The sequence below is a fragment of the Haliotis rubra genome, unplaced genomic scaffold (genome assembly GCF_003918875.1).
Source record: "Haliotis rubra isolate DU_JTF1 unplaced genomic scaffold, ASM391887v1 Scf513, whole genome shotgun sequence".
NCBI lineage: Eukaryota > Metazoa > Mollusca > Gastropoda > Lepetellida > Haliotidae > Haliotis > Haliotis rubra.
In genome coordinates, this window is record NW_025767206.1 from 220,904 (window position 1) to 292,992 (window position 72,089).

General features: G+C 40.6%; 2 protein-coding genes and 2 long non-coding RNA genes across 10 annotated transcripts; 1 reads left to right on the top strand and 3 right to left on the bottom strand.

Moving 5' to 3' along the window:
• Positions 1-1,212: 1,212 nt before the first annotated feature.
• Positions 1,213-18,776, bottom strand: LOC124292320. Of its 2 annotated transcripts, none has more exons than XM_046729391.1 (4): positions 17,568-18,776; positions 8,890-9,123; positions 6,898-7,072; positions 1,213-2,157 (listed from the first exon to the last, which is right to left on the bottom strand). In XM_046729391.1, the coding sequence occupies exons 2-4, from the start codon at positions 9,116-9,118 to the stop codon at positions 1,920-1,922; spliced, it is 642 nt and encodes a 213-aa protein (XP_046585347.1). In that variant the 5' UTR covers positions 9,119-9,123; positions 17,568-18,776; the 3' UTR covers positions 1,213-1,919. The 2 variants fall into 2 exon arrangements, with proteins under 2 accessions (XP_046585347.1, XP_046585348.1); XM_046729392.1 differs by lacking the exon at positions 17,568-18,776 and adding an exon at positions 14,376-14,796.
• A 5,101-nt stretch (positions 18,777-23,877) lies between these two features.
• On the bottom strand, positions 23,878-26,529 carry LOC124292321. Of its 5 annotated transcripts, XR_006902417.1 has the most exons (5): positions 25,727-26,529; positions 25,278-25,595; positions 24,500-24,777; positions 24,410-24,413; positions 23,878-24,339 (listed from the first exon to the last, which is right to left on the bottom strand). It is a non-coding gene; the product is annotated as an uncharacterized LOC124292321 (long non-coding RNA). The 5 variants fall into 5 exon arrangements; XR_006902420.1 differs by lacking the exon at positions 24,410-24,413 and having other exon boundaries at positions 24,554-24,777; XR_006902419.1 differs by lacking the exons at positions 24,410-24,413; positions 24,500-24,777 and adding an exon at positions 24,884-24,999 and having other exon boundaries at positions 23,879-24,339; positions 25,727-26,528.
• A 13,435-nt stretch (positions 26,530-39,964) lies between these two features.
• On the top strand, positions 39,965-40,420 carry LOC124292323. Its single transcript, XR_006902422.1, has 3 exons — positions 39,965-40,035; positions 40,080-40,299; positions 40,410-40,420. It is a non-coding gene; the product is annotated as an uncharacterized LOC124292323 (long non-coding RNA).
• Positions 40,421-40,730: 310 nt separating this feature from the next.
• LOC124292319 (ras-related protein Rab-11B-like) lies at positions 40,731-59,029 on the bottom strand. Of its 2 annotated transcripts, XM_046729389.1 has the most exons (7): positions 58,914-59,029; positions 58,527-58,701; positions 54,713-54,824; positions 47,544-47,627; positions 44,414-44,607; positions 43,449-43,529; positions 40,731-41,055 (listed from the first exon to the last, which is right to left on the bottom strand). In XM_046729389.1, the coding sequence occupies exons 2-7, from the start codon at positions 58,582-58,584 to the stop codon at positions 40,928-40,930; spliced, it is 657 nt and encodes a 218-aa protein (XP_046585345.1). In that variant the 5' UTR covers positions 58,585-58,701; positions 58,914-59,029; the 3' UTR covers positions 40,731-40,927. The 2 variants fall into 2 exon arrangements, with proteins under 2 accessions (XP_046585345.1, XP_046585346.1); XM_046729390.1 differs by lacking the exon at positions 40,731-41,055 and having other exon boundaries at positions 43,441-43,529.
• Positions 59,030-72,089: the final 13,060 nt, after the last annotated feature.

Below are 72,089 nucleotides of genomic sequence, written 5' to 3' on the forward strand. Positions count from 1 at the left end.
AGAAACGAGTTATCGCCCCTCTCACTCGCACAAACGGACGTAACTTTGTGATGTCTGGTACACTTTCATCAACACGCCGTGAACATAATTGAAATATTTGCTGAACGTTATATTTCAATAATTGTTTTAGAAAAAGACATTTGTCAGTGCATGTATTCACGGCTGATAGTACGTGGCATTTCCAAACCCGTAAAGTAATAACGACGATACGGTGTCTTTGGTCACGTTTCTTATGTCTCAAAGGGAGATAACTCCACATGCCTTCATACATAGGGCACTACCCCTTCGTGTTTTCTGGGCAGCATAGAAAACCATGTTGGGTTGGGATGCCTGGTCGTCCGTCGGTCACGTGGCACGCGACTATCTTTGCTTCCAATGGTTGCCATGGTAGCTGGAGGTGGATGTGATCTCCAGGATTCTCGCGAGAAGTCATCATAGGCCATGTTCCTGCTGTCGTAGATTCCCGTTGTCACAGTGCCTGGTGATGGCGATCTGAAATAACTGTTTGAAAAATATATTTGTAATGGTTTATTCATACTTTCAAAAACAAAATAAACGAATATGAGTTAACGAATTTTTTTATTTGTAATTGATTTAAGCATATTTGTAATTGATTCTACACACTTTAAAAAAAGAAAAAGAAATGAATATGCGAAAACGAGATTGTTGATTTTGTATATTTTAGTAAATGCAAACATTTCCATTCAACGATCTTAGTCACATGTTCGTTAACTGGTCCAGAACATAAATGCAACTGTTTTAAGCTTTTGTAGTTTGATACTGCGATTTCATAAAAACTGCATAAAAATAGTGCACAGAGATGGCGATCTGAAATGACAGTTTGAAAACTATATTTGTATTGATTTTACACATAACCATCTCGGTTAGAGCTGGTCTTCAGCAGCCCATGTTTGTCCTAAGCAGAGACCAAGGGGATCGGGTGGTCAGGCTGGCTGAGTGAGTGAGTGAGTTTAGTTTTACGCTGCACTCAGCAATATTCCAGCTATATGGCAGCGGTCTGTAAATAATCTAGTCTGTACCAGACAATCCAGTGATCAACAGCATGAGGTCAGGCTGGCTGATACTTGGTCGGTTCATGTAAACGTGATGTTAAATCAATGGATTATCTGGTCCAGATTCTATCTACACACAGATAAGTGTGATGACGATGTCAGTTTAGCCACCACAAGTTACATAAATGACAATTACGGGTCAAGGAGAATACATATTTTATTCCCAAGAAGTTCCAGTGGAATGAGAAACGTTTTGTCCTTTTTTATAACAAATCTACCATTGTCCTCTTCGTCGTAACGTCTCACAGACAAGTTTCACAGGCTCGCCTGTACACATTGAAGGAACAGAAACTTCGGTGGATGTGGCAACACTGCTGGAATGTGTCACATGTTTTCGTGTCATGTAGCTGCCTCAATTAGCATCGTGGTCCATATTCCACGACTTTCTCTACACCACGTCCCTCCATCACCAGAACATACATACTGCCGTTTTTAGGAGTGGTGTCTTTTTAAAGACAAAGATGGCGGCTTCGTCCAAGCAAGAGTTTGAGTGAGTGAGTGAGTGAGGTTTTATCCCGATTTTAGCAATACTCCAGCAATATCACGGCGGGGGACACCGGGAATGGGCTTCACACATTGTACCAATTTGGGGAATCGAACCCGTGGCTTAGGCAAGCGCTTCAACTTTGTGATGTCTGCTACTCTTTCATCGACCCGCCCCGTCCCTTCAAGAGGAAGAGCCCAGTTATCACACCCTTTCACAATGGGCCATAACTTTGTGATGTCTGCTACTCTTTCATCGACCCGCCGTGAATATAGCTGGAATATTTGCTGAACGCGGCGTAAAACCACGGTATCATTTAGTCCCGTATCCTCTATCTCAAAGGGAGATAACTCCACATGCCTTCATACATACGGCGCTACCACCTCGTGTTTCCTTGGCAGCATGGAAAACCATGTAGGGTTGGGCTGCCTGGACGTCCACCGGTCACGTGACGCGCGTCTATCTTTGCTTCCAATGGTTGTCATGGTAGCTGGAGGTGGATGTGATCTCCAGGATTCTCGCGAGAAGTCATCATAGGCCATGTTCCTGCTGTCGTAGATTCCAGTTGTCACAGTGCCAGGAGATGGCGATCTGAAATAACTGTTTGAAAAATATATTTGTAATGGTTTCTTCATACTTTCCAAACAAAAAGAAACGAATATGAGTTAACGAATTTTTTTAATTTGTATATTTTTGTAAATTCATTATTTTTATTGAACGATGACAGTCACATGCTCGTTAACTGGTCTAGTGTACAGATGTAACTGTTTTAAACTTTTGTAGCTTGGTACAGCAATTTTACAAAAAAAATGCACTAAGATGTCCTGAAAAGGAAAATGTATGTAAAGGCAGTACAACCATATACTTTGTGTGTTTGCTTTGTTTTGTTGCGTTTTGTTGTTGTTGTTGCTGTTTTACATTATGGGTCACAAAATATGCCATAGAGATTGTCCAGTGCGGGTTCTTCATGCCTTAGTAGTTTCTTGGTTGTTTAACACCCGACTCAGCAATATTCAGTTCTATGGCGGCATTGTGTAAATAATCGAGTCTGGACCAGACAAACCAGTGATCAATAGCATGAGCATCGATCTACGCAATTGGGATACGATGACATGTGTCAACCAAGTCAGCGAGCCTGACCACCCGATCTGGAATATTGCTGAGTGAGGTAAACAACAAACCAACAGGCCTGTGTTGATTTTCAGAAATATTCATATTGAATAGACTTAACCTAAATTCAACATTTACTGGTTTGTAATTGTTCACTGGCAGTAGTTATTTGACACAGCCTCCGGGTGTTTCATCTTTGCCTCTTATCTCATGGCCCAGCAGTTTTGGGGCAGTCGTGGGGGTTCCGACTTAGGTATCGTGCCTAGCAAAGGAATGGTGCCTAGTAAAGGAATGGCACCTAACAAAGGAATAGTACCTAGCAAGGGAATGGTACCTAACAAAGAAATGGTGCCTAGCAAGGGAATGGTACCTAACAAAGGAATGGTATCTAGCAAGGGAATGGTACCTAACAAAGAAATGGTACCTAGCAAGGGAATGGTACCTAACATAGAAATGGTACCTAGCAAAGGAATGGTGCCTAGCAAAGGAATGGTACCTAACAAAGGAATGGTACCTAGCAAAGGAATGGAACCTAGCAAAGGAATGGTACCTTACAAAGGAACCTTACAAAGGAATGGTACCAACAAAAGCAATGGTGCCTAAAAAGGAAAAGGAATGGTACCTTGCAAGGGAATGGTACCTAACAAAGAAATAGTGCCTAGCTAAGAAATGGTGCCTAGCTAAGGAATGGTGCCTAGCAAAGGAATTATACCTAGCAAAAGAATGGTGCCTAGCAGCCTATTAAATCGGGTGAACGCACACACGCCACACACATATATTCACACAAACTTGCAACAAACTCACACAAACGCGCACACACCTACAGGTTACACTACACCAAATCCGGATCCGTAGTTTAACAAGCACTTACTGTAGGGAACCTTCAGTGCAGACTGAATCATCTGACAGCTGTGATTGGGGGGATTTTGTGGAAGATTTTTTATTTTATTGTACATCCATCCGGTAATTGAACCAGACCATATTTTTCAATATTTAGTGCTGTCCTGTTTACACGATGACTTATACCGAATGTGACCACAGGTATTTCCAAGCGGTTGACATTTTGTGCGGAACTAAGGACCTAGCTGAGGTGGTCATATTTAATATTGTTATTGCTGTCTTTAAAGCCAGACTGTGCACACGTGTACATGTAATAGTTGTTGACATCATGGTAATTCTTACTATAGAAGTCAATAGGAAAATATTTGGTTTTGTGTAACCTATACAAGCGAAGAAGCCATAGCGACCAGTCGTCGTCCGTGAATCCCTGTAAAGAGTTACTTCCCCTTAGACTAGAAACCTGGTAAGCTGAGGCAATCAGGAGAATCCGAGGATTATAGTTCTGGTTTCTTGTAACAAAACATTCAAGCGACTTTAGGGACCCTTCATAATTTTCATGCGGTCATTTTGTAAATATATCACTCTCTCTGACTTAAGTTCTAATACACTTTTAAATCATTCAAGATTATGGCCTGATAAAAATGTTCATGATATTGGCAGCTTAATGATAAAACCCGTGTCATGCCGACAATATCTTATTCTCGTCTATTTTTGAAATCTTTTGCTAAGTTTCTACATTCAAATTTCGGGCTAGTGAATTATTTTGTGGCAAGAATAAGACACTAAACCTCCAACTTGACGTGAGTGGTTGAATGTTGTTCAGTGACGCAGTTATCAGTCTTACATTTATATCACGGGGCGAACCGAATCATTATACCTAACTTTTACCTTTTTAAAAAAAGTCATCCGAGCTAGAATAGGCCATGCGTGTTTGTAGGTGAATGAATGAATGCTGCTTGGCGCCGCAGTAGACAGATCACAGAAGTCTGTGGACTAGGACTGGGACGGGTAACCGGGATACCCGGGTCGGGTGGGTAATGAGTTGGACCCGGGTACCTGTCTCAATACCCGGACCCGTTAACATCATGTGAATAATAGATCAAACAATGTAATATGTTATTCTTTCCTGATTAAAAATTTAAAAGGTTGTATCGTCTTTGAAGATTTAGGCATAGGTTACACTCACTTCTTTTGATTATAATACATGGTTAGGATATTGAAAAACTCGAAGTTTTAGCCTCCGAACTGAAGAATATATTGCCATTTCTTGCAAATTTGATGTCAGGAATTAACATAACGGGTATCCGGGTAGGGTAGGGTAACAGGGGGTAGGGTACCCGGGTAGAAAATTTGGAACCGTCACAGCCCTTCTGTGGACCATGCAGACTGGAAGCAGTGGGCGAAATAGTTTCCAAATGTTCTAGCCAGTCCGACTAGCTATGCCTGAATGTTACTAGCCCACAAAATAAATCACTAGCCCGAAATTTGAATGTAGAAACAAAGCAAAAGATTACAAAAATAGATGAGGATAAGATGTTGTCGGCATGACACGGGTTTCATCATTAAGCTGCTAATATGATGAACATTTTTATCAGGCCATAATCTTGATTTGAGAGTGTATTATAACTTAACAAGACGGAGAGAATGATATACTCGTGGAAACAAATAAGTGAACACTTGAAAGGACAAGTGTTCCTTTATTCTTTTCCAGTTTTCTTCACAAAGTTTGTATTACACTGTTGATGAAAATATGGAAATAAATAAAGGAACGCTTGTACTTTCAAGTGTTCCCTTATTCGTTTCCATGAGTGTATATTTACATAATGACCCCACGAAATTTCACTAGACAGTCGGGCCAGTGACTGGAGATTTACTGGCCCGACTGATATTTACTAGCCACGGGCTAGCGGGCCACTGGACTGGAAGATGACAATGTTTGGTAATATGAGCAACATATCGCGTAATCGGGGGACACATACACAAAAGTAAACGAACAAGTCTATAGTGCCATTAACATATTTGGGCGGATATTTTAATAGAATTGTGTGCTCAGTTTTCGCTAAAACAAAATATTCCTCAAAATATTCATGATCGTTTTTTGGTTCAGTACACCACAACATGCCTGGTGTGTCGTAGTGTTCAAAGTCGTATGGATGTACGGCTTTGCTGGTTGTGTGCCTGTTTAACTCCGCGCCAAGTCTGTAAGTTCGAAAACGATCAAACTATTGCAAAAAATACTATTCCCACTTTGCTAAGGATCAAATCATGGATTCAACAGAAAACTATGATGTGGGGTCTAATTTGGTTTAAATATCTAAACTTATTGTAAGCATGGATCCTAGGTTTCAGTATGTCACTGCATCTTGTGGATCCCATACCTGCTATTGACAGGTGTTGTGTACTTGTCAATGACTCGTTCCATGATTTGCAAAATGGTTGATTGGTGCCATGAAAACAATTTCTATGGTTACTCATGTACCAAGTGCATAAGGATAGATTAAAGTGGCTGTTTGCCTAAAAAGGTGTGGCCATATCATTATTTATCCAGCTTTAAATGGATACAATTTCAAATTATAAATCTATGTTTAAGTGAGTGAGTGAGTGAGTTTAGTTTTACACCGCACTCAGCAAAATTCCAGCTATGGCGGCGGTCTGTAAATCTGGACGCGGTCTGGACCAGACAATCCAGTGATCAACAGCATGAGCATCGATCTGTGCAATTGGGAACCGATGACATGTGTCAACCAAGTCAGCATGCCTGACCACCTAATCCCGTTAGTCGCCACTTACGACAAGCATGGGTTACTGAAGGTTCATTCTAACCCGGACCTTCACGGGTTCTATGTTTAAGTAAAGTTGGGAAGTTTTGTGATCCAAAGTGTGAGTAGTATACTTCCAGTTAGGGAAAATGTCAAAGAGGCGAAAAAGGAAATCCACCTATTCATCGACTAAACCGATGGGTAAAAATCGAGGACCCCTGCAACCTTGGCGTTTGTTAGGAGGTTTTTCTTTGGTTGATTGGTTGGTTGGTTGCTAGAATGCTTGCATGCATGTTTGGATGTTTGTTTGTTTGGTTGGTTGTTTTTTCCAGCTATATGACGGCGGTCTGGACCAGACCCTCCAGTGATTTCATGAGGCTGGCTCCTCGCCCTCGAGGTACAATGATATGCAATAAGCCGCGTTACCGAGTCTTACATCCCGGGGGGGCGGTGGGGTAGCCTAGTGGTTAAGGCGTTCGCTCGTCATGCTGAAGAACCGGGTTTGATTCCCCACAGGGGTTCAATGTGTGAAGCCCATTTCTGATGTCCCCCGTCTTGATATTGCTGGAATATTGCTAAAAGCAGCATAAAACCAAACTCACTCACTCAGAACGCGCCATATTCATGTTACCTTTTTTCGGGGTGTGTTTGTTTCCGATCGCCTCGTCTCCAATAGTAAGCCGCACAACACATCAGTACAGCCAGAAACAAAAACACCAGCGCCGCAAGCCCCGCCCCCACCATGAGTGGGAGGAGGGTCAGGTCACCTGTCGTGGCAGATGTCACGGTCGTGATTGGTGGTGCAGCTAAAATAGATAGTTTCGGGAAAAAATGTATTTGAGAGGCCTTGGCGTACATCTATGCACAGGCAAATTGTAGCACAAATGGGGTTGCGCTACAAAGAGAAAAATACTAGTCTTCCTACTTGCGGGCGAAGCATATAGAAAGACTGGTCATTTTTCTCTCTGTTGCGCGACCCTATTTGCGCTACAGTTTGCCTGTGATCCTAGTCTGTCTCACAGTCCCTGAACAACATTATTTTCCCTACTGCCTAGCCCTCTCTGCAGTGCTAAAGCCCTAAATAAAGCAAGTCTAGATTTCCTCAGGTTCAGGGTCTGTTAACATCTGCAAGAAAACTAACTCACTTTGGGGGCCGGGTTACAAAGTAAACATATCTAACTATCATCTGAATCTCTGGTCTCCCTAGGGCTCCTTTTCAATATAAATGGGCTTGTTTGTTACTATCCAAATTATATATATTCAGAGACTAAGCCTTAGTCTACTGTGATCCATGCAGGAGGCGAGCCGCAGACACCTTTTGCATGGTTACCCGCTCAAAGAGAGATACATTGTGTTACATCTTCGGTTAAACAGGGCGTTATAGCTTCGTTCTTTCGTTATAAATACCCTTGACCCATTTGCCACTGTAGCTTTGGTACGCCAATAAGGACACGGAGCTGTTGAAAAGAGGATGGTATCCCGATATTCGAGAATTCAGAGGCAAGTGCCATCTGGAGAGTTTATATATTATTTAATATTGAATGTGCCTCAAAACGAACATATGAAAGTCTAATGAATCATGTACCTCGAAAATTCTCCATTTACCTAAGAAAAGCATTTGGTTGTAATTCAATCGCCCAAAGAAAACTAGTTGTTGACACGGCCATGTTTCTATGACAGCACGCATGCGCGAATATATCCAGAAATGCATTCGTCAACACTAGGCCCTTTCCATAACCTGCAAAAAGACTCGTGCCCCTATCGATGGAAGATCTGAGCCAAAACACGACAAAACCAATCAAAATGATCGCAGTAATTCAAGTACCTCGGTCAAAGAATTCTTCAGGAATAATCTTTGATGCATTTTGTATCTGTAAATAAACCCAAGAGGCTGATATTTGAGTTTAATCATACTGTATGACAGCTTAAGTCCCATTTGTTGTAAATAGCATCTGCAATATGTACACTATAAGGAGGATATATAACACATTAGTCCCTCGGGGTCACATTTCTCTTATTTGTCGGGGCGGTAGGGTAGCCTTGTGGTTAAAGTGTTCGTTCATCACAGCGAAGGCACGGGTTCGATTCCCCACATGGGTACAATGTGTGAAGCCCATTTCTAGTGACCCAGATATTGCTGGAATATTGCTGAAAGCTGCGTGAAACCATCCTCACCAACTCACTCTTTAAGTTGTGTCCGTTTGTCCATACACGGAACCCAATCGCCAAAGAAAAAACCGGGAGAGGGGCATGATTCGCTTTCTGGCTTGACCCGGAAAAACACGCCTTGGTCACGAATGCCAGACTTACACAGACCTGCCTCTGTAATTTGTCTAAAGCCGCCACTTTTTCAGTTTGGAGCCCGTTGAGTGAGTGAGTTTGTTTAGTTTTAGGCCGCTTTTAAATAGCAATATTCCAGCAATATCACGGCGGGGGACATCAGAAATGGGCTTTACACATTGTACACATGTGGGGAATTGAACCCAGGCCTTCGGCGTGACGGGCGAACGTTTTAACCAACGTTTAAAACCACCGCCCCTGGGACCCGTTGCGTTACCAGCATGACAATATAATGTAATTATAAAATGATGACACTCATATTTGAAAGGCTCGCGTTACTTACGGGTACTCCTCGGTGTCGGAACGCATCTTGGCAACGGTTTGTCCCACGAGCCGTTGCTAAGACACGTGATCACATTGTCACCAATCAGTGTGTAGCTGGGAGCCACGAAGCAGGTCACGGTCACCCTAGTTCCGGGGTCACGTTGGTACGTGCTGACAAGGACGTCATCAATGTTGTTTGCCGTGATGATGATGGGCGGGGGAGGTTTTGCTAGCTCTGGACACAACATCTGGTCTGTAAAATACATGCTAGACACATATGAAAGATGTCAACACTCGGAGCAGACAATTTTACATGAGTGAGTTTAATGTTACTCCGCATTAAGCAATATTTTAGCAATATCACAGCGAGGGACACCATAAATGGGCATACACTTTGTACCCATGTGGGGAATCGAACCCGAGTCTTCAGCGGGTCGAGCGAACGCTTTAACCATTAAGCTACCCCACCGCCCCAGGTTTACATGAGATGATGTTGGAGACGGACAAGACTGATTATTATTCTGATCGCGTTATTGAAGGTTACAACCTTCACCTCGCAGATCCAACTCAGTCAGAGACGAAACAAGGAAGGGACGGGTCATATTACAGGGTTGGTTGCAGAGGTTTCGGATGTACTGATGTACTGAATACAATTTACCCTTCTCTAGCGCGTGCCTTATTTTTATTAAGATTTGGTGGGTTGGTTTATAGTTTAACATAGCACTCAGCAATATTCCAGCCATATGGCGGCGGTGTCTAAATAATCGATTCTGGACCAGACAATCTAGTGATCAACATCATAAGCCTCGTTCTACGCAATTGGTATACGATAACATGTGTCAACCAAGTGAGCGGACCTGTACTTTTATAGGACCTTCCCATTGTCCCGGTACATGTCATTCATAACCCTCACCAAATATGTCTATCATGTTTACGTCCCTCCCTGTACCCATGAAGATCCGGGTTAGAATTGGTCTTAGCAACCAATGCCTAATAAGAGGCGACTACGGGACCAGGTGGTCAGGCTTGCTGACTTGGTTGACATATGTCATGGTATGCTAACACTGACTGAGTATGGTTTTACGCCGCTTTTAGCAATATTCCAGCAACATCACGGCGGGGGGACACCAGAAATGGGCTTCACACATTGTACCCATGTGGGGATTCGAACCCGGGTCTTCGGCGTGACGACCCGACGCTTTAACCACTAGGCTACCCCACCGCCCCTGGTATGCTAACAGTGTAGATCGATGCTCGTGATGTTGATCACCGGATTGTCTGATCTAGACTCGAATATTTACAGACTGTATGCAGCGATAAACAACAAACTAACAAAACCCAAGAGACAGTTATATTGTTTGGTCACCCTCCCTGCCATTCTCTTCCCACATAGGTTACTCAAGTCATATCTCCCACATAAACTCTGTCCTAATACGGCCATATTTCCCTATTCTTGTAAAATCCCCTGGCGGCAAAAAATCGCAACACGAATTATCTCCCTTCTTTCTATCCAACCAGAACATGCGTTACATCGACCAATATGGCGGCCGTCATGGAGTTAGTTGATCAATATGCGAAGGATAGATTCGATTTTTCATGTTTAACTGAAAATCAGAAACTAGCAATAGAAAGTGGGGCCACAAATATCCCTCCTCTGACAATGACTTATGTTGTGACACTCAAGACATTTAATGGCTAGCTTGTACGTTGTCAACGAGGGCGATGGAGACGCCCCGCCATTACATGACTGCGTTCTGTCTAGAAGAAACGTTTGCGCATGGCGCAGGGAAAGAAGGTCTAGTTTTCCCGAAGCGTACGGAAATTACCGAGGCTTTGCGAATGATCACTTTTGAAACAACGTCGCTGATTGCACAACAAAATCTGATTGCAACAAATCACGAATCCTGAACACTCGCACCACGAAAAGGCCGTATTAGAACAGAGGTTCGTAGGAAGATATGACTTTAGTAACCTCTGTGGGAAGAGAATGGGTGAACCTGGACGCTACATTTAGCAATAAATAAACGATATTGAAGTATTGCTCCAGAAGTGATTGAGTGAGTTTAGCTTTACGCCGCTTTTAGCAATATTCCAGCAATATCACGGCGGGGGAAACCAGAAATGGGCTTCACACATTGCACCCATGTGGGGAATCGAACCAGGGTCTTCGACGTGACGACCGAACGCTTTTACCACCAGGCTCCTACCGGAACGCTCCAGAAACGGACTTTACATGTAAAACCATTTAGTTAATCGAACGCGAAACTTCAATTTGACCAGCTAATCCATTAAGCACGAGGCCTCCTGTCACCCAAAATGGGGAAGTGAATTGTTTGTTGCTGGGAGAACGGTTCTTCAGAAATATCTGGACGTACAGTTCATCAGCTTTGTGTAGGATTTTACGCCGCTTTTTGCAATATTCGAGCAATAAGACGCCTTTCAATCTGTTATGGTGAAGATGTGGAGTGAAATTGGGTTTAACGTCGCACTTAAGAATATTTCGCTCATATAACGACGTGCATACGTGTGTATGTGTGGTTGCTTGTACTAGCCCAGACTTAAGCTGGTTTTATAGTGCTAGCTCACTGAGATACCATGCCGCAGTGAAGCATGAATACCCCACTCAGACACATCATACTGACTCCGAGCCGACCAATGCTTATTGTACCCATAAATACCGAGCGCTAGACAGGGACCATATCTAAACATCTTTTGATATGACGCGACCGGGGATCGAACCCGCGACCTTCCACTCTCCGGGCGGACGCTCTAACCACTACACCACGGAGACGGCCTATGTTGAATAAAAAACTTTGGTTAACATAACTACACCACAGGATGAATATCAACACTTTCTCCAATTAGATTAGTGACATTTCAAGCCTTCTACCTAATTTCCTAATGGAAACATAGAAACAATAAGATATAGTAAAGAACATGACGATTTATTGAGATCAAAGAGTCCCAGTTTGTGCTAAACTCCAGATTTGATGGCTTTGCTGCTGTCTGAACAAACTGCCGTACGTAAATATTCAATAACACAATGTTGAAGATATTGATTTGGAAATAAAACAGGTACGGAACAATTTTTTAACTTTTTAGAACAAAATTAACAAAGGTCCAGTGTTCGCAATGTTTTTTCTGTGTTTGGTGTTACGTAATACACGATTACAACGACTCTTTGTCCGCGTGGATCCCTACATCCAAACACCATGAGACATCATAAACCGTACATAAGGGTCCTGGGGTTTCGCGAAATATATTCATAGACATGTAAATTTGTTCGCACGGTATTGCCCTGAATGTCAAAAACTTGATATTTGTTAGTCTCGGGAGGCGCTACTTCCGGAACTAAGCTGGATCCCGGCTCCCTTTGCTCGCGTCAACTTGCGATACGCGAGACGGGCCCAGCTTACTTCCGGTACCAGATTTCCGGTGACAATCGTATATTCAAGAACAAGTTCTGGTTCCAAATTGCGCGACCGCCAAATATGACTTTAGGAGACAGGACCGAGTATACAACCACAGCTGTTCACAGTCGTAATAGTTGGCTAATCTGGGGGTGCTATTCCTGCAAGGATCATCGGTTCCTTACTGTCAACTGACAACCACGAGACCATTCAAAAAGGAATTAAACGTTGTTTGGTCACCGGAAGTACTAAATAACGTAAGGTCTCGCGAAGTGCCGTGACCTACTTAAGGTCCTATTATACTTTCAAAGTAAAGTACAGATTCTAGTTCTTACAAATATATTCTTTTTACGTTTGACCACTCTCTGAAATGCATTGAATATTCATAGTTTTCGGCCTTGGCAGCCGAGCCAATTTACACTTGTCATAGAGGTACACAATGTAGAAAGGGTCGATGCTATGGCGCTCAGAAACGACAGGGTGTACGAACAGATATCCACAGCACTGTAACAGCATGGTCTTTATGATTTCCATTCTGAACTGTGCGATTATGTTCATTTTGACACGACGTTTCTTTTTCGGAATTTCGATCAAACCATACACTTTTTCTGTGTGATACTTTGCTTGAACATTCCAAGGGGAACGAGAGTGAGTGAGTGAGTTGGGTTTTACACCGCTTTTAGGAATATTCCAGCAATATTACGGCGGGGGACACAAAAAATGGACTTCACACATTGCACCCATGTGGGGAATCGAACCCGGGCCTTCGGCGTGACGAGCGAACGCTTTAACCACTAGACTATCCCGCCAAGAGGAACGACCTTTCCAGACCAGGTGAGCTAAAATTGTACCGTCCAGAGACCTTACACCTAATCAAACTGGAATCAGATCTGTTAAATCTGTTACTCTACGTGAGGTCAATAAACTTCGAGGACTAAGCTGGACTACAACAGCTGGTTGTGACTACATACGAACATCTGTCATCGTTGTGTCTAACCTGAGCCAAGTACTTGGGAAACTTACGAGCCTGACAGCCGCATGCCACACGCCAGCACACAGGTCATGACACGGGTCATAGACAAGGTCACCCGACAGACACATGGTATTTCCTTCCCACAACACCCGTGCCCGTTGTTACACTAACGTGATAAACGTCTCACACCTACATTACTTCGGGATTTTCTCCCACTTCATGCAGACACGCTGTAACATAACTAATATCGTGTTCGTTCGTTCGTTCGTTCGTTCGCGGGCGGTCGGGATAGCCTAGTGGTTGAAGCATTGGTTCATCACGCAGAAGGCTCGGGTTCGACTCCCCTCATGAGTACAGTCTGTGAAGCCCATGTATGGTGTCCCCGGTCGTGATATTGCTATGGAATTGCTAAAAGCGGCGTAAAACCATACTCACTCACTCACAAACAAACAAACAAACAAACATTACTCTCCAGCAGTCCTTTGACAGTCGACAATACGTCAAACAGTGGAAACAGTTACTGAGTTTGAACAGAACGGCTTGTAGTGCTTCCAGCTTACAAACAGCCTCTACTAGTGGTAAGAAGCGACTAAATTGATCGTGTGGGCAGCCTCGGAGACCGACTCGATTGCGTGTCGACGGTAATCGTTGTTCACAATATCGATCATTTCATTGTCTGATCGGGTTTGATTATATATACCATTCAAAAGAAGTAGAGAATATTGCATTTTGCGAGCATACCATTAGCCAATGCCAATGCATGTGAGAAAAGTAATACATGTATATATTCATACAGATGGAACATTTAAAAAAGAATGGAATAAATTGTTACATTTTCCCTTAATTTCTCTTCATCATCTGTTTCCTCCTTGGCTTCATCATTTGCATTTTATCAATCTTGTGAATCCAATATCCCCTACTTTCTTTGGATGATATATATATAACGCAATCATTGGTGACTATTGGGGCTTAACAAAACGTAAGGACTGAGTCTGACTGAATCTGGTTTCTGAATCAGCGGATCATGACTTGGCAATGGGAGATAACTATGCAAGTGTAAAGTAGGGACCAAATCTAGGATTCCAACCAACGACCACCGTATTAGGAAGGTTCAATACGTACAGTGTTGGAGCGTCTACTGGTAGATGATTAGTTGTCAAAACAAGCGCTGGACAATACACTCCATGGGGTGTTGTTCAGGTCACGTGGTCAACGTCAGCAACGTCTGAGCACCGCGACGTCACATTATACTCCAGTATATTTGCGTTACTCACTGACTGTCTCACAAATGTAGTACATGTCCATCTCACATGGAAACACGTGCGTTACTCGCTGACTGTCTTGCAAACGTGGTATATGTCCATCTCAGGTGGGAACCGGCGGTAATATAGTCGCTGACAGTCTCTCCCACGTCGAATATGAACATCTCCCGCAAGGAAGCCATTAAAATTAATTTACTGTCAGAGGGCAATTTAAGACGCTCGCGTTCAGCTACAAGGCTGTCTTGACGGAGACATATGTCAGCATACACGAATTAACATCTTGACGGCAATACAATGCAGGGCATCCGTGCGTGTCCCTGCGACCGGGAAAGACAAATTATTTTTGCTATATTAAAGGTAGCATGACTGTTAGTGAGTGATTTTAGTTTTACGCCTTTTAGCAATATTCCATATTATTTTAGCACTATCACAGAGGGGGACACCAGAAATTGGCTTCACACATTGTACCCATGTGGAGAATCGAACCCGGGACTTCGGCGTGACGAGGGAACGCTTTAACCACTAGGCTACCCCACCGCCCCATCATAAACGAGGGAGTATGTCAAATATATATATGGAACATTAACGGTGTCTCAGATGTCTTCAGGGTGGCACCGTCCAATTTGCTGTGAGGAGTTGTGTCCCTTCTGCACGCCAGGAACCTCTTATCGACGGAGTCTTAGCTTAGTGGTTAAAGCTCTTGCTCGTCACGCCGAAGGCCCGGGTTTGATTCCCCACATGGGTACAATGTGCGAAGCCCATTTCTGATGTCCCCGTCGTGATATTGCTGGAATATTGCTAAAAGTGGTGTAAAACACAACTCACTCATTCACCCTAATCAACGGTTCGAATCCCCATGCCCCCTGGTTGTACTCAAAGGTTTGTCGGTACAACACCTGTGCTTGTTGTACATGTCGAACACCTGCCTAGCTTCCTGATGTTTTACCACGTCACTGGTACACTGTTCAAAGAGGCGTGGGGCGGTGGGGTAGCCTAGTGGTATTCGCTCGTCACGCCGAAGACCCGGGTTCGATTCCCAACATGGGTACAATGTGTGAAGCCCATTTCTGGTGTGCCCCGCCGTGATATTGCTGGAATATTGCTATAAACGGCGTAAAACCATACTCACTCACTCACTCAAAGTAGCGTTAAACTCACTCTCACGGAACATCTTGGTGTCGTTGATGAAAATATTCCAGTTACATACAAGATGTTAACTTGAAGACTGAGCTGAACGTCAAGCCAGTTAAGACCTTTAAACATGGACTGATTCTAGCATTACCATGCGTCCATACGAGAATGAGTGAGTGAGTTTAGTTTTACTCCGCACTCAACAATATTCCAGCTATATGGTGGCGGTCTGTAAATAATCGAGTCCTGACAAGACAACCCAGTGATCAACAGTATGAGCATCGATCTACGCAATTGGGATACGATGACATGTTTCAACCAAATCAGCGAGCCTGACCACCCGATCCTGTTAGTTGCCTTTCACGACTAGCATGGGTTACTGAAGATCAATTCTACCCCGGATCTTCACGGGTTCCATACACGATGTTAACAATGTAGCAGGGCGTGGAGTCACCCTACAGATGACATCCTTACCTTGTCAGCTTTCTCACGGGGTTAACACCTTTGACAAGGCGTCCGACTTCGGATCAGAAGGACCGTAGTTCGACGCATGACCACGAGGTCAGACAAGGTAAGGATGTCATCTGTGGGATGTCTCTGGGCCCTGCTACATTAATCCCAAACTGTACGTCAAGCCAGCTTAGACCTTTAAACAGGGACTGATTCTAGCATTACCAGGCGTCCAGACATATCGCTATGTTTTATGAAAAGACACAAACTGCAATAATCAGACACAATACTCCAGTTGTCTCCCTTGAGTGATACATCAATCACGTGTTCACAAGTGACGTCGTAATCTGACGTCAAACTGACATATGTCACCAAGGTTAACCAAGGTTGTCAGTCTACACTCGCTGGAGCTCTTTTTCACAGCGTATTGTATGACAAATATCAACAGGAGAGAATATATATACTGTTCAAAAAAGGGAGGAATAAATATCAACTTACAGTTTTAAACATGAACACAAAAGTTCTTATCATGAATACTTGTGAGGATGTATTTTTGTAGAGAATACTGAAAAGAGCGGTGAAATTTGATATACATTCCCTGGGGATGTTTTCCATAATACGTAATATTCTATGTAACACTTTTTAGTTGATATCATTTTCAAGGGATACTATTTCCAAGGGTAATCTCACATGAATACATTAATATACTTTCCTCCGTAAACTATTTGCAAACATCAACTCTTATTAAAGGCGTTTTTCTCCTCAAAGATCTATGGAGTGAGTGAGTGAGAGTTTTTATCAATATTCCAGCAATATCACGGCGGGGGGACACCAGAAATGGGCTTCAAACATTGTACCCATGTGGGGAATCAAACCCGGGTCTTCAGCGTGAAGAGTGAACACTTTAACCACTAGGCTATCCCACCACCCTATTTGTGATTTAATGGTTCGCTACTGAGAACGACATTAGAGAAAACGACCCGGATCTTCGGCGCTTTAACCAATGACATGTTTCAACCAAGTCAGCGAGCCGGACCACCCGATCCGTTAGTCGCCTCTTACGACAAGCATGGGTTACTGAAGATCAGTTCTAACCAGGATCTTCACGGGTCCGTTTCGTGCAGGAAGTAGATAATCAGTTGCCATGGTAACCAGTTAGGGAGTTTTACTTTGCTAGGTGTCTGATTCTAGTAATTCAATATTAACAACTAATGATGTATAAAATGTTTTAAATTCGGCGTTTGATACTTATGAACCCCTTTCACTGTCGTTAGTTCCCGTGACTATATCACTGAAATATTGCCACTCACTCACTCACATCACTCACATCACTCACTCACTCACTCACTCACTCACTCACTCACTCACTCACTCACTCAAGAAACCTCACATCACTCACATCACTCACTCACTCACTCACTCACTCACTCACTCACTCACTCACTCACTCAAGAAACATCTTTCGGCTCACCTCAATCCAAAAAGTCACTTCTGCCAGCACTTGGAGCGATCCATTTTTGAAACGGAGTCACTAGATCACGTCACTATCACATTCCATTCCACAAGAAGGACGAATTGCCTCAAAATGGGCCAAAGTTGAAGTCACGCGGATCGCCCAGTACTCGATTTACAGGAAAATCGTGTGTTGTGCAAAATTGTACCACACTCAATCCTGAAGGGTAGAGACAATCCTCAGCTCACCTCAATCCAAAATGTCGCCTCGGACAGAACTTGAAGGAATCCTTCCTAAAAATAGAATCTCTAGTTTCAATCGTTCACGTGACTATATAACACAACACAGCAGTGACGATTTGGACCGTTAAGTTCAACCGACTGGGATCGGTCTGTATTCGATTAACCTTGAAACCGTGCGATAGGACTCCACTGATGCAGGTAACGGAATAATCCAATTACTGCGGAATTCTTTGAACAACTTGCAACAACAACAGGTTTAATCACAAAGTCTTCGAATATGATGATTCATCTGATTGGTGCCACTGTCGAGCAGACTACAATTGAAACATTTTTGGCACTGATTGGAATTCCAGAGAACATCTTTATCTTCGAGCCTGGTAACAAACCTGATATAGGCTGTCTACACGAGGTCATCCTTACACATGGTCTGAAATTTCATAGTTTCACTCATTTACGTGACTTTCACTTAACACAACGATGACGATGTCGGATTTGGCCGAAACGTTACACCAACTAGGAACGGTCTGTACTCGATTTACGTTGAAATCGTTCAATATGATTCCTCCAAATCTTCCTGAAGGCTTATGCAGGTGACGGAGTAAGCTGCGTGACGCTGTATATTTTGAACAACAAGTTACAACTGCTGCAAGTATCCGGGTTCGACAACATCCAAGTGCTCGCATTTGATAACCCAAAGGAACGGAACCGATGTCGATCAGACTACGATTTGAGGATCCTTGAAAATGTCTGATTCACTTTTCCATAGGACTTCGTCATCTTCGGCCCGCCCTCTGTCAGGTTATATTCAACAATGTCCTACACGACCACCTTGCCTGACTCCAAATCACGCCAAGCACTCTCCCTTTAAACTGGCCATGTTTACGAATGCTATGTACAACTAAGGTATATATGTCCCTTTCTGTTGGAGGGGAATCTCACGACAGTGCGTCCCGAAATATATACGCCTCAGTGACTCGTCGCTCGACGGCAGGTCACGTGACTGTGACTCACAGCTGTCTAAACCCTATAGTATTTTATTGTGAGGCTTTATATAATAATTGATTTCCATCTTTACAGTGGAAGCTGTGATAGATGTCAATCGAAGAATGTGTTAGATTTTCAACAGCTGGGCGTGTACGTTGACAGCTTGAAGTGGTGGATTGAAAGCAGGTCGTTTGTTTGGGCGTATATGATATTACGAGCTAGCGAGCTGGCCAGTCTCTAATTTGTAGGTTGATAGGTGTTATTTTACGCAGCGGTATTCAATATATCTGTTATATCAGGCCGTCTCCCTGTAATTAATCTGAGAAAGTGAGTGAATTTTAGTTTAGCTTTCAGCAATATTCCAGCAATATCAGGGCGAGAGACACCAGAAATGGGCTTCACACGTTGTATCCATGTGGGGGAATCAAACCCGGGTCTTCAGCGTGAAGAGTGAACACTTTAACCACTAGGCTATCCCACCACCCCATTTGTGATGTAACGGTTCGCTACTGAGTACATTAGAGAAAACGACCCTACAACAGAGAACGACATTAGAGAAAACGACCCTACAACAGAGAACGACATTAGAGAAAACGACCCTACAACAGAGAACGACATTAGAGAAAACGACCCTACAACAGAGAACGACATTAGAGAAAACGACCCTACAACAGAAAATTGTGAAGGTAAAGGAGAAAACAATAACATAGAAAGTTTTGAATAAGTTTTGTGTAAATGCTGGTTGACACATGCCATCGGTTCCCAATTGCGCAGATTGATACTCATGCTGTTGATCATTAGATTATCTGGTCCAGACTCGATTATTTACAGACCGCCGCCACATAGCTGGAATATTGCTGAGTGCGGCGTAAAAGTAAACTCACTCACTCACTTGTGTAAATGCACTGAATGATCAGACAAAACTGTGATTGTTGTGAAACACAACAACCCAAGCAGATGGCCTATGGTAGAGTTCAACAAGGCAACAAGCTTGACCTCTAGATCTGCAAGTTTGACAAACACCTCTCACACGTAATAATAATAATAATGTGTCCATTTATATAGCGCCAAACTCCACACTATAAATTCTTTTGTAGGTATGCTCATAGCGCTGACAATCAAGGCACAGCACATTATTACCCCTGATAACCCAAGATGCCTGTTAGGCGCTAGAAGGTTATAGTCATATGACTTTTTTCCCACCAGGTACCCATTTTCCTGCTGGGTGAACAGAGACAATTTTGAAGGTGAGACCACATGTGTCACATGTGCTTCGTTGTGGGGCAGGACTCAAGTCCTAGAAACTCTCAGGAGTCAAGCTGCCAAACACAGTCACCCATCCAAGGACTCTCGGAGCTCGACGCTGCTTAACTTCACCGATTTGTGACCTGAGCTTTGAGCATAGGACCAAGCGCCGCCACTCGCCCGATTGCAAAGGGAAGGTTGGTCTTGAGTCAAATGGATGGTAAAATATTTGCTGTAGTTTATTACCATATCAGATGAAGTATCCACTTCATGACCTGGCATGGTGAGTGAGTGAGTGTAGTTGTACACAACTTTTAGCAATATTCCAGCAATATCACAGCGGGGGACACCAAAAATGGGCTTCACACATTGTACCCATGTGGGGAATCAAACCCGGGTCTTCAGCGTGACGAGCGAACGCTTTAACAATTAAGCTACCCCACTGCCCCAGTTTTACATGAGATGAGGTAGCTGATGTTGGAGACGGATAAGACTGATTATTATTCTGATTGCGTTGTTAAAGGTTACGACCTTCACCTCGCAGATCCAAGAAGGAAGGGACGATTACAGGGTAGGTTGCAGAGGTTTCAGATGTACTGATGTACTGAATACAGTATACCCTTCTCTAGCGCGTGCCTTATTGTTATAGGATTTGGTTGGTTGTTTTGTTGCTTAACATAGCATGAAGAGTGAGTGAGTGAGTTTAGTTTTACGCCGCACTCAGCAATATTCCAGCTATATGGCGGCGGTCTGTACAATATCGAGTCTGGACCAGACAATCCACTGATTAACAGCATGAGCATCGATCTGCGCAATTGGAAACCGATGACATGTGTCAACCAAGTCAGCGAGCCGGACCACCCGATCCCTTTAGTCGCCTCTTACGACAAGCATGGGTTACTGAAGACCAATAATCTAACCCAGATCTTCACGGGTTAGCATGAAGAGCAAACGCTTTAACCACTAGGCTACCCCACTGCCCGATCTGGCATGGGTTGCACATGACTTACCTGGATGTGAGGAGTATTGGATTTCAAATCAGAACAAACCTTCCGTCATATGCTTATTGTATGTGGTGGGAACATGGATACATGTGGTTTGGTCTGGAGTGAGTGAGTTATTGTTTAACGTCACATCGGCAATATTGCAGCCATATCGTGACGGTTTGGCCTGGAATGGGTTGATAGTGTCATCATAGCCTGAGAGCCTGCATGGTAATGTTGCTCATTATATCGATCACTGGTTTGTCCGGTCCAAACCTGATGTATACAGTTGGAGGTCATACTGTAACATTACTGTTACAAGTTACCACCCTCCTTTCTGGTAAACCCTTGAAGATCCGGGTTAGAATTGATCTTCATTAACTCATGCTTGTCATAAGAGACAGCTGTATTATCATCATCACTGCATATAATTGTCAACCCATCAAGGTCATCAGCAACACATGGGTGCGACAATGGAATTGGGTGGTCAGGCTCGCTGACTTGGCTGACACGTGTCATCGGTTCCCACTTGCGCAGATCGATGCTCATGCTGTTGATCACTGGATTGTCTGGTCCAGACTCGATTATTTACAGACCGCTGCCATATAGCTGGAATATTGCTGAGTGCAGCGTTAAACAAGAAACCAACCAGAGACCGAACCAACCAGAGACCGAACCAACCAGAGACCAAACCAACCAACCATACTAGGAAATAAGTTCCACACAAAGGTGTAAGAAAACCCCCATCAGTACATCAGTCACCACTAAGCTGGAGAATATATATTTATTTCCCAAAAAAATACAATGGACCAGTATTTTGCATAGGAGTAACCATGGCAACATCACACAAGCACTTGTATATGTTGTACACACACCACTAAATGTACACAAAGACAAATCTATTGGCTGAGATATACCTCATCAATGGCATGCTGTACACAACTACCGCATCAGAAAACAGAAATGCACATGCCCTAAATACCTGTACTGATACTACTATTAATGAGATTTTGTCCAGCAGCCTCTATTAAGAAATATTCCACTCGTCACACCTGTCTACAATGAAACCTTGTTAATCCAGACTGTACCTTTCTGGAGAATTATTACTGTTATCATGGACATTATCATAATTATAATAGTAGCAGTGGTGGTCGTAGTAGTAGTAGCAGAAGTAGTAGTAGTAGTAGTAGTAGTGGTGGTGGTGGTCGTAGTAATAGCAGTGGTGGTCGTAGTAGTAGTAGCAGTGGTGGTGGTGGTCGTAGTAGTAGTAGCAGTGGTGGTGGTGGTCGTAGTAGTAGTAGCAGTGGTGGTCGTAGTAGTAGTAGTAGTAGCAGAAGTTAGTAGGAGTAGTAGTGGTGAGTGAGTGAGTGAGTGAGTGAGTGAGTGAGTGAGTGAGTGAGTGAGTGAGGTGAGTGAGTGAGTGAGTGAGTGAGTGAGTGAGTGAGTGAGTGAGTGAGTGAGTGAGTGAGTGAGTGAGTTTAGTTTTAAGCCACTTTTAGCAATATTCCTGCAACATCACAGCTGGGGACACCAGAAATGGGCTTTACGCATTGTACCCATGTGGGGAATCGAACCAGGGTTTAGGCTGCCCCACCGCCATAGTAGTAGTAGTAGTAGTAGTAGTAGTAGTAGTAGTAGTAGTAGTAGTAGTAGTAGTAGAAGTAGTAGTAGTAGATTTGTATGGCCCCTATACCTCACTGGATATCAGGTACAGAGACTTGTTACATCATTGGATACGCTGCATACAATCAGTGTTCACATGATTTCATTCTCCACTCCCTGGGAAGTATACAACCCAAGCTGCCTGTGGGGTGCTAGAAGCCCTATTACAAACTCATCCCACAAGGTACCACATTCACTGCTGTAAACCAACCGAAAAATGGGACAAGTCATGTCATATTTTAACCGTATGGAACTAAAAATTTAGTTTGAAATACCACTTCTGTATTTGTTTAAAACTGACTGACTGACTGAGTTTGGCTTTACGCCACTTTTAGCAATATTCCAGCAACATCACGGCGGGGGACACCAGAAATGGGCTTCACACGTTGTACCCATGTGGGGATGTAATTGCTTAAAACGAAATTACATATTTAGGAGAAATCTGTATAAATTGGATATGTGTTTACACAATTTTATGAATTGAGTATGTCCGGCAAACAAGTATTTTTAGGCTAAAGTTTTGCCTGCGCATTTTTAGACTGAGTTAAAATATTACAGCACCTGGGACGTCAAATGATCCCAAATGAGGATTTGAGAGTGACTACTTATTGTCCAGTAAGAGGGTGTCCAGATTCCCAAGGTCCAGACTATGAAGGTCTGGGCTTTCCCCTATACATGTTAGTCAACCAACAGCACTTCCAAAAACCACCCAATCAACATCTAAGACACAGTATTTAGTGAGTTAATGTTTAACATCGTATCAGCTATGCACGAAAACACAGCTTTGTTTTTTACTGTTAAGAAAATTAATTTTCATACACAAATTTTTAGACTTTCCTTACTGGGTAATGTTATTCTATTTCCTAAGTTTCAGTTTGTAATCATTACAAGGTCAGTATGTCACAGGCATGTATTTACATGCGTGAATTATACTACTCACACTTTGCTAAGGATCACAAAAAATCACAACTTTACTTAAATGTAGATTTATAATCTGAAATTGTATCCATTTGATATTGAATAAATAATGTAATGGTAACTCTCTTTAGACGAACAGCCACTTTAATCTATCCTTATGCACTTGATACATGAATAACCATAGAAATTGTTTTCATGGCACCAATTAACCATTTTGCAAATCATGGAACGAGTCATTGACAAGTACACAACACCTGTCAGTAGCAGGTATGGGATCCACAAGATGCAGTGACATACTGAAACCTAGGATCCATGCTTACAATAAGCTTAGATATTTAAACCAAATTTGACCCCACACCATAGTTTTCTGTTGAATCCATGATTTGATCCTTAGCAAAGTGTGAATAGTATAAGTAAGGAACATCCAGTTTGTCAACCACACTATGTGTGAACTATCATTCTAATTTTGAACACTTCAAGACGATTGTGAAACATGTTTTTAAAATTTTAATTTGAAAAAAGGGGGATGGGGACATCTGAACGGAAATAACACAAATAAACCTCAAGGTTGTTAATGGGATTCAAACCCAGACACAGAAATGCCTGAAGGAAGCCTCATATGTGCCCAAGTGGGATTCAAACCCAGACACACCTGAAGGAAGCCTCATATGTGCCCAAGTGGGATTCAAACCCTGACACAGACACACCTGAAGGAAGCCTCATATGTGCCCAAGTGGGATTCAAACCCAGACACACCTGAAGGAAGCCTCATATGTGCCCAAGTGGGACACAGACACACCTGAAGGAAGCAAATGTGCCCCCAGACACACCTGAAGGAAGCCTCATATGTGCCCAAGTGGGATTCTGAAAAATGTGCCCAAGTGGGATTCAGACACACAGACACACCTGAAGGAACACCTGAAGGAAGCCTCATATGTGCCCAAGTGGGATTCAAACCCCTGACACAGACACACCTGAAGGAAGCCTCATATGTGCCCAAGTGGGATTCAAACCCAGACACAGACACACCTGAAGGAAGCCTCATATGTGCCCAAGTGGGATTCAAACCCAGACACAGACACACCTGAAGGAAGCCTCATATGTGCCCAAGTGGGATTCAAACCCAGACACAGACACACCTGAAGGAAGCCTCATATGTGCCCAAGTGGGATTCAAACCCTGACACAGACACACCTGAAGGAAGCCTCATATGTGCCCAAGTGGGATTCAAACCCAGACACAGACACACCTGAAGGAAGCCTCATATGTGCCCAAGTGGGATTCAAACCCAGACACAGACACACACCTGAAGGAAGCCTCATATGTGCCCAAGTGGGATTCAAACCCAGACACAGACACACCTGAAGGAAGCCTCATATGTGCCCAAGTGGGATTCAAACCCAGACACAGACACACCTGAAGGAAGCCTCATATGTGCCCAAGTCATATGGATTCAAACCCACAGACACACCTGAAGGAAGCCTCATAGTGGGATTGCCCAAGTGGGATTCAAACCCAGACACAGACACACCTGAAGGAAGCCTCATATGTGCCCAAGTGGGATTGACACACCTGAAGGAAGCCTCATATGTGCCCAAGTGGGATTCAACCCAGACACAGTGAAGGAAGCCTCATATGTGCCCCACAGACACACCTGGAAGATGTGCCCAAGTGGGATTCAAACCCAGACACACCTGAAGGAAGCCTCATATGTGCCCAAGTGGGATTCAAACCCAGACACAGACACACCTGAAGGAAGCCTCATATGTGCCCAAGTGGGATTCAAACCCAGACACACCTGAAGGAAGCCTCATATGTGCCCAAGTGGGATTCAAACCCTGACACAGACACACCTGAAGGAAGCCTCATATGTGCCCAAGTGGGATTCAAACCCAGACACACCTGAAGGAAGCCTCATATGTGCCCAAGTGGGATTCAAACCCTGACACAGACACACCTGAAGGAAGCCTCATATGTGCCCAAGTGGGATTCAAACCCAGACACAGACACACCTGAAGGAAGCCTCATATGTGCCCAAGTGGGATTCAAACCCAGACACAGACACACCACACCTGAAGGAACACCTGAAGGAAGCCTCATATGTGCCCAAGACACACCTGAAGGGATTCAAACCCAGACACACCTGAAGGAAGCCTCATATGTGCCCAAGTGGGATTCAAACCCTGACACAGACACACCTGAAGGAAGCCTCATATGTGCCCAAGTGGGATTCAAACCCAGACACACCTGAAGGAAGCCTCACATGTGCCCAAGTGCGATTCAAACCCAGACACAGACACACCTGTTAAAACCCAGAGACAGTGGGATTAGAAATATGCTTCACATTGTTGTGCCAACATGGGAACCAAACTCAGACACAAAGGTACCAAACATAAGCATCAGTGTTGTGCCAAAATGGAATTCAAACTCAGAAACAGACACCAGAAATAAGCTTCAACTATTGTGCCCAACACGACTCAAGCTGGGTTCAAACCCAACCAGATGGGTGACAAGCTGACACTCTATCTGCTCGCCCTACAGTGTCTGGTCATATTAGTACCAGAAAATTCTAAAACAAGAAATAATAAACAATTCAATTTCATATTTTCTATCTTGCAAATATGATAATTTCCTACAACCATTTATTATTACACATGATTGCTAAACTATTAACTTGAGATTAACACCAAGTACAACACCTATAGTAGAATGGTAGTATCTATATGTACAAACACATTATTCACATGTCAACTGCTTTCAAAGCAATAAGCGTAATATAAATATTTGTGTGGTTATAAAAAATATTATTGGGATAAGATTTCACAGTGTTAAAATATGAAAGGACTGACTGACACTGAGTTTAGTTTTACTCCGCTTTTAGCAATATTCCAGCAATATCAAGGGAGGGGACACCAGAAATGGGCTTCACACATTGTGCCCATGTGGGGAATTGAACCCGGGTCTTTGGCGTGACGAGCCAACGCTTTAACCACTAGGCTACCCCACCGCCCCAAAATATGAAAGGAAAGCACAAGGTATGAAATGTGGTTTCCAATATGTAGGAATGTCGGGCTGATGAAAAATTATAACAAAAAATGTACTGGAGAGCCAAGTTTCATGCAGTTGAAAAAAAAAAAGTTTTACTTCTAGTTTATATACAATAACACTACAAATTACATATTTTTATATAATGCTGCCATTTTGAAATCTTATCCTATGTTTATTCATTGTCCAAACATTTGTTTTAATCTGAGACTGTCTTAATTTGAAATACAGAAAATTGACATTGATCCTAAACCAACAAGAACACAGTTAATTATTGCAGGCCACTTCTGATGAACATACTTCCACAAACGTATATTCCGAGATCAGTCATGCTTTAACATTTATGAAAATGAAGTCAACATTATATGCAGAAATTTCAAAAAGACATATGGAAGTATATAAAAAACAAATCATGATGTTTAATTTTGGAGCAAGCACAGTTTAGCACAACAAATGGCTGATAGCATGAGCATGCAACATCACCTTCAAGGGTAGCACCAAAAATTGACACCACACACGTGTAAATCAGAACTTGGAATACTGCAAATATCTTTGAATAATTCAAGTTAGAAGTTTAAAAGAAGTTTGCTAATCACAATGATCACCATTATTGGTGATGTAGTGAGTGAGTGAGTTTAGTTTTTTGCTGCTATTAGCAATATTCCAGCAATATCACGGCAGTGGACACCAGAAATGGGCTTTCCACATTGTACCCATGTGGGGAATCAAACCCGGGTCTTCAGCGTGAAGAGTGAACACTTTAACCACTAGGCTATCCCACCACCCTATTTGTGATTTAATGGTTCGCTACTGAGAACGACATTGGAGAAAACGACCCTACAACAGAAAATCTTGAAGGTGAAGGAGAAAACAATAACATAGAGAGTTGTGAATGAGTACATGTTTGGTGTAAATGCACTGAATAAAGATGACTGTTTAGGGTTGTAAATAACAAAAGATTACTTTTGAAGATTTTGAAAATTTCTTGACAGATTTCATTTTATCATGCTGGCTGAATCTTGTGAAAACTATCAAATGATTCTGCCCAAAATGAAATAATTCTAAGGTATCTAATGATATAATAGAATATTCTGATGATCTGTAGGAGGTAGGTTGTCCTGTCATTACAAGCATCAGATCCTACTATAAGTACTATAAGCTACTTGTCTGGTTTATACACAGATTAACAGGTGTTGTTGACAATCTGTACATACAGTATCTACATTAACTACAACAATCTACACAGCGTTGTGCAAACATCCTCTGTCCACAATACAACTTCGGATGTATATACTGAGGGAAAGAAATAAGGGAACACCCTTAATGGCAGTGTTCCTTTATTTATTCTCAGATTTCCTCCAACAGCACTATTCAAAGCTGGTGATGAATACTGGAAAATATTTAAGGAACGCTTGAATTTTCCTGTGTTCCTTTATTTGTTTCTCTCAGTATACTTATTGCCATATGTAAATATATTGACATTTTATACCAGTGCAAATATATTGAAAGTCAGTACCAGGGAGAAATATTCACATTTGTTCCCGGTGCAAATATTCAAATATTCAATACAAAGTGCTAGTATACTGAGGGAAACAAATAAGGGAACACCACTTCATGGCAGTGTTCCTTCATGTATTCTCAGATTTCCTCCCTCTGCGCAATTCAAAGCTGGTGATGAAAACTGGAAAATATTAAAGGAACACTTGAATTTTCCTGTGTTCCTTTATTTGTTTCTCTCAGTATATATTCAAATTTTGTACCAGGATTAAACATAGGCATTTTCTTCCTGAACAGGTAGATATTTTTATAACAGGTGCAAATATACTGACAGTCTATTCAGGTATATGACATTTAGTACCATGCATGAATATATTGACATTTGTACCAGGTGCAAATATATTGAATTTTTGTACCATATATAAATATAGACATTTTACACCAGATACACGCTCATACATTTTGAAACAAGTGCAAATATACTGATCTTCTGTACCAGGTACAGTAACTTGTCAAATATATTGACATTTTGTATCAGGTGCAAATTGCCATAACCTGTACCAGACAATACTATATTGACTTTTTGTACCAGGTACAAAACTACATATTCTACGCCTGCATTACAGGAGTGACATTCTATACCAGGTACAAATTTATATCACATATTTTGTACATAGTTCAAATTTAATATTTGTCTTTATATGTATATTTGTAATGACAGTTTGCACCAGGTGCAAGTTTACTGACTCACACACTGCCCTGGTGAATCAATATGTTTCATTTGCTATCACACCACTTCATATATGAATATCTGAAAATCAATTTGTATTGTCAGTATAACAGTAAACTGAATACAAAACATACAAATTTGGTTTTCCAATGGTTGACAATACTTAAATGTGCGAGGTGTCCCTGGTGGACGAAACAGGTATGACTGAGGAGTGAGTGAGTGAGTGAGTATGGTTTTATGCTGTTTTTCAATATCATGGCAGGTGATACCAGGCGCATTGTACCTATGAGGGGAATCAAACCCAGGCCATTGGTATGACAAGCAAACGCTTTAACCAGGAGGCCACCTCCCCTATGACTGTGGAAAAAACATGCTGTTATGTGGGATCTTGGGTTTTACTCGAATGTTTTACTCAAGTTTTACTCGCATAAATATCCACCTCACACAATCATTTTGGTCATAGAAACACTTTGCTAATATAAATGTTTTACTGAAAACTTCTTTACTGAAACAAAGTTTTACTGATGCCAAAGTTTTACTTAATAAAACTTTCAATGAGTTGATGTTTACTGAAACAATTGTATTGCTCCATCATTTAATGGTGTATGTTTTATAGAAGTGTATGTGTATGGACGGGACTGTTTTACTGATAAAACTGTCTTCATAAAACACTCTTTTGCTGATACAGTGATAGTTTTACTGATAAAACTGTCTTCATAAAACACTCTTTTGCTGATACAGTGATAGTTTTACTGATAAAACTGTCTTCATAAAACACCCTTTTTCTGATACAGTGATAGTTTTACTGATACAGATATTTACTGAAAGATGTTTTGTCAATGTGGATTTTTACTGATAGATGTATCAATATGGCTGTTTTACTGGTGTTTTATTAACATTGCTGTAATACTGACAAAGCTGTGTTGTTTTAGCAAAGCTATTTTGCTCATATCGTGATAGATGTCCTCACTATCAATATTCCCTTATCGTTGTTCATGGATGCATGTGTTAGTAAAATGGGACTACTAATAACAGTGGGTTTTATCTGCTGCTGCTGTTTAATAACATAAGGATATCTCCTGGATAGGTATTTTGGAGGTATGACCGTTTACTGTTAAAAATGTTTTACTGACATCATATACACTGTTTTATTGATGTAATGGTTTTACTGAGAAAATCATATATTACATGATTGTTTAATTGACAAAGATGTGCAATTGACTTCAAATTTTACACATAAAGATGGTTCAATTATATGACAGTTTAACTTTAGTTTGACTGTTTTACTGTTGTTTGTTCAATTATATGACTGTTTTACTGTTGTTTGTTCAATTATATGACTGTTTTACTGTTGTTTGTTATTATGACTGTTTTACTGTTGTTTGTTCAATTATATGACTGTTTTACTGTTGTTTGTTCAATTATATGACTGTTTTACTGTTGTTTGTTCAATTATATGACTGTTTTACTGTTGTTTGTTCAATTATATGACTGTTTTACAATGTTTTACTGATAAAAATGTCCTACTCACATGCCCAAGAACCAACACAACTTTATTTTCTCCGCCTACAAACAGTATTTGTTACATCACACACCATCCATCAGATCTTGTCGGCTTTAGCATAAACAAACATTCACATACAAATCCATAAAAAGACAGTCATCTTCACAACACGCTAGGTGTATAAATATGTCAATATATATAATAGATGTATAATAAACATAATGATATGCACAAAGCTCTTGGCAGGCTCAAATCTTATTAACAATGCATAGCAAAATACTTTCTCTGATTAAAGGCACACAATTAAACAATATTTAAATTAGAGAACCTTTACGTTTATCCTTTTCATATGAAATATATCAACAAGCAAAATATGCATTGCATCAGAAAGTGAGTTTACTTTTACACCGCTTTCAGCAATATTTCTGCAATATCATAGCAGGGGACACCAGAAACGGGCTTCACACATTGTACCCATGTGAGGAATCGAACCCCGGTCTTCGGCATGACGAGGGAGCGCTTTAACCACCAAATCATGATCATCAAGAGTTTTAATCTTTTATGGTTGATATATCTGATATCAAAAGATACATTGGTGAGATTCTATTTGTCATCCAAAATTTTTCTTCCAACTTATTATTTGCAAACAATAACAACCAGTTTTAGGAGAGATGTCAGTGATGTCATTTAATTGTGACATCATCGTTACTGATGATGTCACTATGATCTGCAAAGCATTGTGATACAATTTCATAACAGAGTTAACACCTAGGAGATATTGTTTGATATCAACAATGAATATCTCCTTTGGAAGCCAGTTTTGGATGATAAAATATCAACTCAATTTAAAGTTTGAAATATTTAAGCAATATAAAAACTAGAATGTTTCACACAACAGAGCAAGTTTATAACTAGCATGGACAGCATAAAATGTCTTAGATTTTAATATGATTACAGCAATAGAAAAATATATAAAGGCAAAGGCTACTTTCACAAGCTTCAGAGGTTATTCATGGACAAAATCTAGTATTGATTTCATGGAAACAATAAAACTGCTACCCAGATATAGCATAATGACAAATGTCCGATGGCCAGGCCATTGGAAGAGTTATGTCCCTTTAGTTGCAAGTAATTCTGTGTTTTCGTCGCCATTGTGCAATCAGAGATTTTATGGTCATGTTCTTGTGATGTGAGAGAGTGAGTATGGTTTTACTGTTTTTAACATTCTTGCAATATCATAGCTGGGGACACCAGAAATGGGTTTCACTCTGACATCTAACCCAGGTTTTCCGCGTAATGAGAATGCTTTAACCACGAACTGCTCCATTGCCCATAATGTCCACACGACCTTGGAACATATCCGCACTTCTGTATACCCTATAAATGTCTTGATATGTATAATTCTACATCACGCTGGTAAACAACAAAAGAGCCAAACAATGTATAGACAGGGAGTGATGTCTCTTTTCAGATAGTGAGTCATGTACCACGTGATTAGCAACTGTTAAAATTAAGTAATTCTCGCAGACCGAACTACAGACTAATGTTGGAAACTAAAGGTTACAGAGTGAAAATATCCAGTCTAACAGTATCACTGAATTGCACAAATATCTAATCAATTTAGGCCATAATAAATTCATGTTTAGATTTGAATCCCTGCACCTCTCAACCAAAAACATGCCACAATTGTCTCTCCTCAGGTTCCAGAAGACCAACATTTGCTGTTAAGGCTTAACAACATTTCCAATCCTACAAAACATCAACAGTTTCACTTGAATCGCATCCAATAACTCATGATCTCCCAAGATGTTCCCAAAAGTTTTGTTTGAATATAGAAATATGTTCCTGACACACTTTCATCATAAAGAAAATCTAATAATTAATTTACTATGGCCTTGAAAACCTGTTGAGAAAATCACCATTATTTTACTAGCGGTATGTATGTTTATGTATGACGGTCAATCTGGCCTTATATATACACTTCACAGAAATAACACAGGATTATTTGAATGCCAATTTCTCCCTTGCACTATGAATATCACAGTTATGGTAATGGAATATTAGAAGGGATTATACAAAACACAATCTGCAACACAAAAACAGAAATCGTATGGAACGGTTTCAATCACCACCTTTGTCGCAAAATGAAGGCCCGAAAAGCACACCTTTAAATTTTCAAATCAACAGGCATACACGCACACAACGGTTCGTTATCTCTCAAATGTTATTTGAAAGACGTGTTTGATTGGAATTTTGATATCATTTGGATTCTAAGAATTGGTTTTAGGAAATTAGTCTCAAGCCTGGAAACATTCGATTCTTACCTATATAATTTTCTATTGAAAAACAAGAAAATATTTTGGTCTAGCCCAAACTCCTAACAAAAATAATAATGCAGCATAGAAGGATATGTCATAATTTCTGCCGTAACTTCACGAGTAGGTATCTTGTACAGAGACAAAACTTACACTTTATAAATCTTTTTACTACAGCACAACCTTTGAAATAGCCATGATTTTTAAAAAAGTATTATTTTTTAGTGGTGTGTTATACCAGGATCCATATACAGAGGTCATGGTCAAGGTTAGTGAAATCAGTATGTGACAGCTACTTTCAGGTCCAGGTCAAGGTCCAGGTCCAGGTCCAGGTCAAGGTCAAGGTCCAGGTCAAGGTCACTGGCAGCCGATGCTCTATATACACAGACATAAAACTGTATTTACAGAAATGTTTATCAAACCTTGCAAAATATTCACAGCTTGAAAAAGAAAGCACAAGTTGGCCATTGATATTTGTGTATTTTCTGGGATTGTGACCAGGATTTCTGAATTCAAATGACTACTTAGAACCCAGACTACAACTATAAAAATGGGAACTGACAGAGTGACAGTGTTAGTTTTTTTGTCAAATTTAACAAAAATCCAACAATCCATGGCTGGAACACAAGAAATGGGCGTCACACATTGTGTCCATGAGTGGAATGAAACCGGGACCTGCAGCGTGCCGAGTGAACGATGGAACTACAAGGTGACCCAACTGCCGCTATCGGTGTAAAGGTATGATAACACATTCAGACTCTATAGTCAGTTGGCAGCATCATTTTTTAGTTTTAGCCACAATTTTTTAGTTTTAGCCACGATTCATTAATAATTGTACTCAGCTAAAGTGAGAAAATTGAATTTAGCAAGGTTCACAGAAAGAACATACTAATATGCTCCCCATCAAAAGATTAGACTCTCTATTGTAAATGTAGCCACTTACTTCAGTCAACTGTTCTGAACTAGATTTTGTAAATAATCCATACAGTTTAAAGGTACTGTTTACACATGAGCTGATGTATTGTAAAACAAATTCGTAACGTTGAAAACTTTCTTGTCATGTGTTCAATAAATGATGAAACTCGGTCAAAAGTGGCGATTTTTTATCAAAACTTTACACCAAAACGCAGCTGTTCACATGCACGATATTTGCACATGCTTTTCAGCAATTTGATGCATGATGCTCGTGCAATTGATAAGGTTTGCAGATGTTTCCCCCGAGTTAGTGGAGACATTCATCTTCGTTGTAACCATATGTACATACATAACATATAGTGATTGATTTAAGCGAGTCTAAACTATGCTTCACTATCTGCCACGATCACAGTACTCCAGGATGTGAAACAGGTCACAGCTACAAGCGGATTCAACCAAATCTCAAAATTCCAGGCAAGTGATGTTAAGATAATATTTCAGGATAAGATGATATGGCATGGTAATAATAATGATCCACTACTGCCCATTTGAGAATCAAACACAGACTTTTGCAAATCAAATCGACACCATAACCACTGGCCACCACTCCATGCATATTTTGGTGCAGATTTACAGAAAAAGGGGGTCACAATTCCAGAAACCTGGTCACTGAGGTACTGAGGGTGTTGTAAATCATTGTCTATGATTAGGCTCAATATTATGAAAGGTATTCAATTGGAGTGAAACGGTATACCGCGGGAATTAGTAGAACCACGGTATTTTGCCTTCGGTTCGGTATACCGTAATGCTAACCAAAAATTCAGTATTTTCGGTTTTCGTGACCATTATTTTATTAATCTTTTTAATCCTTTTATAAATTGTCTAGAAATCGAATGATTTGGTCAAAATCTATGCAGTTCTTTGCTAGATGACCGCTATTTTCCTGGAAGTAAGTTTGAGATCGCCTCAAGTCATTTACTTACAAAGTGTGCAAGATAGCAACTGCAGATACCAATCCAAAAATGTTCATACCCCGGTACCTTCATTTCTATCTCGTCATAAAATGACAGTTTGTTCATTCAAAATCACAAAGATTATGGTTATATTTTTGCCATGTTATTAAACAATGTAAGGTTTGGCTCTTGTCAATTTTCTGCATTATGATCATATCTCATATACGGAACCAAAACGAACCGAACCGAAGGCCTTGTACCGCAATACGTACTATACCACGGTCAGAGCGTACCGTAACACCCCTAGTATTCAAATACCATATTTGACACCTCAAATCTGTTTAACACCACTTTAAACTGTATTCCAGGTGTATCACAGCGCATTTGTTCGCTAATTGAAAACCAAAAATGTTTCATTTCTTAGACAGTTACCACTTTGGCAACGTATACAAACACAGAAATGGTGCTGACGAACTTGGAAACACAATCAGGACAAATGAGATTCAAATTCAGGGTAATAGATTTCTTGCATGCAGCGAGTGAGTATTGATTTACGCCGCTTTAATCAATATTCCTGCAACTTCACGGCGGGCGACACCAGAAATGGGCTTCACACACTGTGCCCATTTGGGGAATCAAACCCAGCCTTTTGGCATGACAAGCGAACGCTGTAACCACTAGGCTACCCTACCACCCTTCTGGCATGTGAGTGAGTGAGGTTAGTTTTACGCCACACTCAGCAATATTCCAGCTATATGGCAGCGGTCTGTAAATAAACGAGTCTGGACCAGACAATCCAGTGATCAACAGCATGAGCATCGATCTGCGCAGTTGGTAACCGTTCTGGCATGTAACACTAAACAGTAAATTGTAACTGCTTAAGACGACCCAGCCACCTGTTTCCTCAGTGCCGCACCCAACACCGCCAAACAGGATATTGTTGGGAACAACTGATGTATCACTACCAGGATACTGCCTATGAAGATCCGGGTTAGAATTGATCTTCATCAACCCAGGCTTGTTGTTGGAGGCGACTAACGGGATCAGGTAGTCAGAGCGAGTGAGTATAGTTTTACGCCACTTTTAGCAATATTCCAGCAATATCACGGTGGGGACACCAGAAATGGGCTTCACGCATTGTACCCATGTGGGAATCACACCCGAGTCTTCAGCGTGACTTGAGCCAGTGCTTAAACCACCAAGCTACCCCTCAGGTGGTCAGACTCACTGATTTGGTTGACACATGTCATCGTATCCCAGTTGCATAGATCGATACTCATGATGTCAAGCGTTAAACTGAATGGTCCAGACTGAATTATTTACAGACCAGTCATATACAGTCCAATCCCGATGAGTCGAATGCCGGTGTCTCGAATATTATGCATAACTCGAAGTACCTGTCCGTCCCTGACCATTCCCTGTTATAGTTGTCATCATTTGAATACCGGTTACACGAAATCGTCTCATAAATACACACGATGACTCGAGAAGGAAATTTGGTCCCATGAGATTCAAACAACAGCAATCTTGTATGCATAAGCCGAAGTCAGTCAATGAGAAGTTGATTGGTGTAGCAAACTGATCCAATTAACAAACCAGCACGACTCACACCTTTCCGCCATTGACAGGTGAGTTCAAAAGTCAGATTAGTGATTTTACGGAAATCACTGTCTGTGCTAGTCAGACTTGAACTGATAAGGTGTCCCTATTAGTGATATGGAAATCATTAGATAAACAAATGCTTAGGCGGAGGAATTAGGACTGGATCATCTTTGTTTCTACCCTCATAGACATACCTATGTCTCGAATACATCGATAAGTCGAATTTATTACTTGGTCCCCAGCGATTCGACTCATCGGGATTTGACTGTAGCTGGAATACGTCAAACAAACAGGATACTCTGGGAATGAATGATATTTCACTGTCACTTGAACATTAGATATTCTCTTGGAAGTTTAGAAAGGTCAGTTTTTCCACTTATTTCTTCCTCACTGATGTAATTCCTCATAAAAATTAACCATTTGTCGACAATATTTCAAAGTTTCACAAAACCCTTTCCAGTTATCTTTACCAGTTGTGTTTCTCCATATATGGACATAGGCATCTGACATGTCAAATACGGTAGTTTAAACAGCTAAACAAAATTAATCAAAGTCATAAAACGAATCAGACAATACCTTCACATCTTGTCAAGCATCATTTCAAAATTCAATACACTTACATTCACATCGTAGCAAGAAAATGTACATTCGCTGTATATTGGAGATAGTATTAATACAATGTTATGCTATTATATAACAAGCAATGGTTTATTTGAAATAACAACATTCTAAAGTACCCAAGTACTATGTCATTCCATAACATTTCAAATATTATTTCAAAACTTTATCCACAAAGAAACATGTGAAATTCAATACAGAATAACTACAAACTTTATGGATAACAACTTCTTTTCTTCGTGAGTGCGACGTTTCGATACAGATTCTTGTATCATTGTAGCATAATACAAGAATCTGTATCGAAACGTTGCACTCACGAATAAAAGAAGTTGTTAGCCATCAAGTTTGTTCTATATTGTACTTCCCAACTTCTAAAATGCCACTCAAAGAAGTTAAATATGAAATTCAGACTATATATGAAATAAGAAATTCATTGATTATCAGAAATGTGACTTTCCCCCAAATTGAATTGCAACAAAGTCAGTTTTACACTGATACGGGATACTATTTTCATGACATAAAACTATCTATTGTTGTGACAAAGTAACTTTATATCTAAAACTAGTAATGATAAGAATTAAAAATTATTTACAAAATACACACTATTTTAGTATAGAAAAACCTCGTAAAAACCATCTATGACTAAAATACATTCAAAACCATCTACAACCGACACTATATAAGGCTTATGTTAGAGAAATGAATACAATCAAAACATCAAGAATAAGGTATTAGATTTTCATCACTTTCTTCAACCGAGTCACAGCATTTTGTTGTACCCTAGTATCTGTCGCCTGTGACGATCCTGGTTAGAACTGGTTTCAGCAACCCCTGCTTGTGAGACAAGCCAGCTAGAGGGATCGAGTGATCAACTTGGTTGATGCATCCCACAGTATCCCAAATGCACATGACATGCTCACAGTGTGCGAAATAGCCACTGGCCCGCTAGTCCGTGGCCAGTAAAAATCCAGTCGGGCCAGTAAATCTCCACAGTCCCTGGCCCGACGGGCTAGTGAATTTCCATGTGGCCATATGTAAATATATCACTCTCTATGACTTCTTAAGTTATAATACACTTTTAATCATTCAAGATTATGGCCTGATAAAAATGTTCATCATATTAGTAGCTAATGATGAAACCCGTATCATGCCGACAATATCTTATTCTCATCTATTTTTGTAATCTTTTGCTTAGTTTCTACATTCAAATTTTGGGCTAGTGAATTATTTTGTGGGCTAGTAACTTTCAGGCATAGTTAGCCCGACCGGCTAGCAAAATATGGAAACTATTTCGCACACTGGATGCTCATGATGTCAATCACTGGATTGTCTGGTCCAGGCTCAATTATTTACAGACTGCCCTTATGTAGCTGAAATACTGCTGAGTATGGCCCAAAACAACACACAAAACAGCATCTGAACAACAGGGCCATGTGGCCTTCTTACCTGTACTGGCGATATACACCTATAAATAATCCAAACATTGCTTTATCTGAATCAAAACCATCCACAGGTAATACCCAGAGGAGGTGAATAAAATATGAAAAATACAACGGCTCTTGTCACCCTCGTTTGTAAACATACTGAAGGGAAGAAATAAGGGAACACCCTTCATGGCAGCGTTCCTTTATTTATTCTCAGATTTCCTATAACAGCGCTATTCAAAGCCAGTGATTAAAATTGGAAAATATTAAAGGAACGCTTGAATGTTCCTGTGTTCCTTTATTTGTTTCTCTCAGTATATTTAGACGAAATCTAATGATCAATTCTGTGGTATTTAGTGATATTTATTTAATCAGATAAACAGCCAGTGAAAATGAAATATTTATGATATCAGATCTTGGTGTTGACAGGCCATGAGCATTGATATTACACATGAATGGATGCTAACTGGCGTGAAAAAATACTCCATGAATTTGTAATGACCTGCAAATCATCCAATATATACAATCCCAAAGCTTACTGACTGAAAGCAAAATATTTGCAAAAGTATTACTTGACTGACTGACTGACTGAGTTTGGTTTTACGCCGCTTTTAGCAATATTCCAGCAACATCACGGCGGGGGACACCAGAAATGGGCTTCACACATTGTACCCATGTGGGGATTCGAACCCGGATTTTCGGCGTGAATATTACTTGAAGATCGTTCAAGCAAAGATCATTCAGAACAGCGTCAAGCTTTATTTAATCATTCCAACCTCATTATTTATGTTCTTAAAACTTCATAAAATAATGGTATTTAGAACATTTCCTTCTAATTGTCATCTAAACTATTTATACAAAATGTACAGCAACCCCAAAATGTAAAAAACCCTAAATTTGTACCTTGTAAATTATTTTTTTAATTGGTTTTGAGTATCACGACATTGAAATAAAAACCCAAAGATAATCACTTCACTTTCGTGAGAATAAATTATTGCTTCTGCACTTTGACAAAAAAGTGACTACTTTTCCTAAATTAGCTATACTTAAGATCTGTGATACACAAAAACAATAGTTACGCCCAACATAACAAATTTTTCAATTTGCAAAGACAATAAATATGGACAGACAATGTGCACAATGTTCTGTGTAATATGAACGTGAGGACATAACATATTAATATAGCCCACGGACTGGAAGGAATGGGTACAAGGACTGTTGTCAGTCAGACTAATACAGCCGGCCATCTTCGAGCTTCACATACACATGACCTTGACACTTCAAGGTCGATTCAAGGTCGAGAATGGAACCGTAAGAAATTGTACATCTGTTGTCCAAATCAGTCTCATACAGGTAGTCATACAGGCAGCCATCTTCAAGTAACCTGACCTTGACCCCTCAAGGTTGAATGAAGGTCAAGGCCGCAGCATGAGAAATTGTACATCGGACGAGGAATTGCAAACGAGACTCATACAGGGAGCCTTCTTTTGAGCTTTCATTTCCTCAGGGCCAGTGTAACACTGAGAAACGGTACACTGCACTTGCAACTCATTCGCACATCTCAGAATGTTTAGGAATCAGTCATGTTTAGATGGGGTGACTTGACCACAATTTGTTTTCTTTGTGGATACCCTACTATTTAGTTCATGTTTCTGTGCTATTATTAACTATTTGTGTTTTGTTTCACAGACCTTTACATTAACCATAAATGCAAATAATAACATGATCAAAATTTTAATTGAATCATATTAATACAAAATGCCAATATTCTGATAGTAAACATCCATGTTCAAATAGGAATGCTGAAGACAGTCGCTTCTATGTTAGGCCCAGAAGCCTTCTATGTTAGGTCCAGAAGCCTTCTATGTTAGGCCCAGAATCCTTCCATTTTAGGCCCAGAAGCCTTCTATGTTAGGCCCAGAACCCTTCCATTTTAGGCCCAGAAGCCTTCTATGTTAGGCCCAGAACCCTTCCATTTTAGGCCCAGAAGCCTTCTATGTTAGGCCCAGAACCCTTCCATTTTAGGCCCAGAAGCCTTCTATGTTAGGCCCAGAACCCTTCTATGTTAGGCCCAGAACCCTTCCATTTTAGGCCCAGAAGCCTTCTATGTTAAGTCCACAACCCTTCTATTTTAGGCCCAGCAGCCTTCTATGCTTGGTCCAGAACCCTTCTATTTTAGGCCCAGCAGCCTTCTATGCTAGGTCCAGAACCCTTCTATTTTAGGCCCAGAAGCCTTCTATGTTAAGTCCAGAAGCCTTCTATGTTAGGCCCATCAGCTAACCACAGTCTCTCCCTCCCTATCCTTAACTCTCCCTTCCCATAGCCCCCCATCCCACCCTATTCCTACCTCCCCCATATCGCCCCACCACTTTAAACAAAAGACTGATTAGGTCTGTCCAAGACATCAACATTGCAATTTCAACAAGGTCAGGTCAACCTGAGGACATGGTCAGGTCAACCTACTGATAAGGTCAGGTCAAACTAAAGACAAGGTCAGGTCAACCTAATGTCAAGGTCAGGTCAACCTACTGACAAGGTCAGGTCAAACTAAAGACAAGGTCAGGTCAACCTAATGTCAAGGTCAGGTCAACCTGATGACAAAACATATGCAACTTCTAAAAGCTGACTCTTGAATCCAAGCTCCAAGTCAGCCAACACCTCCCCCTGGTGGCGAATGAAACACTAGGAGAGACAACCCTGTATGGTCTGACACCAATCCCTGCTTGTGGAAGAGAGAGAAGCTAGCATCCGCAACCCTGCTGCTGTTCGGCTTCCTCTGTTGTGTTTAACCTGTGATTATCAGGCTTGGGGGAATTGGCTGGTGCGTTACCAGCGTTGGCAAGTTCTTCAACCTGCATCTTGAAAATATCTGCAAATTAAAATGCTTTCTGTAATAAATTTGAAAAGTGCCAATCAATCAAATCTTTTATTTCGATATGACACCTGTGCATTAAGATGACAATCCACTGATGACAATCCACTGATGACAGCCCTCAGAAGGTCATACCAGGTGTACATAAAGTAGGGCTGGGACGATTCACTGATGCACTGATACATCACTATACCTTTAAGTTTGATACAGCTACATATCGTCGACTGATGTATCGATACAAAACAATACACGACAATACTTATTTGGAGAAAAATGCGCAAGTATGATAGAGCTACTTGTTTGTTTATTACAGTAGTGTTATTGTTATACACAAATACCTTGAAATATATCATTTTATATCTTAATACAGTGTCAATCTTTCAAGGTGTATGTATCGTGATACGTATCGTATCGCAGGTAAAATATCATGATACGTATTGTATCGTGACATAGTGTATCGTCCAAGCCCTAACAAAGTGAACATTGACCATCCAATATAAATACAGGATTTTCAGCCAATCAGATGGCTGCTGAGTGAGTGAGTGCGTGAGTATGGTTTGACACCGCTTTTAGCAATAGTCCAACAATATCACGGGGGGGGACACCAGAAATGGGCTTCACACGGACTCGTGTCGGGAATCGAACCTGTGTCGTTGGCGTGACTAGCGAATGCTTTAACTACTAGACTACCCCACCGCCCCCAGCTTTAAGAAACAATTCAATCAGTACAATCTTTCAAGTGTAGATGCCATGGTGCTCCGAAACACTGGCTGCATAAAATATGAACAACATAATTATGTATTTTGTGTTTGCATTTGGAATGAGTGAGTGAGTGAGTGAGTTTGGTTTTACGCCACTTTTCGAAATTGGCCTCACAATTGGGTCTTCAGCGTGACGAGCAAACGCTTTCATCACGAGAACGCTTTCATCACGAGAACGCTTTCAACACTGGAACGTTTTCATCACGAGAGCGCTTTCAACACTGGAACGTTTTCATCACGAGAACGCTTTCAACACTGAAACGCTTTCAACACTGGAACGCTTTCATCACGAGAACGCTTTCAACACTGGAACGCTTTCATCACGAGAATGCTTTCAACACGAGAATGCTTTCAACACTGGAACGCTTTCATCACGAGAGCGTTTTCAACACTGGAACGTTTTCATCACGAGAACGCTTTCAACACTGGAACGTTTTCATCACAAGAGCGCCAACACTGGAGCGCTTTCAACACTGGAACAGCTTTCATCACGAGAACACTTTCAACACTGGAGCGCTTTCATCACGAGAACACTTTCAACACTGGAAAGCTTTCATCACGAGAACGCTTTCAACACTGGAACGTTTTCATCACGAGAACACTTTCAACACTGGAACGTTTTCATCACGAGAACGCTTTCAACACTGGAACGCTTTCATCACCGCCCCGTTTGCATTCGGAACTCTGTGATGATATTTGTCTTTGAGACACAGAAATATAATATGCATGTCTAAATGTTTGGATCAATTTGCAAACAAACTGGGATTCTTGACAGTGCCAGGATGATTAGAAGGTTCAAAGAATGTGACATCAAGTCTTAGGAGGGAGGACACTCACATTAATGAGACTGTGAAATATTCATATCTTAAGGCCCTCTTTTCATACTTGGTTTACCGATCCGCAGACCCAAAATGCAAAGAAAGTTGGAAAAATAATAATTGTTTTTGCATTTTATTTTATGTCATTTTATGCCGCCGACCTGACAAAAAACAAAGAAAGTGAAAAAAATAAAAAGTAAAAACTAGCAAATTATACCTTAGCAAATATTCCCTGAAACTATTTTACAAAAGAAGATCACACATATATTCTGGCCCCGATTTCTCGAAACAAACTTAAGTCTGAGTTTTGACTCAAATTTGAGAAAACGCAGGAAAATGCATTTCCCAAAATAAACTGAAATCAATATTAAATTCACACTTAGTAGACAATTTGAGTTTGGTTAATAGATTACCTAAGTTGTTTGGGCTTTTTTTATTTAAAAAATGCAGTTGAGTTAAAAATTCAGCTGTTTCAAATTGTCAAACTCAGTTTGAAATTTGAGTAAAAACTTAAGTTTGTTTCGAGAAATCGGGGCCAGAGCTCATACACAACGGTATACTCAAGTGTGCCAAAACATCTCCACATACCCCCTTTTTTCCCCTCCATACCAACCTAATATATCTTTTTTTGTTAAATCTGTAAACGGAGTAATTAAAAAAAAAGGCCTAACTATAAAAACATTCCTGCATTATACAAACATTGGCACAGAACAAAGAATTTGATGAAAGATATTCTTTTTCATCTACCATTATTGAACTCTGTATTCAGGTACAATGGTAACCGGGTAACCGGGTAACCTAGCCTACTTACCAACAATAAGATTATTAAACGCTTCTCCCACATTGGTAGAATCTAGGGCTGAAGTTTCGATGAAGGAATATCCATTCTTTTCTGAAAAACAAGGACCACAAAAATTACATATTAGTTATTAAAGCATATATGCATATTTCTCGTCTAAATCCATTATTGTCAAATTTGCCTGTACCATGATTCTATTTTAGAAATCTATTATGTTCACTTGTATGGAAAATTTGGTTACTTTTCCATCAGTCGACCTAATCTCGAATCAGTCTCATTAAACACAAATGTATACATTGATAATAAATAGTAAACTAGTCGGAGATCTCTTTCAAAATCCCAAAGATGGCATCCTAAAGACATACGCCAATTAAAAAAATGTCTCTACATTTGGAATCAGACATCAAATTTCAAGTTTCTTGCAATGGCCTGTTCCACACGAATAACAGCAAGGTTACTGTGAGATCAACCAGAAAGTCTTGTGCCAGTAAGGAGCTGGTGCCCCGTCTAAACCAGTAAAGGGACACAACTCAGAACATTTGCAATTACTCGTGTCATTCCTGCAAGCCGGATGCCAACTCGTATCCCCCCTCGTGGCCATGTTCATGACTGGGCCTTGTCTAAGTGCAAAGGGGCACGGAGATGAAAATAGTCTAGTACTATTTCCCAGGAAAGATAACTCTGAATTTCCAAACATGGCTACTCCTAGTATATCCCATATCCCGTCATTCCCTTCGTAAATATGTTTCAGAGTTGAAAGTTGCTGATCCTTTAGCTCAATGTTTTAAGTTTAGATTGTGCTTTGCATAGTTTTCAAAGTTTGACAGTACCTTCATTTTTATGCTTCAAAATGTGTTTTGCTATGCGCGATTTGATTGGTTTACCACGATTCTTGGCAAGGTACGAGTCTTCTTGTAGGTCGCGGAAAGAGGGGACTAGTTACGAATGAACTCTGAAGACAAGAGAAGATGGTCTACCTGCAACTGTCCTGCCTTCCTCCATGGTAACAGCCCGGAGATGTCGCAGGTCGGTCTTGTTGCCGACCAGCATGATGCAGGCCGTGGGGTCCGCATGATCCTTCAGTTCCTGAAACCATTTGTCCAGGTTCTGGAAAGACTGGGGCTTTGTGATGTCATACAGGACCAGCGCCCCTACGGCTCCCCGATAATATCTGGATGAACAGAAGGACAAGAAGGTCAGTAATGGAACGAGGGCAACATGCATAGAGAGAAGGTCGGTAATGTAACGAGGGTAACAGGCATAGAGAGAAGGTGGGTAATGTAACGAGGGCAACATGCATAGAGAGAAGGTCGGTAATGTAACGAGGGTAACAGGCATAGAGAGAAGGTGGGTAATGTAACGAGGGCAATGTACATAGAGAGAAGGTCGGTAATGCATAGAGAGGTCGGTAACGAGGGCAACATGCATAGAGAGAAGGTCGGTAATGTAACGAGGGCAACAGGCATAGAGAGAAGGTGGGTAATGTAACGAGGGTAACAGGCATAGAGAGAAGGTCGGTAATGTAACGAGGGCAATGTACATAGAGAGAAGGTCGGTAATGTAACGAGGGTAACAGGCATAGAGAGAAGGTCGGTAATGTAACGAGGGCAACATGCATAGAGAGAAGGTCGGTAATGTAACGAGGGCAATGTACATAGAGAGAAGGTCGGTAATGTAACGAGGGCAATGTATGCATAGAGAGAAGGTCGGTAATGTAACGAGGGCAATGTACATAGAGAGAAGGTCGGTAATGAAACGAGGGTAACATAGAGAGAAGGTCCGTAATGTAACGAGGGCAATGTGCATAGAGAGAAGGTCGGTAATGTAACGAGGGCAATGTACATAGAGAGAAGGTCGGTAATGCATAGAGAGGTCGGTAATGTAACGAGGGCAATGTACATAGAGAGAAGGTCGGTAATGAAATGAGGGTAACATAGAGAGAAGGTCGGTAATGTAACGAGGGCAACATGCATAGAGAGAAGGTCGGTAATGTAACGAGGGCAATGTACATAGAGAGAAGGTCGGTAATGCATAGAGAGGTCGGTAATGTAACGAGGGCAATGTACATAGAGAGAAGGTCGGTAATGTAACGAGGGCAATGTACATAGAGAGAAGGTCGGTAATGTAACGAGGGCAACATACATAGAGAGAAGGTCGAGTAATGTAACGAGGGCAACATGCATAGAGAGAAGGTCGGTAATGTAACGAGGGCAATGTACATAGAGAGAAGGTCGGTAATGCATAGAGAGGTCGGTAATGTAACGAGGGCAATGTACATAGAGAGAGAGTCGGTAATGAAATGAGGGTAACATAGAGAGAAGGTCGGTAATGTAACGAGGGTAACATGCATAGAGAGAAGGTCGGTAATGTAACGAGGGCAATGTACATAGAGAGAAGGTCGGTAATGTATAAACGAGGGGCAATGTACATAGAGAAGGTCGGTAATGTAACGAGGGCAATGTACATAGAGAGAAGGTCGGTAATGTAACGAGGGCAATGTACATAGAGAGAAGGTCGGTAATGTAACGAGGGCAATGTACATAGAGAGAAGGTCGGTAATGTAACGAGGGCAATGTACATAGAGAGAAGGTCGGTAATGTAACGAGGGCAATGTACATAGAGAGAAGGTCGGTAATGCATAGAGAGGTCGGTAATGTAACGAGGGCAATGTACATAGAGAGAAGGTCGGTAATGTAACGAGGGCAATGTACATAGAGAGAAGGTCGGTAATGCATAGAGAGGGCAACATACAGAGGCAATGAGAGAAGGTCGGTAATGCATAGAGAGGTCGGTAATGTAACGAGGGCAATGTACATAGAGAGAAGGTCGGTAATGTAACGAGGGCAATGTACATAGAGAGAAGGTCGGTAATGTAACGAGGGCAATGTACATAGAGAGAAGGTCGGTAATGTAACGAGGGCAATGTACATAGAGAGAAGGTCGGTAATGTAACGAGGGCAATGTACATAGAGAGAAGGTCGGTAATGCATAGAGAGGTCGGTAATGTAACGAGGGCAATGTACATTGAGAGAAGGTCAGTAATGTAACAAGTGAGAATTAAGCAATGTCTAATACCGGTTCATTGTTATTCCTCAGTTGTTTCTTCAACAATCGAATAATAAATATAGAACGTCAGTGCAAAGGAATACCAGTCTCGACTGTCCTCAGAAAAAGATTCCCTTTGGTGTAAACTCTGGTCTATGATACTATGCATCATCAGAGGGCACCAATCTCTCTACTGTTCGACACTCAGGCACGTCCAAACGACATTGTCTTGTAAACAGCTGGTCCAGTCTAGATAAAATCGTGTCTGGCTAGCCTGACTGGTCCTGTAGATATTTCATGAATGCTGTTTCAAATCACTGTATTTGTTCATTTTCGGGGTTTTACATCTTGCACAGCATCATCTATTATAATGAGCATCATAGAGACTGTTATTGAGCTTATTTAAGGGCAAAAAGACCATAAAAGCTACTCTTTAATGATAAACGTTCTTCAGGAAAATCAAAAGTTAAGGTGTACAGTATTCATAATATACAAGGTGTGAAGCCCATTTCTGGTGTCCCCCGCCATGATGTTGCTGGAATATTGCTAAAAGCGGCGTAAAACCAAACTCAGTCAGTCAGTCAGTATTCATAATGGAAAAAAGAAAACAACAATTATCACATAGTTTTGTGTTTGATAAAGCTTGCTCTTCTAGAAAAGTGCGGTGGGGAAGCCTAGTGGTTAAAGCGTTGGCTCGTCACGCCGAAGACCTGGGTTCGAATCCCCACATGGGTACAATGTGTGAAGCCAATTTTTGGTGTACCCCGCCGTGATGTTGCTGGAATATTGCTAAAAGTGGCGTAAAACCAAACTCAGTCAGTCAGTCAGTCTTCTAGAATACACTATAAACCTGCTGATAACAAAAATAACCTTGTTTTGTCTTCCAACAATGTGGTCTAGTTGATATTAGGTCAGGTCTAGAGACTTACCCACTGGTCTAGTAGTAAAAAATGTTAATGGCGAACATCTTACATCTTTGACAGACTCCAACTTTCGATTTCTTCACCTCAGGAATAATACTGTTAATAAATTGAGTATTATAGTTAGTATTGATATACTCACACGCTAGTGATGGCTCTGTACCGCTCTTGTCCGGCCGTGTCCCAGATTTGTGCCCGTACAGTCTTTCCCTTGATCGTAACATTCCTGAAACACAAATATCTCCATCACACAAGGACCATATTATAATAATAATAATAGGCCATTTATATAGCGCCTTTCCACGTCACAGGGATATGCTCAAAGCGCTCACCACAACATTTTACCCCAGGGTTTAACACGACCTGCAAATGTGCATTCAGTGCGCACAAATGTAGAAAAACAATGAAAAACAATTCAACGCAAAATATTATTCACTGTACCCACAACACATCTTTGACTTTGGTAATTGTTTGGTTGTTTCTTTCAGTAGCTATACCACATGATTTTTTCATATTACAGATAACTGATTATATATAACATTGTCTGATAGCTGGCATTCTACTCGCGGACCGCCATTTTCACCAAAAATATCTTAACTTTCCCACAACATTGCTGGTTTTTGGTGTATTCAAACAAAATTTGGTACAGAGAGTAATTGGAACCCCCGATTTCATTTTTGCCATCAGAATTCACATAAATCTAATGGATTAAGAGTTATTCCAGAAATTCAAGCAAAAAATTGAATGAATAGTGAGTGCCCAAGTAATATGGACCATGACTCCTTGGGAAGTACACTGTCTACAACCCAGGAACTCATACAAAGATCACTCCTAAATATCAATTAAATATAAAACAAACACACTCATACATTTTTCAAACATTTTTATTCTTGAGAACAAATCATCTGACAGTTACTTAAAGTCTGAGTCCAAATCATTTCCATAGGAAAAATATAAATGACAAAAATCTGCAAATATCAAAAGGCACCACTTTGGGATCTGTCTCATATATCTGCTAAGTTTTGTTGAAAGATATTGAACGGTTTTCGAGTTGTGCTCCGGAAACGAAGCCCACCCCTTCCTTTTGAGACTAAGTCCGAATTGTTTCCATAGAAACAGGGAAAAATAAAAATGCCAAAAATCTGCATATAGTAAAAGGCATCTCTTTGGGACCTGCCTCATATATCTGTCAAGTTTGGCTGAAAGATATCAAAAAGTTTTCCAGTTGTGCTCTGGAAATGAAGCCCACCCCTCTCTTTTGAGTCCAAATCGTTTCCATGGAAACCATGAAAAATAAAAATGCCCAAAATATGTAAATAGCAAAAGGCACCACCTTAGGTTTTGTTTTCATATATCTACAAATTTTTGCAGAAAAATATTGAACGGGTTTTGAGTTATGCTCCGGAAACGAAGCCCACCCCATTCTCTTAAGACTAAGTCCAAACCGTTTCCATGGAAACCGAGAAAAATAAAAATGCCAAAAATCTGTAAATAGCAAAAGGCACCACCTTAGGTTCTGTTTGATATATCTACCAAGTTTTGCTGAAAAATATTGAACGGTTTGTGAGTTATGCTCCGGAAACAAAATGACTACGGACGGACGAGCCGTCGACTATATCCCCCGGCATGTAATGCATCACACAAAATTGTCTGTCTCAGCATGAATACAATAAAAGAATAACAATGTTCACAATATTGTCTGTTACTGAGTTTCAGAGCAGTTCCGTGCATCATTTCATCCATCAGTCCATATTATCATTAATATCAATGATTCATTCCAGACTGAAGAAATTATCAAACTTTCAGTTTTCCACATCGTTACTTTACAGGACTCTCATGTTGTCCGTAGGGACCCGTAAACAAATAATTAGGGGTGTCCAGGACATCCATGTTTGTGAGTCGAGGTAAAGCCCTGTTATCCACAATCTATTTGGGAAGATACATGCTTATTATAATATTTTAGAGACATATACCATTACTAGTGGTGTATACGATTAATCGATAGTATCAATGTGTGCATCGTCAACTACGCGATATGAGTGCATCGATACAAAACACATTTAGGCAATATATCAGGATATTTATATCGCGAGGGTCCACGATACATCGATGTATCGCCACAAGAGACGATATGTCCCCATACAACTAAAATACTACCTATTGCATTAGGAATAGGAAGGAGTCTCTTTGAAATTCTTCAAAAATTTTAAAACAAATTGAACCTTATAGGAATTGTTTGTGTCTCTTATCTTTGTTACATGAACAAAGGAGTTGGTGTTTAAGTGAAAGAGTGAACATTTTTCAAACTCTGAGGACTGTAGAATACTTGTCTTCAAGTAACTGAAATATGTTTCAGTTGTTTGACAAATAACCCCATTTATCAACAAGTATGAACGATGTCTTAGCTTTGTTAAGAAAGAGAACAAAGGGGAGATAAAAATTAGAAAGCAGACTTAAGAATTTTTTCAGTGATTCTGAATTCTGAAATAAATTACATTGAATTGTTTGTGAAAAGAAGTGGTGCAGAAACACTTGCCAAGGTAAAGTTCAGTTTCAAACTTATATATGTTAGATCAAGGTATACTGAATATGTTTGACTGTACTTTCTTAAGCATTAAATGCTGAAACTTTATTAGATGAACAGCTTTTCAAGTTCTCCTGTATAACAAATAAAGATTCAGTCATTTTATCTATCATATATGTTCTGTTTTTAGAACCTGTAAAGTATCGGGATACGTACCGTATTGGCACCATTGTATCGTTGATGATAATCGTCTTGCAGGTTCCTTGAACAATACTTTCATGATATATCGTCTAAGCCCATTAAACTGGTATCGGGGATATATCATTTTAAGCCACTTAGGCCCACGATACACAGCTCTAACATAGACCACCAACAAAACATAAAGAAATAGTAATTTGTGTCACCACTTCAAATATCTGTATCAATGTTTCTTGTCAGTTATCAAAAGAGACTGAGACTATTTCAGCTTGTTTTTATTTCTATTCATTCATTTGGGAAATGACTTCAAATGAGACAATTCAAGGAGAGAAAAACTATTGCAATAGTACTGCAATAGTTGGTCGCAATAATAGACTATCGCTATCGCAATAGTTGTTTCCCCTCAATAGTCACCCTTAGTGAGGGATTGGGTAGCCTAGTGGTTAAAGCGTTGGCTCGTCACGCCGAAGACCGGGTTCGATTCCCCACATGGGCACAATGTGTTAAGCCCATTTCTGGTGAACCCTCCCATTGATGTTGCTGAAATATTGCTAAAAGCGCGAAAAACTAAACTCAGTCAGTCAGTCAGTCAGTCACCCTTAGTGAGAAGGGATAAGTTTTAACAATATAGAGTTTGTGTCACTTAACTTTTCCCAAATTCAGATTTAACACACTTCAACAATATGGGTCAATCAGGTGATGAACGCTTACGTTGAAGTTGTTGTCACAAAGGTTACGACAATGTTTTGAAAGAAGATAAGCAGTGTTATGGATTCACGAGGTCTGGTTGCTCTGTAACTGGATAATACACAACACATGGATCAAACTGTCTGTCGTCAAGCTGACCGACTATTTGACAACATTGCAAAGGACAGGGCAGCGTAATATATCTGGGATGGCAACAGGAAAATCAAATTTCAGCTGCAATGTTATTGTGGTTTTATCGGTGGAGGGTTTAGACGATTCAGGAATTGATCAATTTAAAATAAAAACAGCGGAAATCAGCAGAAAATTGCAAGAGTTGTATGTTCCCCAGGAAGCTGAGATTGATAATAAGATGTGCCGTTGAGATTAACATCCACTGATCGCGGGAAAAAATACAAGCGCCTTGAGCATGTACTAGTGTGTGGATATGTGCGCTATATAAATATCCAATAATAAAATAAATAAATAAATAAAATCAATGAAATATGGTTAGCCACTGGTCCTATTATAATTCACTCGCATATTCTATAAATCGAACCATATCCCTTCATGAATTCAATTCATTATCCATGATCACTAGAATCCAATATTTATAATCAAGCAGTGGCTTGTCTTGTGGTTTTTTCAAGTGGGGCAGTGGAGTGGCATAGTGGTTCAAGCCTTCGATCGTCACGCTGAAAGCCCGGGTTCGATTCCCCACATGGGTACAATGTGTGAAGCCCATTTCTGATGTCACCCCCCAACCCGCCTTGATATTGCAGGAATATTGCTAAAAGCGATATAAACCTTATCTCATTTTAGATGCATTTAGAAGCAGGTGGGATGAAGAGGAACACTTCATATGGGTAGACCCTTTCTTTGTTGCAGTAGTAGATCGCGGCGTTTGTGTAGATCCCAACACCATTATCAAGCAAATGATACACAACCTTATACACAAGGAGAAATATATACATGGCGGGTATATGGGTTTATACAATAGAACAACAAGCCTCATTATGTCAACACACCGTATATCAACCTCTTCTATTGTATAAACCCATATACCTGTCATGTATAATACATATATTCAGGGGATAACTGTACTGTGTTTGACGAATTGGGGACGTATACGGTGGTTATAAGCCGCAAATTTAGTTATATCGGCGGCCAGAAGTCGTGAAATTTACGCGTATAGCCCGTAAATTTCATGCGGCTTATAACCACCGATATAGCTAAATTCTTCTAGCGGCCAAACACAGTACAACTTATCCCCATCTAATCAACTCGCTTTACGCTGTTTTTTCGTGGAAAGAAATTCATTATTTAAACCAGGTCAAAGTTCCTCTAGGTCAAAGGTTAATCATATCACTCCTTCAACTTAAACCATCGCCAGAGAAAGTAGTTCCCTTTTCAAACTACACACGTTTTTATGTGCACACAGACTAAATTTGACAATGATGAATAGATCATAGTATTATAGATAAAATGGACGGTATTATGATGAAACCGCCCTCAAAGTTACAGAAATGAGCAGCCCGCTGATTCCTCAACCACGGCCATTATCAGTTCTGTTGTCAAATGATCGATCATAGCAGGTGACGCCACGCCCATAATGACGCCATAAACCTTGTTTCATGATCTAACAGTGTTGGGTCAACAGCCGTTATGCAGTAAGTTGTTTGAACTTAAAATTAATTTATGATACCGCTTTTGTCTTTTTTAACACACATTCCCACCCATTTTAGCTGGATAGGGGGAGTTAATTGACCAATGGCTTCTGCAAATGACAATGTCCTGCTAGAAACAGCTTACCCCAATAGTGTAGGGATACATTCAAAGGTTTAGGTGAATCGGTTTTCAAATTGCTAACCGTGATATGCTGATTATACGGTCAGAAATTTATAGCATTGACCAATCAGAACTCGTGGTGACATACTAAGTTGAATTAGAATTCTCCTTGTGCACATTGTGTATCATTTGTTTGATAACGGTGTTAGGATCTACATCAAACAACACATCTACTTAACAAAGAAAATATATAAAGTGTTTCTCTTAAAACTAAACTCACTCACTTATTTTTTCACGCTGTATTGCTTTTCTGAATAATAAATATCATTTAAATGTTTCAACTTAAGCAAGTACATTACACATTTGTTATTCTTACTCCAAGATATTAACCATAAAGTAATCATGAATATGTATTATTAGAATAAATACTATATAATCGTAAAACATATTTTCGCTTTTTAGCAGAGATTTACAATGAATCCTGTGTTTGAGGGTCCCTGGGACTCATACTCGTCATTTTCAGGGGTCCTGGACTACAAAATGGGGGTCCCAGACACTTAAATATTATTATTAATACTATGTTGTGATACTTTCGTAATTCAGTTACTGTTCTTGCATTGTGTATCATGATCATGACATTATTACAGCAATTAAATTGCAAATGATACCATAACCCGGCTAGTAGCAGACTCATTGATTACTTATTGTTACTGGATCGAAATATTTACAAAAAGTATTTCGATTTTTTCTGCATCCATGTGGACGCGCTAATAAATTTCATTGCGTCCATTGTCAATGTTTATGCGTATAGGACTTACAGGAATTCATACACGTCTCCGTAAATCCCTGTCATATAGTGTTTTTCGTTGCTGCCCTATTGGCCAGTGTTTTCACTACCTGATCCACTTACGTAACTAGACACTGTACATACACAAATAGTCTCATGGTAAATCACACTGTTTCATGGCTCATTGGTTCACTGTTGTTCAATCAGTGTTACAACATTCATTCTGTTCTAGTAAAGCTCTTAAAACATTTTATGGACTGACTAGCGGACTGACTGAATTGAATTTCTCCCTTCTTTCTAGCAATCAGAAAATTCCAGCAACATCAACTTGACTAACACAAGCAAATGGGCTTCAAACATCCCCATGTACCGGGACTTGTGTTGATGTTAACACAATCGATTTAATGGCTAGCTTGTCCGCTGTCAACGAGGGAAGCATGGACTACGCCACTGATCGCCATAACATGACTGAGTTCTGTCTAGAAGAAACACATGCCAGGGGAAGAGGTTTAACCACTAGACTACCCCACACATTAAAGGCATCTCCAAATTTCCTAATCAGTGACTCCTAATTTGGATTTTTCCCCCTGATGTTAATCTGATTTTTGTCAATTTTGAACAACATGAACTTGTGTTTGTGATGGGAGGTTCTGGTTATGACAGAATCTATTCATCTTTCCACAAACACATGCTTACGATATATTGGTAGCAGGAATCATGGGTTTTTCAAAGATTAATGGGTAGGAGGCTTGGAGATTTTGCAAATGTTTTCAATGACTTTGCAAGACTAATATATTTGGATGGGCAACTCTACTGGCAAACAAGGGTAAGTTGAACTGGCACAGAGAACCTTTTGGTTTCGGCAATGAGGAAAAGGTAGAGCAGATGTAGGCCAGTGCATGTGCATTGCATGACGATTATAATTGATTCCACGCGTAGCTTCACATGCCTTGCTCATAAAACTCTCAGGTCGGTGTAGCATGTAACACTACACTTGATCGCGGACAACCTGGGGCCCCTTCGCTAACAATGGCAAGCACCAGTGGGCGGCACTCATACATGCTAATACGGGTCAATTGTTAGGTCAGTGCTCAACTTATCCTTGTTTGCCAGTAGGTATTGCGATATAGGAGGATTGCATTCTCCACACAATTTCTTGTCACCGAACACTGCTGAAAGAGGGAGCTAACAATCCAATAATTTTGTTTTCTGTCAGCGGTCATTTCTTGACATAGTCCAGCATGTCTATCAAACATTTATTTCTTTGGTATAACCTGTGGCAAAACTATTCTTCATTTCAGTATTTTCTTGTCATCAGTGATGTGCCTACCTTGTTGCAAACTCCACTCCTATTGTGCTCTTGCTCTCCGCATTGAACTCGTTCCTGGTGAACCGAGATAGTAGATTAGTCTTTCCCACTCCACTGTCTCCAACCAGAACAACTGAAAAACATGATGAACGAACATCTCAAACACACGGCAGCATTGCAACAAAACAAGGCAACATGACAACAGATCAACTGCAACACATGACAACAGCAACACTTGGCAACAACAAGACAACAGACCAACTGCTACACATGACAACAACAACACTTGGCAACACATGACAACAGACCAACTGCTACACATGACAACAGCAACACTTGGCAACACATGACAACAGACCAACTGCTACACATGACAACAGCAACACAACAACAGACCAACAGCAGCACAGGACAACAGCAACACAACAACAGACCAACTGCAACACATGACAACAGACCAACTGCAGCACAGGACAACAGCAACAGGACAACAGACCAACTGCTGCAACACATGACAACAGATCAACTGCAACATAGGACAACAGCAACAGGACAACAGACCAACTGCAACACAGGACAACTGCAACACAACAACAGACCAACTGCAACACAGGACAACAGCAACATGACAACAGGCCAACTGCAACATAGTACAACAGATCAACTGCAGCACAGGACAACAGCAACATGACAACAGACCAACTGCAACAACACAGGACAACTGCAACACAACAACAGACCAACTGCAACACAGGACAACAGCAACATGACAACAGACCAACTGCAACACAGGACAACAGAACAACTGCAACACAGGACAACAGACCAACTGCAACAGGACAACAGCAACATGACAACAGATGAACTGACAACTCACCAACTGCAACACAGGACAACAGCAACATGACAACAGACCAACTGCAACACAGGACAACTGCAACACAACAACAGACCAACTGCAACACAGGACAACAGAACAACTGCAAAACAGGACAACAGCAACATGACAACAGACCAACTGCAACACAGGACAACAGAACAGCGACAAACTGACAACAGAACAACTGCAACAACAGGACAGCTGCAACTACATGACAACAGACCAACTGCAACACAGGACACAGAACAACTGCAACACAGGACAACAGCAACATGACAACAGCAACTGCAACACAGGACAACTGCAACACAGGACAACAGCAACATGCAACACAGGACAACTGCAACACATGACAACAGGACAACTGCAACACAGGACAACAGAACAACTGCAACACAGGACAACTGCAACATGACAACAGACCAACTGCAACACAGGACAACAGAACAACTACAACACAGGACAACAAAGCAACACGACAACAGACCAACTGCAACACAGGACAACAGCAACATGACAACAGACCAACTGCAACACAGGACAACAGAACAACTGCAACACAGGACAACAGCAACACAACAACAGACCAACTGCAACACAGGACAACAGCAACATGACAACAGACCAACTGCAACACAGGACAACTGCAACACAACAACAGACCAACTGCAACACAGGACAACAGAACAACTGCAACACAGGACAACAGCAACATGACAACAGACCAACTGCAACACAGGACAACTGCAACACAACAACAGACCAACTGCAACACAGGACAACTGCAACATGACAACAGACCAACTGCAACACAGGACAACAGCAACATGACAACAGACCAACTGCAACACAGGACAACAGAACAACTACAACACAGGACAACAGCAACATGACAACAGACCAACTGCAACACAGGACAACAGCAACATGACAACAGACCAACTGCAACACAGGACAACAGAACAACTGCAACACAGGACAACAGCAACATGACAACAGACCAACTGCAACACAGGACAACTGCAACACAACAACAGACCAACTGCAACACAGGACAACAGCAACATGACAACAGACCAACTGCAACATAGGACAACAGATCAACTGCAGCAAGGGACAGGACAACAGCAACATGACAACAGACCAACTGCAACACAGGACAACTGCAACACAACAACAGACCAACTGCAACACAGGACAACAGCAACACAACAACAGACCAACTGCAACACAGGACAACAGAACAACTACAACACAGGACAACAGCAACATGACAACAGACCAACTGCAACACAGGACAACTGCAACATGACAACAGACCAACTGCAACACAGGACAACAGACAAACAACACAGGACAACAGCAACATGACAACAGACCAACTGCAACACAGGACAACAGATCAACTGCAACATGGGACAACAGTAAGATGACAACAGAACAACTGCAACCCAACAACAGACCAATTGCAACAAAGGACAACAACAGAACAACTGCTACACAGGACAACAGCAACATGACAACAGAACAACTGCAACCCAACAACAGAACTGCAAGCAGGACAACAGACCAACTGCAACACAGGACAACAGCAGCGACATGACAACAGAACAACTGCAACACAGGACAACTGCAACATAACAGAACAACAGCAACAGCAACAGACCAACTGCAACACAGGACAAGAGCAACATGACAACAGACCAACTGCAACACAGGACAACAGAACTGCAACACTTAGCAACAGCAAAACAAAGCAACATGACAACAGAATGGTTGCAACACATGGCAACACATGACAACAGAACAACTGAAACATGGCAACAACAAATGCATCACATGACAGAATAAATGTGTCACATGGCAACAGAACATCTCATGGACACTCATAGTCATAGCCCACTGAGACACCATGCTTCAAGTTCCACTCTCAGGACAGACATTCCATTGATTGCACCCAATGAAAAGTTGTAAACAAATACAAAAATTACAGTAACAGATCATAGAGATTGATAATCAATTACCATGTCAGCTGAAATATTGTTCAATAAGAAAAAAGTCCAAAAGAAATCAACATATATCACTTAACTGGTGAGTGTTGACACATCTACACATGGATTACTGACAAAAACAGCATTCTGAACATAATTACAAAGCGGCCCATGCACAAAGGCACAACTGTGTGTATATTGTGTGTGTAAATTAAAACTTAATTTAAATCACAGTTGTTTATGTAACGTATCATTGATGACACAATTTTCATTATTGATAAACTGTAGAATGAATCTTCCCATCGGCAACACCTAAGGTGATCTATCATTTTAGCCATTCCTGGTGGACGCCAGTAATAGGCTTCACACACTGTACACATGTAGGGAATGGAACCAAGGCCTTTGTTGAGACAAGGAAACAAGTTATTTTTGTTATTGGACTTTCCACCACTCCATTAACTAAAAGAAGTGACGCAGCTTGTATTGAATTATTGAGCTAAACATGAAAGTTGAAACTGATTTCACATTGTTGTTTACAATTACACATATTTTTGGTGAGTTAATGATCATAATAAATGTCTATGAAACTGGGTTGTTTTTTAGATATTTCTATATTTCATAACTGACATCAATATGAGTAATAAATGTGAAACCGATATGCACAAAAATATTGAAGTTGCCCAAACACTTTCAATTGCCTATCAACATGATTAATGGTAGGACCAGAGTGTCATGGAAAAATCTACATGACAACCTCTTCGTACCCAAACTTTCCAGTGGTCAGTATTTGTACACTGATACAGTTGAGCATTGTCACTGGTAATGAAGATGAACACATCGATCATGATAACATTCTATTAACAGTTGTCATGGTAATAATGAACTCTTTGGTAATTTTAAGTCTCATCTGACTCAGTATCTACAAATATATCAACATAGTACTTGATAAGTCTTCATTCGTTACCTTTCCAAATGTAATCATAATGCTCATCTTGAGCTGAAGAGTTCATTGCGCTGGCCATACTTGGTACAAGCTTCGGTTATGATGTCACATCAAATCAGGAAATAACGTCTCAATCAAAACGTCCAATAATGAGTTTCTTGGAAATCAAGTCCACGTTTGCAATCTGTGAATCATTCTGAAAAAGAACCAACCTTGTCATTCTACATAATACAAAGTAAATGCAAAATATTTACACGGACAGACGTGAGGGCAATGGTTGTTATTGTTGTCTGTCGTGGGAAAACATAGTACGACATTGGACCCGAGAATCTGGGGCTCCTGTTGATCTTTGCTTGTGGCAGGGATTTGAATGCGATCGTCGATTAAAAGTACGTAATTGTCACTTACTGCTGATGACGTAGTACAGTGATGACATTAGACTTAGCAACATACACTGGCTGGGTAAAAGATGGCACATTTATTTGAGTTTTATGAGAAATGGGCACGGAAGTCGCACACTCACCTGTCACAACTATTAATAGAACAGCTTTTTCAGTTTGGTTTCGTATTTGATGTGTATTTTGACTTCTCTGAGCTGATTCTGTTCCCAAACATAAAAAATATACAATATGATAACAAAATAGTATTTATGTCTTGTCAAGTCGATATTGGATATCTAAAGCTACTTCATTTCATGCGAAACTGTGAAAACCAAAACAGGTGCGTGGGCCTCAATAAACCAGCGTGGCAGTTTTGCAGAGTCGAGGCTGGTTAAACGGGTTAAATGGTGACATCACCCAAAACAACGTGAATGCTCGGGTCAGTTGGCAAATAGTCTACATAGTAGGCTAACACATGAAATATATTTGTGTCTGTCACTATGACCAATGTTGTTATTAACAAAAATTGATATTTTAATAATTTAATATTTTATGTTGACCCAATAAAGTCCAATTATTTTATTTAAATATCCTCTTTATTTTGGTTGTTTATGCCCTGAAATCGTCTCTGATTCCGATTTCGTTTTCTATTTATTCATTTAAAAAAAAACCTTTCCGATATCCGAATGATTTACACTTTCCAACATTGGTTATCATTTGTTTTATGCAAAGGCAGGGACCATGTACACCCACTAAATATATTGAACAATGATCATTTCTTATGTCGCCGCCATAAAGCTGGAATATTTCTGAGTGCGGCGTAAAACTAAACTCATTCACTCTTATGCTTACCTGTTCTATGTCAACAAAATTACCCATGAGAAAAAAGGCAGAGGTACTAAGCATTCCAAACGCATCTAAGCAAACATTATTTATTTATTTGAATAAGTTTGTTTTTGTTTGTGTGTTTGTTGTTGTTTAGGGGTTGTCGGCTTTTTTCTTTGTTTATTTTCGGGGGAAGTGAGGTTGGGGGACGCATGACTATGACGGCGGTCTGTGTTGAATCGACTCTGAATCAGGCAATCGTGTGATTGATATAATGAGCAACAATCGATGAAGGATGACACCCTAAAATCATTCATTTCAGCAAGCCTGACCACCAGATTCGTTCAGTCGCCAACAGTGTTTGCTGATGGCCTGTTGCCATGCGAGTCCCTACTAACAGTGAATAATACATTACAGTCAATCGCCACCATTCGCCCCTTTCCGTAACCTCCAAGAAGACGGGATTCGGCTTTATCCCGGAAATACAGGAGTGGGTCACGAATGCCGATACAGTATACGTCGCTAAAGGGCCACCACGCGCTAACAGCACATGACTTGCTGGGCATGGAATTCTGCCCCAGCATCGTGTCTTTATACTATTTGCACATATGGTTTTGTATTCATGTGAACAACGCAAGTGATTATTAACTTGAGAATGAATGAATAATGATGAAATGAATTTTAAGTGTTTCTGTCTACATCCTATAGGATTGTGCGGTAACAATGTACAGCGTGATGATTGTTTTTCTCTATAGTTCCAATTGTGTGGATGGACAGATGAATGGATCTTTCTTCTTGGAACAGGGATACACATAACACAAATATCTCAATTTGTTTTGCATGTAGATCAGATAAAAATTCTATGGTTTCATAAAGTCACAGATTAGCTACCGTGTACATTAACCAGGAGACCAACGTTTGTTTTGTAAAATAACTAATTCAGAAGCAAAAGAACTGTGCAATACCTACAAACCCCTTTCCCTCTCCAATATATCAGTTTCCAAATCCCCGATGACGTTTCAATTCCAAAATTCCCAATCTCTAAGCCTATCCCCAACCCCCATATTCCATGACCACTCCCTAATCTTACATGCCTATATTTCCCTAATTTACCAGATCCCAATTCTACTAACTATGCAATGCCTCAAGTCCGAAGTTCAGTTCCGAAACCCTTCTAGTTTTCCCATGTACCAAGTCCATTTCCAAAACCAACTCGTTCTCCAGTGTACCAAGTCCATTTCCAATTGCCTACTCGTTCTCCCATGTACCAAGTCCATTTCCCATCCCCACTCGTTCTCCCATGTACCAAATCCATTTCCAAAACCAACTCGTTCCCACATGTACCAAGTCCATTTCCAATTGCCTACTCGCTCATCCATGTACCAAGTCCATTTGCCATCCCCACTCGTTCTCCCATGTACCAAGTCCATTTCCCCGACCTTATTCGTTCTCCCATATACCAATTTAAGTCCATTTCCATTTGCCTACTCGTTCACCCATGTACGAAGTCCATTTCAAGCCCAACTCCTTCACCGATGTAGCAAGGGAGCGATTCCGGGATGGATCTGGTCCCAGCAACCTCTGATTGTCGTCACACGTGAAGATCCGGGTTACAATTGATCTTCAGCACCCCATGCTTGTCGTAAGAGGCGACCATATAACGGGAATGGGTGGTCAAGCTCGCTGACTTCGTAAAACTAAACTCACTCACTCTGATTGTCGTGTAGTGAGTGAGTTTAGTTTTACTCCGCACTCAGCAATATTCCAGCAATATGGTGGCGGTCTGTAAATAATCGAGTCAGGACCAGACAATCCAGTGATCAACAACATGAGCATCGATCTGTGCAATTGGGAACCGATGACATGCGTGAACCAAGCCAGCGAGCCTGACCACCCGATCCAGTTAGTCACATTTTACGACAAGCATGGGTTACTGAAGCTTCATTCTAACCCGGACCGGATTGTCGTGTAAGAGGAGACTGAACGGATCGGATGGTCAGGCTCGAAGATTTGATTGCATGCCATCTTCCCAACTAGCTAAGATACATAGCGTTCACTGACATGTGAACGCTATGTATCTTAGCTACTTCCCAACTTGCGTAGATCGATGTTCATGACGTCACCCACTAGCCGGTTTGTCTGGTTCAGACTCGATTACTCACTTAACGCCGTCATACAGCTGGAATATTGCCAAGTGCGTCTTTAAACAACAAACAAGCAAGCAAATAACCAATTTGTTTTGGCCTAATGTTTATGAGTCTATACTTAGCTCAGACTGTCACCCACCAAGTAGCTTCTTCCACGATGAATTAGAGTACATTCTCGCCATAAGTGACCTAATTTCGGACAATAACTTGCGATGTTGTCTGTGACAACATATCTGATACAAAGTTCCCTACATCCGCGAATCATGGGGGACACTAAATACCACGCCGTCTGTTTGATCCTAATGTCAACATACAGGTTGTGCTTCATATATATCAAACACCACCGTCCCTATCCCCACAGTTTAATCTGGTCAGGTGTTGTTTGTCCCCGAAGTCTAGCTGTTTGCTCTGCGGAGTTGAAACAGTGTGATATTCATGTTATTCCTAACGTTACACAGATTGCAGAAGGGCGCTCTACCGTAACACGGCGTTACCACTGTCGGCCATGTTTACTCAGTGGTTTCAGAACAAAGAAGTTGAGTGAGTATGGTTTAACGCCGTGTGCAACACAGTTTGAGTCAGTGAGTGAGTTTAGCTTTATGTCACTTTTAGCAATATTCCACCAATATCACAGCGGGGGGACACCAGAAATTGGTTTCACACATTGTACCCATGTGGGGAATGGAACCCGGGCCTTCGGCGTGACGAGCGAACGCGTTTACCACTGGGCCACCTCACTGCCCCAAACACGCAGTTTGAGGGAGTGAATAAGTGAGGGTTTAACGGCGCTTTTAAACATATTCCTGAAACATCAGATACGGGCACCATAAAAAGGCTTCACAAATTGTACCCATGTGGGGAATCGAACATTTGGTGTGACGAGCGAACGCTTTAATCTTTAGGCTTCACCACCGCCCCCCGTTGTTAGGCATCGAGCCCTGACTTTCTGTGTGACGAGCGAAGGCTTGAACTACAAGGCCACCCCAAAATATGTGAATACAAATAACAGACAGATAGACAGATATTTTATTTAAGTCTCACCTCATGTAAAAGTACAGATATATACACACATACACATAAAATGAGCCACCCTTTAAGGGTTATGAGAGACTATTACATAGAAGTGGCATATATGATAAAAGTAACAATATGAAATTAGCAATATAAAAGATGTTTTCTTCTTTGAAGTATATAAAAGCAGGTTTTGGCTGTAACATGTTCTTTAAATAGTAAAATCATTTTTTTCATTATCACATAGATCTAGGTAGTTGGGATAGCTGAAACACATATGGCCATATAAACTTTCACGTAGATCGTCGTACAGCGGACATTCCAACAGTACATGACGTTCATCCTCAATCTTATCACTGCATTGAGAACACACCCTTTTATTTACATTTATATTTGAATATCTACCTGTTTCCAACTTTAGAGGTGCAGTACCGGATCTAGGAGCGCGGCATTTGTATACTTACATAGCTTTCGCAACCATAGAAACTTTTAAACATTCTATCTGCCTTCTTGTTTATACAATGCTTCATACCACTCAGACATATACTTTCCCATACAAGTAACCTGTACCCGCTCACATACATTCTTCACACTCACACCCTCTTCAATATTCAGGCCCCATTCTTTAAGTTTGGCTTTCACACGGTAGTTCCAATTTCTTACACGTCCACCCGTGCACTCATCCGACCATAACAGTAATGTACCCGTGAAGATCCGGGTTAGATTTGATCTTCAGCATCCCACGCTTGTCATAAGAGGCGACTAACGGGATCGGGTGGTCAGGCTCGCTGACTTGGTTGACACATGTCATCGGTTCCCAATTGCGTAGATCGATGCTCATGCTGTTTATTAGTGGATTGTCTGGTGATTGTTGTGACGTGACGTTGTGATATGTCATTTTCACGTCAACATAAGGTTAAATTTATTTGATGCTAACGTATTTAATGTTGTCTTAACGTTCTATTTAACGTTCTGTTTAACGTTAATAGTTGAATAGTTTTCCCAGCAGTAAACAGTACATAAAAAACAAATCAGAAATTCACTTCAATGTTTATTTGTCAAATTGCATGTTGTTTTGGTCGTGTGTTTTCTGAAGCTGTAGCTGAATAGTGAAGAAAGAATCTCAAAGTGAAAAGTTTTACAGAAAACTCTATCGTGACACCAAGTTATTGTGCAATAGTCGACACACAACGTTTTGAAACAGTATAATATATTATATGTAACGTTGCTGTAACGTGAAATAACGTTATAAAATGACGTAATACTAACGTTGTGTCTTGACCCAACAAATTTTGCTTCGGGTATTTTGGTTCTCATAGGTCTCGCCAGTTGACCAGTTGTCTGCCTAACGGTACTGTGAGCCTTTCGCTTTTCAGAAATTCCATACGCCTGGTTACGGTGTGTGTCTGTGCGTGTGCGTCCGTGCGTGCGTTCCTGATGCTAGCGTGGAAGTCACGCTTTTCTAGCTAAGTTAAGTAAAGGTGTAATGGTTGCATATATAGATTTTCAGATTGCTAAATACTGCTCTTATCGGCTTATTGGGTCGTTGTGGTAGTCGGTAGGTGACATGTTGTGTAAGGGAATGGAATCGGATAATGAAAACAGAGAGAGAGAGAGAGAGAGAGAGAGAGAGAGAGAGAGAGAGAGACAGACAGGGAGAGAGACAGAGAGAGAGACACACACATAGAGAGAGAGACACAGAGAGAGAGACACAGAGAGAGAGAGACAGACAGAGAGAGTGAGAGACAGAGAGAGGGAGAGAGAGAGACAGAGTGAGAGAGAGACAGAGAGAGAGAGAGAGAGACAGAGAGAGAGGAGAGAGAGAGAGAGACAGCGTGAGAGAGAGAGAGACAGAGAGAGAGAGAGGGAGAGAGAGAGTAATCTAATGGACAATAAAAACAACAGTAACTCAATGAATAAAAGCTTTCATAAGATATCTTACTTTACAGTAATTTGATAGCATTGCTAGAATTCCTACACATTCGACATGATCAGCACAAGAAAAATCAGAAACTAGGCTAGCTGTCAGTATTTTACAAGGGTAAGGGTGGATTCATTCCCATATCAACACCAGCTTGGTGATAAGGGTAAACATGATAAGCCTTGAACGTTTGTAATCGGATTTGTGATCCGAATGAGATGATTGGCCTCTTAAGACAGAGCTAATGACGCTTGCTTCATATTTGCGTACGGGCTTGACATTGATTTCAACCCAGCTGCCTTCAGCGCTGGCCATTTCATTCATGATACTGCCTTCCCTCTGTTAAAGATAGTCATCAAGCAATAAGCAAAGTCGAAGATCTGAAATATAACGTGACTTTACACATCGTCATTAAATTCCCTATCTGCACAAGGCAACAGCACAGCGCCTATTCTTAGTCAACGGAAATCGACAATCAGCTACGTTTGCTTGTGTTTAACGCCGCACTCAGCAATATTCCAGCTATATGGCGGCGGGCTGTAAAAATAATCGAGTCTAGACCAGACAATCCAATGATCAACATCATGAGCATCGTTCTACGCAATTGGGATACGATGGCATGTGTCCACCAAGTCAACGAACCTGATCACACGATCCCGTTAGTCGCCTCTTACGACAAGCAATAAACTAAATAACATTGTAAAATGCCCCGTGTCTTATTGCTCACCTCCAACAGCTAGTGAGTGAGTATGGTTTTACGCCGCCTTTAGCAATATTACAGCAATATCACGGCGGGGGACACCAGAAATGGGCTTCACACATTGTACCCATGTGAGGAAACGAACCCGGGTCTTCGGCGTGACAAGCGAACGTTTTAACCACTGGGCTACCCCAACTCCCCTCAACAGCTAGTGAAATGGAGTCGGGTGTTTTGGAAAAGATCTGAAATAGGAGTGAGAAGTGGATATGTATTTACGCTGCTTTCAGCAATATTCTGGCTCTGTCAGAACATGGGACACCGGGCGTTAGCTTCATATACATGGTGAGCGCTGTAGGGTAGCCTGATGGTTAAAGCGTTCGCTCGTCACACCGAAGATACGGGTTCGAATTCTCACATGTGAAGACGCCTTGATGTTAGATGCTTGATTGGCATTTTAGAAGATGTTTTTCGATGAACATAAAGAATTCTCTGGATTTTATCTTCTTTTTATTCTTTGATACAACGTTTCAAATAATTATCAATAATTTTGTATAATAAGTATCTGTACATTTCTAAATTATTCCTATAATTTTGCAGTAAACATTTTTTTTTCAGATATTTATTCAGTTTTTTCAATATTATCAGGGGCAGCTTCAGTCAGAAAGTAGCTGTTGAAGAAGCACCCAGTATGTACAGCACTGCCATAACTATAGCATGGCATGTAAGTCACCTTATCCACAGCAGCAGTCAGAGTTCCTATCAAAAGGGACACCAGTAACATATCATATACACCACAAGTATTTCCTCACATTTGTACACAAGACTCTCCATGAACTTTCAACACTTCAATAACACTTGACAATAACAAGTCATCTGACGTTGCCCAATATATACTTCTTCAACTTTCTGAAAGTTCATATTATCACATCACATTACAGTCAGCATTTGAGGCTCCACCCTGTGGCAAGGTGAAAAGGGCCACTAAGGTCAAAGTGTTTTCAATTTGTGGAGTTGCTTCCCTTAGTTGCCAGTATCTGCTGATTATGGGTTTGAATTCCGTATTTGTCTACTTCTGGTTCCTGGTTTTCAGGCTTAAGTGGAAATGCTTCTTCTGTTTCAGTGTGGGATTGCCTCCCAGCATAAAGAATATCAGCTGTAACTGTTTAAGTGGATGTAAACCCCAGTGAGACTACTTAATCATGCACACCATATGATTTACACCAACTTTCTTTCCAGGAGTTCTTTAGGAGTTCCTAATCACCCAGCATAAAAATGTATGGAAATTGACATCTGATTATGTAATTACACTGCTGAATATACATGAAAATCTACATCTGAATATGTGACCTCTTCTCCCAATTCAAGACATTATTTCAAAATAGGTAACCCCGCTCCCATAGATTTAAATCTACACTCACAACTCCGACTTAGAACACACGTGTTTGTTTTGAACTGTTATTGAAATTATATAAGAAGGTTCAGTATAATTATCTGAGGAGAATTAAGTGAATTAACTCATATAAAATATTTATTCTAAACAGAATTAAGAAATTAATTCATAAATTTCATACAAAGGCTCAGCAGAAGGGAATCAATTTCTTTCTTTCTTATGAGTGAGTTAAGTTTACGCAGGCTTTAGCACTATTCCAGCAATATCATGGCGGGGACACCAGAAATGGGCTAAACACCTTGTATCCAATTTAGGAATCGAACCTGGGTCTTCAGTGTGACGAGCGAACAATTTAACCACTTGGCTACCTCATCACTCCTTCTTTCTTTAGAAAGTTCAGCAGAATTTAATGAATAAGTTCATGTTAACAATCATAACTCAGCAGATTAAAGTACATTAAGTCAATGCGGACAGAAACTGATGATTTATAATTCCCTAAGGCCAAAAACAAAATGTGTGTTTAGGGTAACATGAAATTATAAAACAGGGTCGGTAGGTAGGGTTAATCTGTTTTTCTTACATTTATTTTTAAATGCAGTCAAATATTGTTCATAAAATCACATATCCCAACACGAGCTGAATTCGATGTTCTGGTGATTTCGACGATTGCATTGCACGCGCTATATCGGGGGAGTATGTGTGCGATCGGAGTGCACAAACAGTTTCACTGGTAGGGCGGGTGCCCAGTCGCTGTCGTGAGAAGTTTTATTGACAATGGAAATCGGGAAGTAAAGTTATATAAAAAGCAAACACACATCAATATTATTTACCTGAGATCGTTAATACCACTTACGATGCAAAATCAGTTGCCTTTATAACAAAAAATAGAAAGCGAAAATTCAGTTAGATCAGTGGTCGTCTGCTGGTGACAGGCAATATATAAATAGGAAGCCACGTGACCACAACACTCCCTCGCAGTGCAGTATGGCTCATCGTCGAAAACCCATACAAAATACCCGCATGTTACGAGCGGCAACAGTTTCGCCGGTGCCATCAACACTATTTTTGTAGGGAACACTTGATATTTTTGTGTGAAATAGATGAATATATCCTTTATCACTCAAGGTTAGTAAAATAAAAACTTTAAATGGTATTACAGATAAAAAATACGTTTTTGTCTTACATCGTCGAAAACCCCTGACACCGGGATATATATGTAATATGAGGCACCAGTTTTGAATGAAAAGAGGGGAACCAGTTTAAAATTTTAATAACTGAAGCATCAACACTTTCAACAATATTTTCTATATTCATAATAACATGTATTCCTATTAGCCCTGTTAGCTGTGCCCGTTATGACCTCCACATGTATTGCGTCGTCATAGCACTGTGACGTCATAAGCATTGTAACATCAGGGGCATTCATTAGTTTTACCTGATGATGGGACCGGAACAGGCCTCGAAACGTTGTATTAAAGAATAAAAAGAATATGAAATCCCGAAAATTCTTTATGTACGCCATGCGGTTGCTGTAATATTGCTAAAGCCGGCGGAAAACCATATAGCCCAGCGGATAAGTGCAGTTTTTCACTGAATTGTGCACTTTGCGTTACAAGCATGGAATTTGGCATGATTGTAGCTTATACCCTTCTTATTAAATAAAGATCGAGAGGCCTCGCAGATTTTTTATATTTTCCATAATTTTGGGGGAAAAGTGAAAAAAATCATTTTTATACTATTTTAGTCATAACTTTTTTACAAAATTCTCCAATTCTCATAAGTCATATTTCAAATTGTAGGAAATTCAAAGCTGATCATTTTCCATCTATACATGTCTTTTTTTATCTTTAACGGTTAGGTCTACGGAAGTCAGTTTATATCATGACTACCCGAAAATGGGAAAATTGGCGGCCATTTTTCAAAATGGCCGTCATATAGACTACATCAGTAAAATAAGTATGAGATCATCCCATGATCTAAAATATTTTTATCATTTCTTTGCAAATTCAATACGAGAAGCCTCACAGATTGTGGCCATTTTTCATTTTGGGGGCGAAAAGTGGGGACAAAATGAATTTTCCCCCAAAAATGATTTTTTTTCCCCCAAGAATATGGAAAACTGTGAGGCCTCTCGATCTTTATTCAATTAGAATGGTATAAGCTACAATCATGCCAAATTTCATGCTTGTAACACAAAGTGCACAATTTGATCACTTATCCGCTGGGCTAATACTCATTCATTCACCCAGGCATGGTGCCCATAAATGACGCGCTCTTGCTTTCTAACAAGAAGGCTTCCCCATCGACCTGCAGTAAGAAACGACTGTGTACAACGAATGATTTATCGACACTACATTTGAAAATCATAAAATTATGTACAATTAGCCGTCACTTTCAGAATCTAAAGATCACAGAACCTTTAGAATGTTAATACTGTTTGTGTGTTGTTTGAGGCAGCTTGATATTCAGTTAAGCTAGGCACGACGGAATCTGTAAATTAATTTATCTTTACAAAATTCAAGCAGTTCTTTAAAAATGTGGGAAAGGTTGAAGAATGGCCTTTCAGACTTAAAAGGCAAATAAGCTTATGCGATCATAGATCATCCCGGGGTAACTGCTACTGATATGAACGATGATACTGTAAAATCATGGAATTATTTACCTGCCGAACATAAAGAATCGTCGTGCCTATCGAGATTCAAAAATTTAATTTTAAACGATTCTAATATCTACAGAAACAGAATTTGTAAATTCCCTTGAACTCTTCCACAACGAGGGGCGGTGGGGTAGCCTAGTGGTTAAAGCGTTGGCTCGTCACGCCGAAGACCCGGGTTCGATTCCCCACATGGGCACAATGTGTTAAGCCCATTTCTGGTGTTCCCCGCCGTGATATTGCTGGAATATTGCTAAAAGCGGCGTAAAACTAAACTCAGTCAGTCAGTGTTCCACAACGATGGCCTAACGTAACCGGACATGTTATTGTCATGAAGATTAAACAGAGTTTGGTTAAACGTCACCTTGAACAATATTCCACTTTTCTCAGGGCAAAGCCGGATTCGAGCCCACAATCGTAAGGGACGCACCCCCACACAACAACTTGCGGTGACTATGGTGTCTTACGGTGTCTTGTCCCCTGTAGCTGAACGGTCAAATACAAATAGCAAACGGAATCAACAAATAACAACCTCCAATATGCACTGAGGGTGAAATAAATAATATCAATTCTAACCCGGACATTTACTTATATTCTGACATGTCGCAAGAATGACATACTGTTGTGATTATTAAAATAGGCGGGCACTTTTCGCAAGACAGTTTTCCGTAGTGTTCAGCTTGCAATATGTCTTAAGAGAGATAGGTAAGAGAGGGACAATGTTGGACCTGAGTAAAGTAGAATGTTTGCCTGACAACGACTTTCATATATAAATGTTTCGTCATCAGTGTGTAATAGGGAATGACCGATTTGATATATCAAATCCCTACATCTGCATGTCCCTTCCTATACATAGCACACAGTGAGTTAGGGAGTGAGTGAGTTTAATTTTACGCCGCACTCAGCAATATTCCAGGTGTATGGCGGCAGTCTGTAAATAATCGACTTTAATATGTATTCAATTTCTTAGAGATAACGACTTAATGACAAATTTACAATCAGGATTCATGCCAGGAGACTCCACAACAAATCACTTAACCTTTTTGTACAACTTTATAGCCAAAGCTCTTGACGAAGGAAAAGAGGTTAGAGCAGTCTTCTGCGATATAAGTAAAAGCCTTTGATAAGGTCTGGCATAGAGGAATTATTTATAAACTGAAAACCATGGTATCCAAGGCGAACTATTGCAATGGTTTGAAAGATATTTAGAGTACAACGGGTCGCAATTAACGGCTATAAATCTGACAAGAAAACTGTACTAGCTGGAGTACCTCAGGGCTCTGTACTTGGACCACTTCTTTTTCTGATATACATCAATGGTATTGTATGTGATGTTGACAGTAACATTCGTCTCTTTGCGGATGACACCTCATTATATGTTATCATAGACGATCCATCAGTTGCTGCTACCTGTCTTAACAATGATCTAGATAGAATTTCACAATGGGCCCGTAAGTGGCAGGTTACATTTCATCCAAATAAAACCGAAACTACTCAGTTCTCACGTGAAACGAAACCGTCTCTAAACCGAACCTATTCATGGACGGAACAATCATAAAAGAAGTCAAAAGTCATAAACGTCTAGGATTAACACTCCAAAGCGATTGTACGTGGAATGATCACACTAATGATATTGTACGTAAAGTTAGCCCTATTATCACTCGTCTGAGGAGTTTTTAATACCGATTATCACGTAAAACGTTGGATATTATGTTTAAGTCCTATATCTTGCCAATATTTGACTATTGTTGGCATATTTGGGATAACTGTACATCTGAGCAATCGCGTACATTAGAATTTACATCTTTATACTCTGAGAACTATATGTGCTGCCGTTCGTTGCACAAGTCATAACAAACTTTACAATGAAACCAAATCTCAGTCCTTGCAAGGTAGAAGGTATTGCCAGAAGTTAACTTTTTTCTATAAGATGTACAACAACCAATTGCCAAAATATCTTTTTGACCTGATCCCAAACTCCATCTCCGCAACTACAAACTACAGCTTGAGGAATAACTCTGCAATACAAGGAATTTACAGTCGCACTGCTAAATCCTTTTTACAAACCACAATACATTTATGGAATGCCCTATCAAATTTGTAGTCTCACAGAATTTAAAAACCTAATTACAAAAACTGAAAATAAGATTGACTTTGACCTTAATTATGGCACTCGTTCTTGCCAATCGTTCACTGCCGCCTCAGGCTCGGATGTAGCAGCCTGAACGCCGATAAGTATAACAGACATTTAATAGACAGCCCATGTTGTTCTTGTGGACATCAGATTGAAAACGCCCTACACTATTTCCTCACTTGCCGTAACTGTACTCGGATAAGACTTAATATGTATTTTTACACTACCGGTTATAAGCTGGATACCATTCTTAAGGGAAACAAAGAACTTACTCCCTGTTTTAACCAGAAAATAGTTGAATCCGTCCACGATTATATTACCAAGACACAACGCTTCAAATTTTCTCAGGAAAATAATTAAATTTACTCAACAACCTTCTCACGATTGATTTATATTTCTACAATGGCTTGTTAGACACACACA

Excerpts from the sequence above, each read along its gene's own strand:
- LOC124292320 (XM_046729391.1), bottom strand. The coding sequence starts at position 9,118 with ATGTTGTGTCCAGAGCTAGCAAAACCTCCCCCGCCCATCATCATCACG. Across the intron at positions 7,073-8,889 it reads TCCGACACCGAGGAGTACCC|CTGCACCACCAATCACGACC; the intron begins GTAAGTAACGCG and ends TATCTATTTTAG. Across the intron at positions 2,158-6,897 it reads CAAACACACCCCGAAAAAAG|TTATTTCAGATCGCCATCTC; the intron begins GTAACATGAATA and ends TTTTTCAAACAG.
- LOC124292319 (XM_046729389.1), bottom strand. The coding sequence starts at position 58,584 with ATGGCCAGCGCAATGAACTCTTCAGCTCAAGATGAGCATTATGATTAC. Across the intron at positions 47,628-54,712 it reads GGAGTGGAGTTTGCAACAAG|GAATGTTACGATCAAGGGAA; the intron begins GTAGGCACATCA and ends TTTGTGTTTCAG. Across the intron at positions 41,056-43,448 it reads GTTTAATAATCTTATTGTTG|ATATTTTCAAGATGCAGGTT; the intron begins GTAAGTAGGCTA and ends TTTAATTTGCAG.